At 39.0% G+C, this 72,089-nt stretch overlaps 3 protein-coding genes across 9 annotated transcripts in view; 1 reads left to right on the plus strand and 2 right to left on the minus strand.

Annotated features, from left to right (window-relative positions):
• Positions 1 to 20,170: 20,170 nt before the first annotated feature.
• On the plus strand, positions 20,171 to 37,741 carry eva1ba (eva-1 homolog Ba (C. elegans)). 4 transcript variants are annotated; one of them, XM_036586786.1, is made up of 4 exons: positions 20,171 to 20,442; positions 29,640 to 29,755; positions 32,018 to 32,100; positions 33,954 to 37,741. In XM_036586786.1, exons 3-4 carry the CDS (start codon positions 32,034 to 32,036, stop codon positions 34,382 to 34,384), a joined length of 498 nt encoding a protein of 165 aa, XP_036442679.1. In that variant the 5' UTR covers positions 20,171 to 20,442; positions 29,640 to 29,755; positions 32,018 to 32,033; the 3' UTR covers positions 34,385 to 37,741. The 4 variants fall into 4 exon arrangements, with proteins under 4 accessions (XP_036442679.1, XP_036442662.1, XP_036442671.1 ...); XM_036586769.1 differs by having other exon boundaries at positions 32,021 to 32,100; XM_036586778.1 differs by lacking the exon at positions 20,171 to 20,442 and adding an exon at positions 22,704 to 23,407.
• A 4,010-nt stretch (positions 37,742 to 41,751) lies between these two features.
• Positions 41,752 to 56,934, minus strand: sh3d21 (SH3 domain containing 21). 2 transcript variants are annotated; one of them, XM_036586798.1, is made up of 17 exons: positions 56,670 to 56,934; positions 55,074 to 55,231; positions 54,891 to 54,948; positions 54,414 to 54,529; positions 53,984 to 54,074; positions 53,806 to 53,867; positions 53,682 to 53,724; positions 53,055 to 53,149; positions 52,096 to 52,194; positions 51,679 to 51,730; positions 47,813 to 47,875; positions 47,348 to 47,468; positions 44,885 to 45,050; positions 44,638 to 44,685; positions 44,008 to 44,216; positions 43,818 to 43,881; positions 41,752 to 43,342 (listed from the first exon to the last, which is right to left on the minus strand). In XM_036586798.1, exons 1-17 carry the CDS (start codon positions 56,671 to 56,673, stop codon positions 43,310 to 43,312), a joined length of 1,482 nt encoding a protein of 493 aa, XP_036442691.1. In that variant the 5' UTR covers positions 56,674 to 56,934; the 3' UTR covers positions 41,752 to 43,309. The 2 variants fall into 2 exon arrangements, with proteins under 2 accessions (XP_036442691.1, XP_036442698.1); XM_036586805.1 differs by having other exon boundaries at positions 44,008 to 44,147; positions 56,670 to 56,933.
• A 4,584-nt stretch (positions 56,935 to 61,518) lies between these two features.
• Positions 61,519 to 72,089, minus strand: part of thrap3a (thyroid hormone receptor associated protein 3a) — a 19,166-nt gene continuing 8,595 nt past the window's right edge. For 2 of the 3 annotated variants that reach the window (XM_036586819.1, XM_036586834.1), the window contains 9 exons: positions 71,524 to 72,089; positions 69,585 to 70,310; positions 68,379 to 68,548; positions 66,213 to 66,324; positions 65,948 to 66,032; positions 65,012 to 65,190; positions 64,583 to 64,748; positions 64,346 to 64,495; positions 61,519 to 63,859 (listed from right to left, as the gene is read on the minus strand). The exon at positions 71,524 to 72,089 is cut by the window's right edge and continues 325 nt beyond it. In XM_036586819.1, coding sequence (XP_036442712.1) covers positions 63,626 to 63,859; positions 64,346 to 64,495; positions 64,583 to 64,748; positions 65,012 to 65,190; positions 65,948 to 66,032; positions 66,213 to 66,324; positions 68,379 to 68,548; positions 69,585 to 70,310; positions 71,524 to 72,089 — 2,388 coding nt within the window. In that variant the 3' untranslated portion in view covers positions 61,519 to 63,625. The remainder of the gene's footprint in view (positions 63,860 to 64,345; positions 64,496 to 64,582; positions 64,749 to 65,011; positions 65,191 to 65,947; positions 66,033 to 66,212; positions 66,325 to 68,378; positions 68,549 to 69,584; positions 70,311 to 71,523) is intronic. The other variant, XM_036586827.1, reaches the window with a different exon arrangement.

A 72,089-nucleotide genomic window follows, 5' to 3' on the forward strand; every position in this document is an offset into this window, starting at 1 on the left:
TTGTAACTGAGTAACTTATTTCCTTCTCCACCTTAAATGATTTAGCAGTTACATTCAGACTGCCTGAACAGTTGCTTGCCTGTAACTGCTGCACTATTTGGGGGGTGGTGGGGGATGTGGCTGGTGGAAATTAGGTAACTCTGGCCTCAAGGGATTAGCATATCAAATTCAATGTGACAACATGGTACTGGTTAATGTAACAAGCCGTGCTCTACAGAGTTCAATCCTTTTCACAATTTTAATAAATGAATCATGTGAACATAGACAGCAGAACTGCAAACAAGGTAGCACCAAGAAGACAAGAATGAAAAATCTATTTAAAGAGAATGAGGAGGATGTATCCGAGCAGATGGGCAGTGAGAAATGTTGATAGGACCTTACTTAACTTAGCTAGCATTCAAAGGCCACGATAAATATGATAAATAAGAGATAAATTATGATAAATAAGAGATAATAGTAAGAAGTAAAGAAGAATGTGCAGATTTTAGAAAAATGTATTTTGCATGAAGGCAATGCTGTGTGTTTGTGTGTGTGTTTGTGTGTGTGTGCGTGTGTTTGTGTGTGTGTGTGTGTGTGTGTGTGTGTTTAGCAGGAGCAATACAAAAATACAGTTAGACCATAAGGTGGCTGCAGGTGCTGGATCATATCAAATACCACTAGAATCTTATAGGGGCACTAACAGAAAACATCAGAAAGAGATCACTATTTTCAGTTTTGACATTTGGGGCCGAAAACTAAACTCAAAGTATCTGACTTTTGTATTTCATATAAGTAGAAAAAACATTTACTGTATATAGTGTATGGCCACCAAGCCAACTGTATATGTGAACTGTAAACATTACTGTAAAACTGCTTAGAATTGCAGAACATCTGTTTCTGTAGCTCTCTTTGTACCAATTTCTCTCTCTCTCTCTCTCTCTCTCTTTCTCTTTCTCCCCCAAGTGATGAAAGTTCCTACTGTTCAAACAGGCTTTGGTCTGGGCAGTTGGAGCACGTCTCACTGTACATGCAGTAAACAGAGTCTTTAATGAAAGAGCCAAATGTTAAAGTGTCTCTTAATCTCTAAAAGCTCATCAGTTTGGGACTCAAAGTACAGGATAAGTGATATGAACTGTGTGTGTGTGTGTGTGTGTGGATGGGTGTGTATGTGCTTGTTTTCACACACTTTCAGGACACAAAAAAACAAAAATACAGGGGTAAGCTGCCTTGTAAAAAAGAACATAATTGGTTTAGGCTTAGGCTTAGCAAAATCTTATTAAGTATATTAATAAGTATATTAATCTTATTAATATATATGTGTGTGTGTGTGTGTGTGTGGTGTGTGTGTGTGTGTATAACTTCCACCAGTTGTGTAAGTAATATCTTACAGACCCCAGTGCAAAAAAAAAAAGGTGGGTCCCCAAGAGAAAATGTCTTTAAACTAATAAAAATGGAATTTGCTTGTTTATCTGCTATTGTTTGGTCTCAAACAAGTTGATGATCTCCAGGCATGCCACACCACCCACTAGCATCTAACATTAACCAAGATGTTTATGATAGACTACCTGTTTGGATCACAGTAATTATAAGTTGAATTCCGCTGTCTGACATGCTACTGGCTAAATAAGGTTACATGGATTTCTGAGAACACTTGCTGTGAAACATTTTGCTAAAATTCAAATTTTGATTGACTATAACTGTAATAATTTTGATCATATGAGGTTTTAGAGATAATCATTACAATGGATGAGATACAGATCCCTCCAGTAGTTACACTGTTCAATACTATAAACAGTCATATGCAAAAGTTTGGATACATCTGGTCAAATTACATGTTTTGTTAAATATATATATATGCCATTTTAAAAATTTGACATTTTGGTGAAAATTTTAGAGAGCGATTTCTAATTTGCTGAATTGCTGAATTTAACATGTTGGATGAAAAAACCTATTACATAAACATATTAAATATTACACATAAACATAAAAACATATTAAATGTGCCATAACTTTTGTCCAGGCTACATTTTAAGTTTTATTTTTTCCCAATATGTTAAATTCAGTAAAGAAACAGTAACTGTGCATTAAAATGTGCAGGAGTGTGTTCTCTGTAGAGGATGTGTTCACAATCATCACTTGGAAAATTAACAAAACATGTCATTTGCCCAGCAGCGCCCAAACTTTTGCATGAAATACCATGTAACTATGTTTAACCGCGCGTCCTGACATTGTATAAAAACAAATCTGTGTCTGTGCATGAGCACGCGCTTGTGTGTCTACGCAACTTAATCTACTTTATCAAAAATCCCCCAAGAGTTTCTGAGGAAAGCGTTCCGTAAGCAGTAGATGATGGATATTTCTCTCAATCAAACAAGGCGTTGCTGTTTGCACTGTTTGTTGTCTTTTAGACCCTGTGACTGTGAAGGTGACTCTCAGTTTCCTGGAATCTAGAGAAAGAGAGAAAGAGAGAGAGAGAGAGAGACCGAGTGAGGAATAACAGCTTGCGAAGTTTTGTGGCAAAAGCTGCTATTTTTACTGATCCCTCTCTGCTGCTGTTTTTTTCCTTACAGAGAGAAAAGCACTGCTATGCGCTCATTATGGTCTCCTTTGGGTTCTGCTAAATGGTGACGGGCCTTGTGTGGGTTTGGCTGGATGTGGCAGCATGATGGACAGCGTCACTGGGTGTAATTGTCCCTGTCCCAGCTTCACCACAATGAAACCTGGGTGGAGTGCTGGTGGCCTTGTTTGTTGCCTCTTTTGTTGCTGTGTTTTGGATGGAGGTGCCACCATATCCTTAGCAAGCCACCAAAGAGATGCATGTAGATGGGCTCAGATCTAAATGGGCCTCTGTGTGCATTCCAGTGGCTTGGCACATGGAGCTGTATCTGTTAAGTTGGCTCTGTGGGTCAGACTTGCAGGGCATGGGGTTAAAACAGGCTCACTTTTAAATGGAGAAAGCCATAGGAAAACAACACCCTGCTTCACTTTTCTCATCAGATTCAGTGCAGTGACTGGTCTCCTTATTCCAAATCATGAATGCATATGGCTGTTTTAGTGTGTTGTCAGTGTGAGTCCCTTCATAGCTCTCAGTAAAGGTTAAAGTTATGTTATATTGAGAATTGATCAATTAATCTCCCCCTTCTAATAGGGAGTGAGGGTGAAGGGTGAAATTGGTATGGTTCATTAGTTCAGTATTACATGGATTTAAGATTTAAAGAGGACCTTATTATGCAGATAAGCACATTATTGTTGGCCCTTTGCCATTGGTTAAGTCCATTTTGTTTAAATTAATTTGTTCATAACAATATAACAATATTCAATATTATGTTTAGATCAAATAAACAGTAGAAGAGGCTATAACAATTTTTGTATGTTCCCATGTTTCTGTCATGTTGGTATTATTAGCATTTCACATAATGTCTGTTTGTGCTTTGCCTGAAGTTCTGCACATATTTTGTGCAAGGCATCATGAGTCATAATAATGATGTAGATTGACCATAAAGCACCAGACAAAGGGAAACACACAAAGGGGGACAAACTGCTAAATAAATAAATAAGTAAATAAATAGGAGAAACAATACGTGATTTACTGTTAATGGGTGAAAGTATGTAATTCATTGTCCTCTTCCACTTACTGTACTCAACAGGGCTGTGAGAACTCTTTTGCTCTTTGCAGCCTCATCATTACAATTCAGCTGCATTTAATTGCAGGAAATAACATCGATCAGAATATTTTGTTCATCCTTTGCCAGATAATGCGTGCATCCAGTTCAACGACATCTCGTTCTTTTGGGGCACTAAATAATCACTCAACAATTCAGACAAATTAGACAAAACAGAGTCCAACTGCTGTGATGATGTGTCGGTAACCATAACAAGAGAATAAGTCTGTCCCTGTTTAACCTGAGAACACCAGAGTGGCCTGTCATAAAGGCCGTCCCTCTGGGGCCATCTTAATCACAATCTGGCCTGACTCATTGACAACATGCCATTGAGATGATGCTAGGGGCCCAGAGGCACCACAGTGCTCCAAAGTGCAGTAAATACTGGGTGGATACAGTTATTCACATGGACCTAACACGTCTTTTCTCTGCACACTATTTTACCATATTATAACTAATGTTGAGGTAGTGTCTCAAAAAAGTAATCCATTACAAGGTAGTAATTAATGGAATTAGATCAGTTATTACTTCCTGGAAAAAGTAATATCATCACTCATTACTTCTACATTGCTCTGTAAAACCTGCTTGTACTAGCTGTACAAGGAAAAGTCCAGCTGTACTTTTCGTTAAGATTTTCAGACACAAATAGTCAATAACAATAAGTATAATTCAAAAGACATGTCAGTATCCCTGCTTTTTAACAAAACACAGTCAGTTATGCTAATTAAAACGAATGGCTGACACTGTTCTAGCCAATAAAACAGCTCTAAAACAGCTGCCTTGAAATAACATCTTAAAGAGTCTGGCCCATTTTTGGGGGTTCTGTATTCTTCAGTACAGGGGTCATCGTCCATCAGTTTCATATTAACGTGATTAGATGCTTCTGCGCTGCTGCACTGTTCACATTCACAATCAGAGTTATGTGGTCAACTGATTCAGAAGCATGCACAACACAAATTTGCATTTTGTATATATTATGTTCCTATCTTTGTGCAAATTTATATATATATGTATATGTTGTCGGAAGAAAACCTCATATCTCCGAAACAATAAATTTACAGGAAAAGACAAAACCTACTTTACTTTTAATTTAAGTCAATGGAACCAGACTTTTTTCATTTTGTGGCATTTCTTTTGGTCAGTCCTTCATGAAATGTACACACAATGTAAAGAGCAACAAGCATTTTCAAATTATGTCAAAAACTGAAAAATGACAAATATGCATATATATATATATATATATATATATATATATATATATATATATATATATATATATATATATATATATATATATATATATATTCACATGCTGCCCCACCCCATCCCTCACCGCCCGCAGTGACTTAAAATAATTGCATCAGATCCAGCCAATCAGGGACTTCTGAAGAGGTTAATTAGCTGGAGCAATTGGGGCAGACTGTGAAACTGCACTATGAAGGAAGGTATATCACCCAGACCAGGGATGGTGACCACTGCTGTAATGTGTTACTTTGTAGCGTGTTAACCCCAACATTGATCATAACCCTTTCCTTTATGTGTATACATCAAACTTTATTAGACAGAGTAAATCTGTCACTTAAGAAAATTAAGTTGGCAGTCTATTTGTGTTAATACATAAATGCATCTCTCCATTCCAGCATTTGTATTCTTTGAAATCACCCTGACTGGGCAAAGGGCCAGCCAGGCACATTTGCCCAGAGGAATAAGACCTCAGAGTTTGACCGAGGTTAACTATAGAACAAAGGTGTGCTTTCTTTCTGCATATGACACTGAAATCGGTGATATTTTTGTCAAATTCACCACTAAGACTGAAATGAAACGGGATATGACCGATGACACTGAATTAATGGTGATATTCTGAATGCGTTAAAAAGGCAATGTGCTTTTGTGTGTGTGTGTGTGTGTGTGTGTGTGTGTGTTTAAGACTATAAGTGTGTGAGTGTGTATTTTTAAGTCAGGAGTATTCTAATGTTTACAAAGGGATGTGGCCGAATCTGAAAAAAAACAACCTTTTCCCAATTTCCTGAGTTATTGCATATATTTGAAATATGCAGAGAGTGTTTCTGGAAGTGTCACAGACTGTTCAAATTAAGAGGTCTGAAATAACAACAGTAAAGGATCTGCTTGAAATCCATAATATTAGCTTGATACCATCTCTTCCTGCCTTAATTAAATTCAGCTACCAAAAACTGAGTATTCTTGGATAGCTTAAAGCTCAGAGTTGTTCTTTTGCAATGTTATATTTGGACGAGAGCTCTGCGGAGTGGAAGCTGAAACAATCAGTATGAAATATGAAGATTTGAATTATGGATAACCTGGAGTGGATGCACAAACTATTTTTCAGCACATGAAGTAGAAATAGCAGGAGAAGAACTTAGCATAACATTCCTCTGGGGGGAAATGGAAACACTCTTCCTCAAAAAGCAGGGCCCCCTGCTGATGGCCAGAACAATAATAATTTAACTGTTCCATCTGTTGAAATGCTTTTGTGCCTTGGCGCATGCCTTGAACTGTATTTTTCTGCTTGGGCTTTGGTGCTGTAGAAGAGGTGAGGGGTGTAAAATACGCTTTAAATGCAGAAAGAACGGATTCTGTTCTGTAATAAACACCACATTTAGAGGTTTCTCCTTCTTACCTGACTACACAGACACATTATATGCTGGACCACTGAGACCAGCTTAGCAGCGAAGCATTTGAACCAGTCGAGTGAGCCCAGAAAAGCCACAAACCCTGACAGAACCACCTGCAGATGCAAGAAGCTCTGCTTACACATTCTTTTAGTCTCAGAGAGAAGGCTTTACATGGAGATATGGAGACTGAAACCAACCATCAACAACACAACTACTTCAATATACAAGGAAATGGAGCCATACTGAAATAAAAAAGAGTGCAGATGAAGTTCTGTTTGGGTACAAAACACAGAATCAGTGTATATGTTCCTAAAAACCCACCAGATAATGAAGGAATCTCTCTCTCTATGTTATGTGCATGTGCATTTAAGTGCATGTATTTAAGGTGAGTCATTATTTATAAATATATGTTCATATCTTTACTTGTAAACTCCACATTTCTGCAGTATCAGCTTAGCTCCGTTGGTTTTTGGGTGATGTTTTTCTTTTCATGGTTGGAGCCATGCCAGAGTCAATAAAGTTTTGGCAGGTGGGAGGAAGCTTTCCCTTTATTTCCCCTGTGACAAAGTGTCAGCTGTGTTTACACTTCCTCTCTTAAAGCAGCCACACACCCATCACACCCAGCCATCTTTTTGATACTTGAACCATTTCTAATCCTCCAGTTTTTTGTTTCTCATGTAGGAGAGTTTTCAAGTTACCTATGTAATTATGCATGTTCCTGAGTTACTATATACTAGCTCTGTTGATCCCAGAACTGTGTTTAGATTAAAAAAAAAAAAAAGTTTAGTCAAAAACGTTCAAGTTCAGGCATCTTTTCACGCCTGGAAAGTCTGAAGGCTTTGTGACGATCCTTCACTACATTAAATTTCCTCATGTGGAGCAAGAGCAGTGAAACGTGTGCATATCCCGATTGTGGAGAGAACACGGCAGCTCTGGATTGATCTGGGCCAGTGAGTTTGAGGATCAGTGAAGCATGAGGGATGCTGTCTGGCTTCCAGCTGGCTGAGTGATCCTTTTTGCCTTGCTACCAGTCTTACTGCTAGGAGAAGTGCTCTAAAAGTGCTCAGCATTTTACATCTGTTTGACCCTTACACCTACCTTAAAATAAAACTTTCTAAAACATTCTTGTTTCAAACATACAGTTCTAGGAAATCCAAATGAGTTTAGAATTTTAACATTATGTGGAGCTTATTTAAATGTTAAAAAGGTTTCTTACACTTACATATCTCATTCCTTTAAGGAACCATCTATTGAAAGGTTCTTTATGAAACCTTTTTGGACCGTTAAGTGTAAAACAACGAATATATTTTTACTGTTACTGGTTCATCACTGCTGGGAGTTTATCACAGCTTGTTAACATTTTTCCCACCTCAGCTAAGTTTCTATATATGGTAGCTGTAAATGAATTAGATTTTTTCTCCCAGTTTTCTCCTCACTTTAGCCATGGCCAATTCCACCTGGTAGACCACCAGTACATACAGAATGTGAAGGAAAAATAAAAGTTTCTAAAAGGTTCTTGACCTAGATGTATGGTTCTAAGAAAAAAAAATGGTATAGAATCTTTACATTATGTAGAAGTTCCCCTGAAGTTCCCTTAAACTTTTATGATACACTTCTTAAACCCTTTAAATAGCCAGGTCCCACGGGTGGGCCCAAAGTTTTATTACACACTTCTATAACCTAAGAATAGCTCAATCAGTTTGCATTGAAATCCCTGTAGTTACTGAATAATAAGCTGGAGCATGTAATAAGCCTGGGGTTTTAAACACATCTCATCCCACTATCACATAAGGCTACTTGATGGGACTGTGAAGGATATCACGTGCTTCCTCACACATGATACAAGAAGCCAGCCACCTGCCACAAACTGCCGCTAATGTAGCATCACTGGACAGCTTGATACATAAAATCAAAGCATCAACAAACCACAGATCTATCAGAATTTAGCTGCTTCACTGATGGAGCTGCCCAGCTGTGGTTTTGGACACTGATTTATTAGCATGTATAACAGGTTATATCCTCACATTTAACATCAATAGTCTAAATAACAAAGTAACAATAGCATTAAATCCACCCTGGTGTTGATTGCACTACTCAGTGCAAATGGTGTAAAAAAAAGAAAACAAAAGAAAAAAAGGTTTTCATGTTAGAGTGACAATATGCATATTGAAATGTCCTGCAGTGACACCTGGATAAATAAGCCAATTAAAAAAGAGTCATTACCATACTTAGGCTGATGTTGACATAGACCTGTAGAATATTGTGTCACTGATGTGTAACAGCTGATAAGAGTGTGAATGGAACCATCCACAGGACTCATGAGACGGCTGAGAAACACCACACTCCTGCATTTTTCTCTGCACACAAGCAACAGCTGCACAGCAAGAATGTGGCATGTAAGGAGAGACCGTTCCTATGGCTCCCTCCATCCCTCCATGGAGTGAAAGAGGCTGCATGGACTAGCGTGACTGATCAAATTCCGCTGGCTCGTTTGTTCATGCGAACTTATTGCTTGTGCGTTTTGGTTGCAGTCCATTGAGTTTAATGAGCCGTCCACAGTCCTCCGGTGGCCGAAGCTGAGTGCTGAACCTTCTCATCCCACCAATTTGTCAGCGTGCCAAAAATCCCAATGACTGTTCTTGGCCCATGCTTGAAGCTTGTGAAATCCAGGATGTCTGTGTAAACAGCTATTTGAGGAGATGATACTTTTCTAATGCACAGGTAGTGAACAGCAAGGTCTCATTCAGATGATTCCTCTTTCCTCTGTGCATGAGCATACAAGCATAGAACAAACGAACTTGTGGAAAATGTTAATGTAGAAGAATTGGAAGAAAAGGAGTTCCCCTCTACAACCACCAGGTTCAAGTGCATATACAATGTGAAGGAAAAATAAAGTTTTTAATATATATATATATATATATATATATATATATATATATATATATATATATATATATTAGGGGTGCGGGAAAAACTCGATTCTTAGATGCATCGCGATGCGGACGTGGACGATTCTGAATCGATTCACAAATGTCAAAAATCGATTTTCTAAATATGTAATTTATAACGTAATGTTGACGGAACGCAAAAGGCGGAACTTGGAAGTGGGTAAAGTGCGGCGCCCGGGCAGTCTGTGACGGTACATAACAAAAACACAACTGGATGAGTGAGAAATCCGACCGGCTCCCTCTGCATTAAAAGCCAGGTTAGGTCAGGAGTCACAACACAAATGTTACGAAGAGACATTTTGCCTTTCAACAAAGTCAAACCACCTCGGGAGCCAAAATTTAATGTCCAGTATGTGTTAATGTCGTAATATGGGCTAAAAATATAAACGAGAGCACAGATTTACTCTGCTCTGCTTTAAGCTTTAGCTATAGCCGCTTTCCTCCCATCTCCGCCAGAAAACCTTTCTTCAAAACTAGAAGAGTTTCATGTAAAATGTCTCAGCATCCGGCTGTTTTACGAGGCTGAAGTCGCTTCTCATTCGCCAGCTTCTCGTTCTCATTTTCCCGTTTCACCTTAAATTCTGCCTTAGGCGCCGAATGTAACTGCTGCACCATTTAAGGTGGAACGGGAAAATTCGAAAGAGAAGCGAGCTCATTTACGCAACTTTTTTTTAACTCTCGTTGCAGATTTAACCAACCGCGCTGCTTATAAATGCGAATAAGTCCTCCAAATGTTCGTCTTAATCTCTGTTTTTTCGTTCGTTACTGGCGAGGCCAGACCTCGGTGCTGTGTGACCTGCTGTCTGCTGTCTGTTCTCGGTCGTTGAGAACCAGGGCTTTCGCGCTATGCTGCACACTTTGGAGCCGAGATTCAGCGTCCAGTCTCGAAAATACCTAAGTTATAAGATCACTAAAGAAAATGGGAAGGGTGGCTGTAACCTGCTGCGTGGACACCCATTACCACTGGATCTTATTTCAGGGTAACAGTGCATTTGATCGCAGATGAGTGGCAGCTCATGAATGAGAGCCTTCTAGTTCACTTGCCACATCACTTCCATTTGATTTATTAATAAAATATATTTTAGATATTTAAAGCAAAGTATTTGTAATGATCCATAATGCATTTACATTATGGATCATTACAAATACTTTGCTTTAAAACTACCAAGTCCTCAGACAGTAGGAAGTCACTCAGACCAGCGCAACACACACTAACACACCACCACAACATCAGTGTTACTGCAGTGCTGAGAATGGTCCACCACCCAAATAGTGTCTGCTGTGTGGGAGTCCATGGGGGTCCTGACCACTTTTATTTTGATGATATGAAGCTGAAACTTTACAAAGGTTCTTCATACTCGTACATATCATTCATGTCAATGTCTTTTAATAGAACCATCCACTGAAAGAATCTTTAGAGAACTAAAAGTAATTCTTTAATGGCATCACTCCAACAAAGAATGATTTTTTTGGCACTTTAATATTTAACCCCTTAAAATCCCAGGCTTACTACATACTAAGGCTTATTATTCAGTAACTACAGGGACTTTCATGCAAACTAGTCGAGCTATTCTTAAGTTACAGAAGTGTGCAATAAAAACTTTGGGCTCGCCAGTGGGCCCTGGCCATTTAAGGGATTAAAAGTATGTGCTTCTGTTACCCAGCAATGAGCAAAACAAAGGGCAAACATGTTAGCAACATGTTTTTTTGACAACAAAAAAATTATGATGTGTTTGAGATCTCTCGGCTTTGATATAAACCACCTTAGGCAGCAAAAGTAGATCACAAGCACACAGATGTATTTTTTATAGTGCTGTACTTTTGCATTTCACCCTGACAAGAACAAGAATGGCTGAGACTGGCTTCAGAATGCAGTTCCTTTCCAACAACACAAAATACTGTACGTCCCTAATGTATACAAACCAGCCCAGCAGTGAGGTTTTGGTGTGTGAAGAAACATTTCTGTAGAATGCTGCACCTTTAAAGTAACATTTTACTACTAGTGAAATTATAAGCTCTGTTGTTTTGTCATGTTGCTCGTTCATGAAAAGCCACTTTATTGAGACTTCTGAAGCACAAAATCACTCATGTTCCCAATAGTTTATGCAAATGTATTACTGGAGTACAATATAGTCTCTACACAGTGACATGTTTCCAAGCATTACCAATGCTTTGGTGAATGTCAGTGTATTTATCCTAGCTATTTTTACAGAAACACATACCTTTGCCTTTCCATGATGAAGACAGTGCACACGTCCTCCTCCCACACTCAAACACGTCAACGCCTCTCCATAAAAGTCTCCAAAAGCGCATTAGCTCTGGATAATTCTTAAACCCTGCAACAGTTGCAGCACCGGTGAACGTGTTAGCACATGCTTGGAACCATAGTCTGGATGGAGGGGAGCTTATGAGTAAGCACTCATGGTGGTGTAGACATAAGTGTGGCGGTGTCTTTACATGCAAGTTCGAGAGGGAGGCAAGTTGAGGACAGATGGTTTGGGGCATTATGCTTTCTCTGGTGTACTGCCAGCCAATAGCACAAAAAAGAGAAACTACCCATTCTGAGGATTCTACTCCCTTAGAATGATAATCATATGATAGAGTTTTATCTATAGCAACAGTAATTGCTGAATCCCTACAATTAACTCAATTGCACAGTTCTGCATGGTTAATTCATTCAAGGTTTAATGCCAACTTGCAACACCTCTCTCTTTAAAAAACATGAAATAAAAACCCCCACAAATCTTACCCAGTAGCCCTCTGTGAAGAATGACTTGATCTGGTGAACTTCACCACACATCTTGGCTCGGCTGATTGCTGTTGCAGCTTCATTGCTTCATCTGTTGCTGCAATAAAGTTCATAAGAAAGGGAAACTAATAACTTGGATGTCCTACTCTTTTTAATGGCTTTGTTGTTCAATGCTTTTTTTACAATGCGGAATGCTTTAATGGCAATTCTAAGCATGTTGCAAGTTCAACAACTTGAAATGGCTGGCTAGCATGTAGTTGGGATAGCACATGTGTAGTGACCCTGATGAAAAAAAAACAGCACAGACCAGCCTAAATTCCATGCTAGTCTAAGCTGGTTTATGCTGGTTTTGTGCTGATCTGGTGCTGGTTTAGCCGGTCAGCCAACTTGGTCATGCTGGTTGAGCAGTATACGAGCATCCAAAACAAAACGTATACTGGTTTTGAGAGTGATCAGTTGCGCTGGTCTCTGTTGATTTCTCTAGCATTGAAGTTTGCTAGTTGACACACTACGTAATCAAATTGTCATCATATCTAGCAGAGGTTTCAGTATGTTACAGAACACATTTAGAAACCTAGTAAATCAGTAGGATTATGCTAGCTAGCTAGCTTGCATAGTTGGTATGCAAAGTACAGAAGCAACCATTGTTTTGCTTCTTTCATTTAAAAACTGCACTATCTGCATGAAGCACTTCTGTTCAGCCCTTCAAACTGAAATCTTTTCAATAATGGAAAGCTTGTTAATTGAGGTCATGTTGGTCCTGACAGGTTTTTTTAAGGGGTTTACTTTCATACAGTGCAGTGACTTCAGCAAACAGCAAGACTAACATTTTTTACTAAAGACACAAGAGACTTCTGTCTCCTTGGACTCGCATAAAGTGGCATGTGAACATCTCTTGTCTCGTGTCAGAACATAATGTACAAATGCTGTTCAGCTTTAACCTTTTGTTCAGGGACCAGTTACTGTTTCAGCTAGTCTCCTGACTTCGCATTATGAATGAGCCTTGAGCAGAGACATTGCTTTAAGTTTTAATTAAGGAGAGAGACCCAAGGATCATTAACCTCAACATTATCGACTGGTCCGGGAGTAACATCTGGAGGGGTAGGGTATGGTTCCAGCAGTGTGTTTGTTTTAATGAAGTCTGAGTCAGCAGGGAGGGGGCAAGGCCGGCAGTGCCTCTGACAGCGTGATGAGCGAGGGCAGTGCAACAGCCTGACACAGAGGTGTTCCAGGTGCTCACAGCTGTGTGTGTCTGAGTATGTGTGTGTGTACGTGTGCACTGCTTTATGTCTCAACTTGTTCGGCCCCCAAGGGGGAAGGGCAGGTCTAACCTAGTGCAATGATGCAGTAAAGCTGCTCTCTTTGCTGCTATCTCTCTCTCTGTCATGAGCAGGCTTGTGTCCCTGTTATTACTTTAATCATAGACCTTACAGCCGCTGCTCTCACCACTTGCCTCATATACAAGACAGATAAAATTGCACAGCAGCCCATCCTATAATGCACCATATATGACAAGACCTAATAATAATACTCTACGTTGTGGAGTGTCAGAAGCAGCACTTAAATCCAAAAGTAGCAGTAGTTCTTATCACTGATTATTCTCTAATGGTTCAGTGCTTTCACTAGCGCAGAGAATCCTAAAGGAGTCAGTCTGTCAACAGAAAGGTTTCTAAAAGTGACAAATGGCTAAAAATAACATTTTAAAGATGTTTCCATTATAGGCTTAGAAACATGTAGCTGCCCCACAGTGTACACCACTTTGTTATACATGTCTGCACACCCTTTCTATATCAAAGGCTGCTTTTTTTGTTCAGCTTTATGACAGTCTCTTTAAGAACACAGTGGTGAACCGTGACTGTTAGAGCTGGGCCTTCAGATCAGCCATACATGTGAAAACTCAAAGAAAAAGAATCAGAATAAAAACATCTCTATAATGAAGCAAACTTCTACTAGAAATGGAATTTCTAGTAGAATTTCAGCACTAAACTGGTGCACATTACATTTTTTTGGCCATTCTAGGTTAAACACAGGCATTTGAAGGCATTAAAGCTTGTAACTGATATTAACATATGGTGGTATTAAGATGGTATTAATTAAGTACTGCAAGGGGGCTACACACCTACATACCTACGAGATTTTTATTCACCTTCGCATTTGTGTAAACGTTGTTTCTTGTATGTGTAAAACCCACTCACAACAACATATATCATGGGGAAAAAACAATTCTTGAAAGTGGTCTATAGTGCATTTTATAACAAAACCAACCTTCAATTGTATCTTGTACATTGCAGTTTTACAGTGATTCTTTCAGTAAAGAGCCCTGGCATAGTGTTCCCATTGTTTTCACATTTCTAACGACAGATTGAAATATGCCACTGATTTGCAGTGGGTTTTGTACCTGGGACTTCCAGAAGTCCTGATGTGATATTTTCTTCCCAAAACATGATCGATTGATTCATTTATCACTTCCTAATTTGGTTAATCTAACATGTGAGGCCTTCTGTCCAGCTCCTGAAGGCCTAACAAATGACAGAGCTAGCTTGGCCATGTATCACAAAGGAAAAAAATTGAATGAACACTTTTCTATCTGGGCTTTCAAGATTTTAACCCCTTTTAAATTTACAATATACATTACATTAGGAGTGCCTCATTACTACAGAACTTGCAGAGTTGAAAAACAGAAAAAAGTACACTTCTATTAAAAAAAATGAACTAGAAATTACAGACATGAGTTTTTTAGTTCCCAAAATCATTAGACTTTCTCTGAAGGTCTAGAAGACCCTGAGGGATCCTCTCTGTAAGGCCATATATTTGTTCCTGTTTGCAGAGTGATGTTTTGAATCAAGATCTCTTTATTGCTTTCTCTGGGGCAAAATTCATTTAGAGAAATTCATTAACCTTGTCATATATTATTGATTTTCTATCATTAGCTGCTCAGCATGCAACACATTAAAGATGTCAGCAGCAAATTAAAGGAGCACTTTAGAAAGGCTGTAGTGTGTCCTTCCTGTAAGTACAGAAAGCAAATGTATATTTCAGTTTTTAGTACAGTCTTACAGTATAAGAAAATGCCAGTTTTTTGCTTTTTTTCATGATATATGTTGTTGGAAGTGAGATTTATACATACAAGGAATATCAGTACTGTATTATGTTAAATCACCTTTATTAGGGAAATAAAATGTGTTTTTGATAAAGTGCATTATACATCAGCTGTCAGCAAACCTGTTCTATCTAAAAATGTTACAAAAAGAATACACAGCATCTTAGAATGAAACTCCTCATAGGATAGCAATGTGTTATGATAAAAAATGTTCAGGAATTTGAAGAAATAGTGGTTGCATATGGCATTTGTAATGTCAAAAGAAATCCATGGCATGTGCTAGTCCCCCGGGCCTTGATGACAGCCGCGAGAGCCTGCAGGGAAGTGGGGCCTGAGGGACTGGCGCATGCCATAAAACCATATGGGAATTTGCAAAAACCTTACATGTGGTTATTATATGTGGCTCAAATATACATCTTTATCTGCTTTAATCATTCAATAAAAAAATTCTAGAATTAAGACAGAGAAGTCTGTCACTTTAACTTCCATATGTGGAACAGCTCAGTATGTAAAGGGAGACAGCTGGCATGCTTTTCTCTTTATTTATACAGTATATGTAGGACCTTGGGAAAAATATTGTTTGCTTTTAAAGAGGGGAATATTGTGAGGCCCAACATCCTTGGGGAAGATAGAGGAGTCAGGAAGTGGCTCAGCCAAGCAGGGAGGTTAGGGTTGAGCAGTGAGGGGAGATGAGCCGTCTGACTGGAGGGTCAGGTCCTGTGGGGGTGGTCACTGAGCTATGGGGATGTAAGAGTCAGGACTGAATCATCTGGACACATGGGCATTTACAAATACACCTCAAACGTTCTCAACATGCCCCTTGATAACACTGGCAGCAACACATGGTTTCTCCACTGTGTAGTCATTCAAAGATGTATTACCCTTATCCTCTTGGGTTCAATGTTTTAGCCAGTTTTGGAGAAGTTCCTGGCTCTCTTGTAGACTGTACTTGAGGACAAGTTGACTGTCAAAGTAAGGGAGATGAGATACTGAATATTAAATGGTTTTTGGCCTTTATCTTCATAAACAAATTAGAAGTTGCACTCCAAGACGAGAGGAGAGGATGTTTCAAACAAACTAGCCTGGAAGTGCTTGGCTGATAAATGGGGGCACTGGACTGGATGTAAGGCTAAAGTCCACACTGATGTTTAGCTCTTAATAGGGGAAGTGTTCTAGCAGAGTTAAAAAATTACTTCCTTTGAACGGATTTATTTTGTTTTTGATGACCATGAATAACTGGAAATTTTTGAACATGCTTAGACTGGTTTCCTGTTGGCAAGCCAGCATGTTTATGTGTCGACCAAATTACAGTTCAGAACACTACACGGCAACCACAGGGTTTCCTTCTGAGTGGAGGGGTGAGACAGAGTGACTCCCAGCTATTGCAAAGATGAAGGCAGGGGGTGAATCAGAGTCTTCTCTCCTTCTGTGGCATGCAACATAGTGTCATAGAAAGGTCAGCTCAGGCTGCTTAGAAAGTATGACCATTTACATGGACAAATGTGACAGTATTACTGAAGTATTACTTCTCTGTTGAATATTGTAGTCTCTGTTATTTGACGTATTGCTACTTTGTATAAGGGTTATCTAGTGAACCTACCTACATTGGTTGATCTTCGGTTTAATACTTCATATTGTTCTGAAAAAACCTTGGATTTTTCTTCTTATAGCAAAAAACAAAATTTATTTCTCTCTTTAACATCTGAGCTTAATTTTCATTACCAAAACAAATGTTGCCATCAACAACAAAGCAGTAGGACATTCATCAGTAACACACTGCCTCAAGGGTTACCAGAGGTATGTAAGATGCTGGCCACCATGGAGACCAAAGGGTTCTGCTCAATGGAGAATCCTATCATGGCTTATTCTTATACAGAAATGTCATGTAGAGTTTAAGCATTCTATTCTTCCACACAGAGAGACCTAAAAGACCTTTATTTAGCTTGGCAGTGATGTGAGTGAGTGTGTGCTATATTAAAAATGTACATGTTCATAGTTATTTTATAGTTGATTAACTTAAACAATAGAGAAAAAAAATAAGAACTGTGGTATGTGCAAAAGTTTGGATACCCAGTGCATAGTAGCATGTCTTTTATTAGATATCTCAGCTTGCAAATGCTTTTTGTAGCCAGCTAGGATTCTTCTCATTTTTTTTACCCACTCTTCCTTGCAGAATGCTTCTAGTTCTGTGATATTCTGGGACAGTCTTGCATGCGCAGAATGTTTAGGATCTACCCACAGATTTTCAATTATGTTCAAGGCAGGAGACTTTGAGGACCACAACCTTCAGCTTGTGTTTCTTGAAGTAGTTCATAGTGGAGTTTCATGGTATATGTTTTGGATCATTGTCCTGTTGTCAAAGCCAGACTCTTTACAGCTTCTTGACTGACTGTGTTACTTTTGCTTCCAGAATTTGCTGATATTTAGTGGAATCTGTTCCTTCATCTACCCATGCAGTTTTTCTTGTGCCAGTGTCTGCCACACAACCCCAAAGCATAATAGATCCACCCTCATACTTAACAGTTGGCAAGATTTTAATCAAATGCTGCTTCTTTGTTCTGCAAACAGCATTTGTCTCCAAACTCCCTCTGGCTTGTCTAGATGTTGTTGTGCATACTTCAGATGTTGACTTTTGTGATGAGGTCACAGGTTAGCTTCTGATGTCTGTTCCATGCAGATCATGTTTGTGCAAGCAACGCTGCGCAGGTGGTGCCAGCATATGAAAAGTTCAGTCTTAGTGTTTTCTTGGTCTTCCAGGTCTAGTCTTCTTCAGTTCCCCTTCACTGCCATTTCTTAATGACATTTCAGACAGTGGAAATCACAAGCTGGAAGCGTTTTTATTTCTTTTTACAGCCTCCAGCTGCTTTGTAGGCATGAATTGGCATCAATTTCAGATCTTCAGCCTGCTGCTTAGAGGAGCCCGTGGTTGTTGAGTGTTAGCACAAGGTTTGAAAAGTCAGATAATTGTTTACACTCTGTTTTTGTCATCAGCTGACAATTCTTGAGCTGCCTGACCAGTCCTAATCAGTTAAGGCCTAACAAGTCACAAAGTTCTGAGACTTTATGGCTGGAAGGGCATCCAAAGAACTGAAAATGGTACAATTATAATTTTTTAAAAGATTAATCAAATAGAGGGTCAGATTTTTTTACAATAGCTCACTGCAGAGGTTGTATTTACTTTTCATTTTAAAAAATCAATGAAATATGTTATTTGACCAGGGGTACCCATACTTTAGCATACATTTATATGTGCTTTGTCTTTTTTCTTATGGTATTGAATGTACTCTGAAAAGGCAATATTAAAACAGAATATAGAGGCAGATATAACAGCACTTCTTCTTCAGGCAATGTCAAGGGTATTCATTAGACAAAGTTGTGTACAGATTCTCATGTCACCAGCCTTAGGCATCTCACAAGGATCTCAGGCTGGTTGAAAACAGGGTCATGTGGGTGGCTGTAATGAGGCCGACAGACAATTTGTCTTTTATTTCTTTGAGACTAACAGTGTTAAACCATTCTATCAATATTATTTACTCAGTGAAGGTATATGTGCATAAAATTTCTCGAGAATTCATACATATTTCTCAGCAAGGAGATTAGCTATGCAATCATTAAAGGAAGTATATTTACAGAGTTTTAAATCATTGTGTCTTTCTACAAACACAATTTAAGTTTAAGTTCTTGGTATGATGCATTTTGATTTCTTATTGGGTTTCACAGAACAAGACCATTTCAAAATGTATTGAAATAAGATTGTGGCACTGGACAGTGGTGAAGTTAAGCCACAGTTTAAGACTACTGCCTGCTATTATCCCCCACAGGATTTGGACCTTCTCTTTCTGTTGGTCTAATTACTGTTTTAGACTTGTGAGTTTCTGGCATCAGCCTTCATTAAATGCCTCGGAGTTGTGCTGGGCTGTGCTACAGCTGCAATCTCATAGACTACCATCAACATGACTTTTGAAAACATCTCTGTATAGAACACTGTTTGTTCACAAACATATCTCTGCTGTCATTCAAACATAGCAATTGAGCCCCTCCAACAAAAACTATATATTAATTATCCCTCCCTTTTTGAGATTATCATTTTTTTCTATTTTATTTTGTACAACTTTTTACATTAAAAAGCCAAACTGCACTTTATTTATGCTTTACTGACCCCTTTATTTTAAATACAGGGCATCAAACAGGGCCATACCATACTTTTATACATTTCTACAAAAATGTCACATAGATTGTTTTTCATTGCAAAGATTAATTAATCTTTGCTCGATTAATCTTTATTTTGTACAAACATTGCTTGATGAATGGACAAATAGAAATACTCCACAGTGACTTTTAAATCTTTTACATTAACGTTTATGCCTTCTCCTGTAAAGTTAACATTTTTGACATAGATTTTTTTTGACAGCACTTTGACATTGTTACCTAAGTTTTATGTTTATGTGTTAGGAAGCTATAGTTGCAATCCTAGTCTTAGTCACAGGTTTTTATCTCTAAGCCAGATTGCTGCCTCACTGAAACTTATGGGAGCACAACTGGCTTTTAAGAAGTCACACGAGAGCAATTTCCTATCTGGATCAGTTAGTTTATAGTGAGTTGTTCTTGAGGTCTGGACTAAATGGGCCAAAGGATCCCTTTCTGATAGATTGTCTTGAGCTCTGTTGCACATAATGCTGTGTATGAACCTTCAGTTCTCAAGGATCCTAGACCATGCATTGCCATTTGTTAACTTTAGTGCCCAAGTCTTCACATTTCAGATGCACTGCACCTGGTGAGTATTAAAAGGTAATGCTTTTGAGAAATCATCCTGCTTTTCAACCGAAGAGAGGACCTCGACATTAGTTTGCAGAACATCTGAACTTTCACAATGTAATGAGTTAATTAGAGTTCATTAAGATCATCTCAGAATTGCACTATTATGCCAGTGCATGTTGTCCACAAAGAGGGTTGGAAGATGCTTGCCTGGCATGGTGTTGAACTGTTTATGTAATCTCACTACCCCTCACCCCTAACACCCACTCCTCCCCGTCCTCTCGTCACACTCGCTCAAGTTTAAACCTCTTCCCCCTCTCCTCCCCTCCCTCAGTGAAGGGAGGAACACTGAAGGCCTTTTACTGGTCCAGGCTTGGAACTCCGGGAGTGGTGCCGACTATGGAGGGACCGCGTCAATCCCCCCTGAGCCATTTCCTGTCTTAGCCCTCCCATCTAATACCAAACAGACCTCTCCTTCTGCACGGGTTCCCCTTACAACCTCGCCAGCAGGCATGCAGGAACTCTTTCCATATTCACCAAAAACAGCAGCAGCATCAGAGAGAAGATCAGCATGGAGCACATTCTCTGTATATGATAACAGATGCACAGGATCTTGGTGAGTAGAGAGTATATTTATGTGCTGCAAAGTGTTCTCAACTCTGTAGAACTGTCTGTCAAAGACTGTTCTACAGAGTTGAGAACACATGTTCCACACAAAGTGTCTTGAGGATTCTATGTGGGTTCTTTACTAGAGACAGAGAGACTGGCTGGCAGACACGTTCTTCTTTATGTAAGAGGTTTTGGGCTGTACCTGCAGGGAGATGTCTTCTTCGGGTGTATGTTTTTAATAAATAGCTTTGAAGAGCCAGGAATCCTCCAGTATACTAATGGGTGTTGGAGCACATGTCTTCGTAACTCCCACATCACTCTCAGTGGAGCTGAAATTTCGGAGTCAGTTGAGGTAAGCCGTGAGAGCTCTGCAGAGCATGTGTTTACATTCTGAAATTCTCATGTGTTCTTGATTGAATAGAGCAACACAAATTCCTTCCAAGAATCTCCTCCTGCTATTTATTTCAGCATATGACATTTTTGTTCAGATTACTAATCCAGTGGTGTTAGATGACTTTCTTTGCTAGCCTAGTACACCCAGTCTTTCCTGAGTCAAGTTGGCAGCTGATGCTTGGCAGAAGCAATTTTCCTTGTCAATTATCAGATTAGTGGTGGGCTTGAGAAATAGTTACTGCTGTACTAGAAACCACCCTCAATTAAAGCAATCAAGGAGCGTGTGTTCTGGATTGCACTAAGCAGGGAACGTCTGGTGGGTTTAAGCATGTGCCCAGTGATTAACCTTGTGTCCATCTATTCAAGTGCTTTAGCTGCAATCTCTGTTAATGTACTGTAAGCCTTTGAGAATACAGAGAATGTGTGATATAGTACATTTCTGAGTATTTCTTCTGCCACACATATTATTCTTTTATTTAAGAGGCGCTCTATCTGACAATGCATCATGCTACCCGTTTGTAAGTGTTAGCTGAGGGCCAAATGCACTTCTGATATCTTTACACCTGTTAGCTTTTATTACCTCATTTCGCCTTGGGTTTTGGACAAGTGCTGTCTTGTCTAAGACATTCTATCACCTCCTCTGCTCATTATAGCTTTTAGAGCTATTTCTTATGGAGACAGACATGCAGTCTTCAAACAGAATGTTCTTCTTTTTATCTCCATCCTTTTAAAAACCACTTTCTGATGATGAATGCTCATCAACGCGTTCAACTGCTGAGTCTTAGTGTAAGGAATGCTCAGGCACTCATTCTGTTGCGCTAAAAGGGTGCATTGGGTTTATGCTGTACGGGTCCAGATAAGTCAGCCCTGACAGCCCCCCGCATCCCCCAGCCTCTCTCCTTTCTCCCTCACCTTATGCTCCCCTCTAGTTTTGGGAGAGTAAATCAGCCTTGGGGACAGGTGGACATCTGCCAGCCCCATGAGTAGTTTCAGCCCACAATGCCACGGGGAGCTGAGCAGTCCAGAAAAACAGTTCTCCAAGTTTTCATTTCTTTTAGCCCTCCAAGTCCATGGCTCTTCTTTCCTCTGCTCTGGCCCATCACTAAGAGTACTGAGGGGAAGTTGGAGTTATTCCTTGTGCTCGTTTCTTCATTTTTTTGTCTCTGATTGGAAGACTGAAGAACAGGGAACATAAAGTTTTGATGGAGAATTCAGAGTGTTTGAGTTGGAGCGTTCTGTTAATCCCTTAACATATTTTTTCAGTTTTAACCAAGAAATGCACGTGACTTTGCCACGTGAGCATTCAGATCTTGTTGTTATTTTTATACAAAGTAATGTCCACTTTTTCATTTTTCTTAATGTTTCTTAGCGTTTACAAACATATCTTCACAAGTGATTTCCCACAACCAGCAGTGGCCGTCATGGGAGCCCTCCGGATGCTTAAAATGGATCTTAGTCCTTGATAATCTTGGCAGCCTCTGTAGATGCTCTTACATTAAGGGGGTCTCCTAAAGTGGTTGTCCTAGTCAATTGAAATGGAAGCGACTACGGAGAAGGGATTACTCATGCAATGAAGCTGGCTACATCAGACAAGATGGAAGAATTAGTAGGCTCTTTTTCTCAGAAACACGATCAGATCACAGAGGGGTACTAGAAAGTCTTAGCTGATTAAGTAGGTTTTCAGCCTGAAAATCTAGGCGCAAAGTTAAATGCTTTAATTTTCAGTGTGATGGAACATGGCAGTCATTGATAGAATATAGTATAAAGATACTGTATTTGCTTCCTGAAAGAATATCCTATTAATTAAAGTCTTTCTTATCTTCATAAGGATTGGTTGTTGGTTTCAGAGCCATCTTTTCTGGTCCAAGTCCAATGTTTTATCCTTACTTTTTAATGTTATTTATATATTTCACTTGTTGTTGCTCTAATTTGATTCTGGTTCATGCAGATATCCTTTCAAGCACATACAAACAACAAAGGCACTGTCTGTGTTTTTCATTAGACTTCAAAGTGAACACACCCATTTCAGTCAATGCTTCAGTCAGTGGCTATTTCTTTCCCTTGTACTGTCATGTTTTATTCAGTGTGGAAAATCTTAGTTAATTGGTTTCGGGCTGACTTTTCCTCACTGTTTCCTTAACAACACGGGAAAGACTCCCCCTCCCTTCTTTCCTTTCCCCCCTCTTCCCAAACCCAGCCCATTTTAGGCTGTTCCTCCTTTTTTTCCCCCTCTCCCGTTTGCTGCCTCACTGAGAGGGCTGTGTGACAACGCTTCCTGCTGTTTGTAAAGCACGGTTTGGAAGCAGAGAAGTCTGTTACGCTGTAGCTGCTGGAGGAAGTCACCACCTCTTTCCTGGGCTCTTGAAGTACAATCAAACACTTTTAGTACGGTACTTGCATAGTGCTGAGAAGACCGTGAACTGTGTGACTATCTGTGAGTGTATCCAACAGCAGTGGCTGCTTACAGTTTAATGAAACTCTGCTGTTTTGAGTTGAATGATATATGTGTGGAATCAAATCTGGACCTCAGAAAGTTTCTCAACAATGTTCTATGAACACAACCTTGACGTTATTCTGTGGTGAGTACAAATCATGCACCTACGTTTGATGCTGGTTTTGAATATGTTACAGTGTATAAGTAGTGTGAAAGACTGTAATGTCGGATAAATGTTACATGCTTTTTCTAAACTTATTTGTGGAAAAATATCATAATGGTCAAGTGCTGTGGACACATTCCTCTACATTCATTAAATTACATGCTGTAGAGGTCTGGCAATAGGATACATATATATGAGGAGAACTCTTATTTGTTCAGACAAGCCAGTGATTACAGCATTTTTATTCATGCTGTAGTTACTTATTCTAGGCACAGGATACAAAATTATCGACTTTATCACTGCACCTCATCAGAACTGGTAGAAACAGAAAGAAAAATGTAATTTTTATGTTTTTCCCCCTTACCAAGTCAGAGCCAAGAATATCCAGGCTCATTAAAGTTATGCTGTTAAAAACCTGTTGAAATTTTACGAACAGCGAAAAACAAACCTCCTGCCCTCCTAGAATTCATCTACTAAAAGAGTCAATAATAAGGTAACATAATCTGGAGAGCTGAGGTCAGGGCTTCACGCTTTGAAAATGTGCATCCCCTACTTAGTATCATATAGCGGTTGCCTGTTCATGGGCCAAGTCAGAGCACCTCCTCCCCTATGCTTTTTATTTATAATTGACATTTTCATTCATCAGTCTCTGTCTTTAAAAACTCCAAGCCAGATTGGGTGTTGTTTCATCTGATTGAGTGCCCATGTTTATTTTGACATGTTATGCTTGTCTGATTAATTGCATGATAGAAAGACAAGATAAGCGCTACATCTGCTTTTTGTTTTGCAATGGATGACTTAGAACCAGCCCTATTCCCTAAAAAGCACCCTTAGCGTAACCCCTACGCCAGTGTCATTCACAGTGCCTACCTTATCTCCTGTCTTCTGTGCTGGTAGTTAACATTCTCTATGGATTTAGGTGGGCCAGAGGTCAATCCTTCTTCTTTAACTGCTTGTGTAAATATACAAACATAGCATATACACACACAAGATGTTTGTGTTGTCAGACATGATGAGCTCCTGCACCAGCAGAGACCAAGACATCTGTAGAGTCTCGTTTGACTCCAAACTGTCTGTTTCTCAGTATGCATTAGACCACTCCTTCACTCTGTCTTATCAACATTTGATTGATTTAGTGTGACCTTAGGCCCTGACCCTCTTCCCCTGAGTTATTTCTGAGGCTGAAAGAGTATGTGCTTTCTGACACGTCCCAAACATTTTTCCTTACGCTCCCTCTTTCCATTATGAGTGAATATCTAGATAGCTAAAATGTGAGTTATGTACTGCATGTGCATATCTCCCAGAGCAGGGCAGAGTTAATGATACCCACCCACATGTTTTTTGCCTCATACAGTAATATGAAGTTCTGCATAATAGATCCAGTACGTGTTCTGTGGGTCTACAGGGGCCCACTGGCTCAGATCAACCTATGGATGAGATCATGCTCTATCTGTGGAGCTTGAGAGCAGGGATCACCTGGAGGTTACCTTGCTCTCGTACTCATGCTGCACTTAAGTGCAAGACCTCAGCTTTTGAAAGTAATCTTGTTAATGCTCTTAGCCGTTAGCAGTATGTGTAATGCACAAAAAAGTGCACAAGAAAATATTTATGTAGCTGATGGAAAAGCTTAAATCACTCTAGGTCATATTTGGATAACAAATCTCCATAGGGCTGTAAAAACTCTGGAATTCTAAGGGAATAGAATAGTGAACTGTGACGGATGACTTGATGTCTTTAGCGATCCCCATGGAAGGAGATGTGGGTGGGTGTTCTTGTGAGTTTGGATGGGATTATGATCCTGGAGCAGTCATGGGGCAGAAGATATTGAAGTATGAGTTGAATGATTAGGCACATTGTGATTAGGCACATGGGCCTCATGGGATAATGTTTCTCCTCAGGATGAACACAGAAAGCACAGGGGCTCTGCCTCCCACCAAATACACACCTGGGCCATATTAACCCTTAACCCCACAACTTAGCCTTTATCTCAACGACCGTCTTCTATAGCCACAACAACACTGCTACTACTACCACCCCAGTGGAAGATAACTGGACCTTATGCTGCATTTACATTACAGTGTATTTCAGATTGTTGAAATGTGGCACAGAGCATTTTGTCATGTGTCACATTCAAATTCAAATTACACACAGAAATCATTTTGGAGAAGACAGAGAAGTTGTTAGCAGAAGGTTTTTAGAGTGGTTGACATATTTATGCATAACAATAATAGGCCTTTTCCAAACTGCATTTCATCAGAGCTTAGAACTAGCCAAAAACTCTGCATTCATTTTTACTCTGGAAAGCCAAACAAAATGTGCATTTTAGTGATATGATCACAGAGTGGCCAACAGTTGGTGAAGCAAGAGATTTGCTTCTATTATCAGTCCTTCACTGATAATAGGCTGTTGTGGGCAGGTGACATATGATTTGTTATTCACATTCTTAAAATACAAGTCAGAAAAGCTCTCAATTACTGCACAATTACTTACGGTAGTGCCTTCGATCCAACTTTATTGCTCCATAGTTCATGAACAGCATTTAAAGGTTATGGGGAATGGGTAATTAAAATGAAAAAAGTTATGAGATTGTTGGCCATTTAAGGGGTTTTCATATTAACCTATTTACTATATAGTATAGCATTTCTGTTATATCAAAACCTCATAACTCTTTTTTTTATGTTTTTTTTTTTTTTTACAGAATTTTAAAGGGTCAACTGAACTTTACATTTTGTTAGTGTTTCATGATGGATGGGCTAGAAGTGGTCAAAACTAAAATAAAAACGTTTTGTTAACATACATTGAAATTAAGTATGCTATCCTTCTATAAAAATACTGTTTTGAGAAATATATATTGAATAATATCAAAATATATTTGATATTAGACTGCCTGGGGTATTTAATTAATGGAAACTAACTTCAAGAAAGAGACAATAATCCACAACTTTCTGCAAGTAAAACCACACTTTTCAGAGTATATGAAAACATGGGATTGTAGCAGTTAAGTCTCTGTTCCCCCAGCTGGCACACAGTTTCATGGTCAGCTCCACCTTATGTGTAAGGTCAAGGATCTGATGGAAGCCACATGTCTGACTTTCGTCCAAGTGAAATATCACCCTTATGAAAGAGCCACTGGCAGAGCACGCACCAGGGGAACAAGTGCAAACGCTGGGCGCAGTGTGATCTGTGAGCTCTCCAATGAAGAGTAGCAAGGAAGAAAGACGCTTCTCTATGAAATGCCCTTACAAGATCCAGAGCTGTAAAAGAGCTCAACTGAAAATCACAGAGTAAATGCCTTTGCCATGGATGCTGAATGCTTTTGCAGGCAAGGCTGCCTGTACCTCCGCTCCAGAAATGTGTCTGAGTTTATCGGGTGGAAAGTAACCCTCAGCACCTCTGTGGTTTCAGGGAAAATCTTGAACTTCCATTAGGCTGCCACTTTCATTTTGACTAGAGTGCTTCTGGACTTTGTTGGTGTTCAGGTGATCTTGATTGGCTCGTGTGAGCCATCAGAGACTACATGCTGGCGTACATTCTGTACTGTCAGCATTTCTGCCAAATGTTATGGGAAAAACAGAAAAAATACAAGATCACAAGTCATAGTACTCTAAGGACAAACCATTAGTAATAAACAAAGTGTTCAGTTGTAATTATTAAGTTGCTATTCATGGCAGATTTTAACAAGTCCAAGCACCTAACGTTTTTAAGGTGACCGCTGTTAAGCTTGTGCTACTGGTCACACATGCCTGCAGTAGAGTAAGGAAGCAAGAATTGGCGCAAAAATAAAATGCAATAAACTTTAAGATTTAAAAGACACGTCAGCTATCAGATCCTATTCCAAGAATGCCTCAAATGTTGCAATCACTGCGCCAAAAAAATCCTGCAGTGGTTGCAAGTTGCAAGGTGATTTTTTTATGTATCAGACACATCCATCTGCTTCTCTTGGCTGGCAATGAGTTTTTTTTCTCCCTTATTCTGGAATTCAATTATAGCCCTAACTCACTGGGTAAATTCCACATATCCACCGTTATTATGTTTTGCAATGCTTCGTGAGAGTTGTGTGGTCAAATTGTTTATGAATGATTTGTCCCTTGTGCTCCAGCTTCAGAAGAAGAGAAGCTACTGTCCTGTGGTTTCCAGGAGGGAGGCTTGCTTTAAAAGTTGGCCTCATTCACTTTTTATGGCTAACAAATCATCTACTTAACTTCCATATGCTTACAGACAGCTTAATAAGCAACTGAGGATCCCAACGTCTAAAGAAGAGTGAATAAAAGACAAATACAGTTGGGGTTACTTTTGGCTTATTTTGAGTCCTAAACAGAAGTAAATCCGGAGGAAGGATATGCTATTGTGGTCTTCTTATTGTGGACAGGAACAGAAACATCACCTGATATGACAGGCCCTGGACTTCCCCTGCTGCTTCTCCTCTCAAACACAAAGCAAACAACCCTGCATCCAAAATAGAGACCAGCCTTTTCCCAGCCTCATGTGGGGTTTGTCTTGGCAGGAATTTGAATTGTGATAGTGCCCTGGTCTCCGCTGGTCAAAACTGAAATAGAACTTTTTTATGTTGTTTTTAAAGATATTCCTAGTAAGTGTGATGCATAATTCAAAATAGATGTTAAAAACACTTACATCTCAATTATTTAACACTAATGAACGCATTGTCTGTAGTTGAATCCCCAGTTGCGAGAGTACATCAAGCATATTCCTCACTGTCTTTAAGAATTTAAAATAGACTGATGGGCAGAGTTAGGCAACACCTCTAGCACCAGAGCAAAAGAATGTGCTTACATCTCCTAGCTTTTGTCAAAGCTTGTGGCAACATCTGCTGTGGAAAATGAGGTCATATCCAGAAAAATGCACAACTTCACTTGAGTCACAGAGCTGAAGGTTGGACAGCAGGGGGTCTGTTAATAATTTCCTCCCCAGGGAAAAAACAAAACACAAACACAACAACAGAGCAGGTTAATGAGTGTTTACATAGGCTTTAAACAAGTCTCCAACTGCCATTATCTTTCATTTACAGATGCCTAAGCACTGACTAGTATTAGGCAATACAATATTACCTGGATTAATAGAGCTACCAATGCTGAATAAGACATTTTTGTTATAATAATGGAAAAATGAGTCACGGATTCTAACAGAGACACGTTCTATTGGTAAGTGGTTGTAAAAGTTAGGTGGGAGTTTTGCGATCTGCAGTGCTGGTAGTGAGGCTCTGAACAGCAAGATGAAAAAAGAAGGAAGAAAAATACAATGATAAACTAATAGAAAATTATATAGCAAAGATTTTTATTACCAATTTTTTAATGGCTGCTGCACTTTACAATCAGTGAATGTTTCATTATGAGTGGACCAATAAAAATTTACCCAAAATTAGTTCATAAAATGTTACATTAACATACCTAAAAGATTTTTTTTTATTTATGAGGTTTTGATATAACAACAATATATTTTTATGATTTGGGTTTAGTAAGCTATAGTAAATCAAACAGATAGAAGTCCACCGATAGGATGCACTTGGATCCTCTTTTTTTTTGCACTTCCAGCATTGTCACAGTCCCTCTCTTCCCCATGTGTTTTCATGGACCTATGGTGGTAAGTGCTGCAGTGGTGACCTCTGGCTCAGGCGTCCACACAGGGATTCGGAGCAAAGGGCCTGCCAGAAGTCAGCAAGATTCAAATCTGCACAGGACAGTGAAAGAGCTCTGCTAAACCAACTTATCCTGGCAGCTACCACGGAGGCCCTGAAAGAGAATTCCCTCTGTGGTGCATTCTTCAGAGAACTATGATTTGAGATTCTGTCCAGGTTTCTGGTAACTGAGCAGCAGTTCAGAGGCACTGTTTTTGAAGCACTTCTGTTAATTGTGCCAAAGCTGCAGCTCTTTGATAGACACTACTAATAATTCTATGAGTTAGACGGAACCCAGTGAGTCTCCATTTACTGTAATCTTTGTTTGGGGTCTGACATAATCATGCATCAAGCCTTAACTTAACTTTACATTCATATGCCTGGAGCAGAATAATGTGATTGAGCCTGTAACAAACTCAGTCTGAATCACTAGTGTAAGTTTATTCAGCCTTATCCTGACCTCCTGTGTCCACAGCTCCAGCACTGTGCCTGTCATTTGTTTGCATTGCAGATGCCTCACTGCATTTGGATGTGATGTGGTCTGACATCTGTGTGTGCATGTTTGCTCTTATCTTTGATCAGCCAAAGGACTGAGCCAGTCAAAGGCTAGAGGGGCAGATCCAGACAGTGTGAAAGGCCAAGTTCACCGAAAGCTGCCAATGAATCGTGTACACACTCTGAAGGCTCATTTTTGAATGGTAAGCAGTATGCTTCATTTTGACTTATGTGTTTTCTATGATAAAACAAACAAGTTGATATTGCATTAATAAAATTATAGCATGTTTGGTTGTCTTAATAAAAAGCCCTACCACTGCAAACATGCAATAGTGGATTAACATGACACCTAACCTAAATCTACTAAAATTTTCTTTCTGAGCAGGTTAATCTTGCTCTTGTGGACACAGAGTATACATAGTCCACTGACTACCTGATGTATTTCACCAAAGTCTCCTCTTTCAAAGTAAACTGAGTAGTCCTAATCTTGGGTAGTGTTTACATAAGCAGTACCCTCACCAATCGCAAGGATGATGTGGCTCCTCCCACACACACAACTTTAATAAAAACTTTAACAAAACTGTGCTCCCCTGCACTTGTCAGTGAAACTTACTGAGAGAAAGTTAAAAGCAGAGTGAAAGCTAACCTTGCAAGCATAACTGACCTATCAGACTAGCTTATCTGTCTGCCTTTAGTCCATCTGTTCAACCGTCTGTTCGTCCATCCATCCGTCTATTCATGCATTTGTGCATTCAAGGAATGCCACGCCAGCATTCCATGGATGCACATCCAGCAGAAAAGTGAAAAAGAACCTTACCTTTCTTAAGATATTGCAATATAAAAGCTGGATAATGTTTGTTGTGCATCTTCAACACCATCTGCATATCGCTGTTGTCAGAACACAACCTTGATCTCCATTTTACAGTTTTTGACATTATTTGAAAATGCCTATTTCCCTATTGTGTAAATCTCATGATGAATGGACCAAAAGAAATGGTCCAAAATTGCATGGAAGAAAGTCTGGTTCCACTGATTTACATTAAAAGTAAATTAAGGTTTTTCCTTCTCCTGTAAAGTTACCATTTTTGAGGTTTTTTGGAGGTACCGTATAAGGTTTTGTTCCAACCACAACAATATGTAGAGCTTTGCGTCTTCTCTGGCCGCTTCTGCTTCAGTGCCTCAGACTGGAAACCTAGGACTGAGGGATTACAGTCACAGTTGATTATCAGCATATTAAGACCATGCCCAGAGTGTTCTCAAAAAGGTCTGATCAGTGGTTTTTAAGCCATGTTTTATTATTTCTCTATCATGTTTTTCCATTCAAACTTGCTGAATGATTGTTAAAATAATTTTAGTATCATACAAACACTTTTAACATTTCACACTGTTTCCCATAGGACTTTAAATATTATAGTTTTAATGAGGGAGTCCTCTACTAAACTCACTAATGCTTTCTGGCTACCCACTGCAATGATGTCATATGTTGAGAACAATAGTGAGTGTGGTAAGAGAGGCCAAAGTCAGCAGGAAGCACTACGTGACGCTGATGGATGGGAGAGGGTGAGGTGGGTTGGGGGGTGGGGGATACAGGAAATCTGGTAAGGCCCAGCAAGGAGAGTCCTTGATATCCCCCTATCAAAGGCTCTGCCAGCAAGAGCACATGACCTGAAGCTATTGCATTTTCCTGTGATGCAGTCTTCCTCCCAGCGTTCTCAGATTGGAAGCAGGATTCCCATTGCAGAGCTGGGAAAGGAATGAGGACATGTTGACTCCATTAAGCAAAAACCATCCCCAGCCACTCACCCACTCATACAGTTGTTTTTTTCTCTCTCAAGTAGGAAACATGAGACTTCCTAGGGAGTTTACAGTAAGATGGATACTGACTCATTGTCTGGATGCGATAGAATAAAATACAATGGACACAAACAATACTTCCAGGGATATGTGACTGAGGATGAGCCATCTGATTGCCAGCAAAGATAGAGATTCATCCGGCAAACAAGCATTTGTCCACTACCGAACAAGCACTTGTCTGCCAGACTCCGGTCTTCATGGAAATTTGTAGAGGAAGTGGGCTTCCTTGGCTAATGTGTGAAAGTGACCCCAAGACCTCACAAAAGAGGCTACCATGTGCCAGTGGCTCTGTATAATTGCTCAGTGAGAAGCATCCAAACTGACACAGAGTCACTTTTGTCTCCAACTGGCTAAGCCACTACTTCCACACCCACAAACATATGGGGATGTGTTTGGAGCGCAGAGTTTAGTGCATAGTAGAACATGGTATGTGGCTCTTTTGGCCCTAATAAACGGTTAAATAGCCTTGTCCAGGGCAGGGCTGCACTTCAAATGTGGAAGTGCATTTGTGTTTTGTTTCTTGTGCTTGTCTGTCACGTTCAATATGCCTGCTGTGAAAATGTATTAAACAGAATAAAAGATACATCTTTCTAATCGATATGTTGCCTCAGCAGGTGTGAAAACAGGATGGATGTAAAACGGAAAGAGATGGACCTTTTGAGTAACACCATTGCTGCTTATGCTCATATAAAAGGTTAGTACTTTTAAAGCTACTGACTCTTTAGAAATTAAGGATTTTTAATAGGTCATGTATTTTCAATCATATTTCTCAGTTGTATTCAATCACTGGTAAGAATACGCATACATTTCTGAAAGCCTGTTGCCTGTAGCCTGTTCTCATGTAGTCTTTGCAAGAAAGGTTCCAAACAGTACCAAAAAAGGTCTTTAGGTTATCTGAGTTGCATTCAATGGTTATTTGATTAACATGCTTTTACCAAAGGATCCTTGAAGAACCACTTTTTAAAAGGGTGACTTTTTGTGTTTTTTATTTTATTTTTTATTTTACAAAAAAGAGCATTACAAAGTCTCTACCAAGTTGCACTTTCTCTTTCTCTCTTGTATCTCCGTTCTTTGACACTTTTTAGTTACATCCATGTTCTGGCACTAACTACACTGGCTGCTCTATCTGCGCTAACTGCACTGACTGTACTGGCTGAGCTGACTGTGCTAACTGCACTGACTGCATTGGCTGAGCTGACTGCACTAATTACTTTGGTTCCAATGGCTGCACTGACTACTGTGACTGCTGTGACTGCTGTGACTGCTCTGACTGCTGTGACTGCTGTGACTGCTCTGACTGCTGTGACTGCTCTGACTGCTGTGACTGCTGTGACTGCTCTGACTGCTGTGACTGCTGTGACTGCTGTGACTGCTGTGACTGCTGTGACTGCTGTGACTGCTCTGACTGCTGTGACTGCTGTGACTGCTCTGACTGCTGTGACTGCTCTGACTGGTGTGACTGCTGTGACTGCTCTGACTGCTGTGACTGCTGTGACTGCTCTGACTCCTGTAACTGCTCTGACTGCTGTGACTGCTGCTGCTCGTACTGCTGTGACTGCTCTGACTCCTGTAACTGCTCTGACTGCTGTGACTGCTGTGACTCCTGTGACTGCTCTGACTGCTGTGACTCCTGTAACTGCTCTGACTGCTGTGACTGCTCTGACTGCTGTGACTCCTGTGACTGCTGTGACTGCTCTGACTGCTGTGACTGCTCTGACTGCTGTGACTCCTGTGACTGCTGTGACTGCTCTGACTGCTGTGACTGCTGTGACTGCGGTGACTGCTGTGACTACTGTGACTGCTGTGACTGCAGTGACTGCTTTGACTACACTGGTTGTTCTGACTTCATTGACTGCACTGAATGTGCAGACGGCATTGACCACTTTGACAACACTGACTACACTGGCTATGCTGGCTGTACTGACTGCACTGACAAGACTGGCATTAAGAAGCTATCAAAACTGACCTTCTTCATTTTAAATGAAACTTGTTACAAAAATGTAGTAGGTCTAAATTTTTAGCCCACATAAAATTGATTAAAATTTGAATTGGTTATTGATGTGAAAGACATCAAAATAAGTTAAAGTCTTTGTGCATGGAGCTAGCAATTCTGCTTTATTTCTGCACTACTGTAATGTTTTGTTGAAAATACTGTACTATGTGTAAGTCACCCTTCATTTATTTAATTTCCAGTCAAAATGGAAAACAAAAAAGTTATTAAAAAGCAGAAAACATATAATGTCATTTCTCTCAGTATTTAGTGTGTTCTTCTATTCAGCTTCTATTTTTTGCTGGACACTTGCTTTCAGTTTGTCAAAGAAATCGCAGGGATATTTTTCACACCTCCATTTTGCACTTAATGGCCATTTTGACTGGAAATATATGTAAAGTCCTGCAGTTGTTTCAAATATCGTTTTAGCATATTTAGTGTGTATCGAGTTTTGAAAAAAAACAAAAACTCTTCAAAGTTTGCTTTTTTGTCTTGTTTTATCTGCTGATTCAGAGATGCTGCAAGCTCAGCTGTATCTCTATGGTTTTACATTTCAGCTAACCCAGAGAGCTTTGGCCTCTATTTTGTCATTGGTGTGTGCTTTGGTCTGGTGCTCACATTATGCCTGCTGGTCATCCGAATCTCATGCAAGCCTAGGACCAAGACTGCACCCTCCACTCCAGAGAAAAAACAACTGAAGGACTTCAGTGAGGATGAGGAAGATGAAGACAGTGAAGAGGAAGAAGAGGATGAGGAAGATGCTGGGGATGTGGAGGGTCCTATCCCTCCCAGCACCACAGAAATCACCATGAGTAATCACCACAGCACGTCGGACGGGAATGTAAATGTGTTCACTTCAGCGGAGGAACTTGAACGAGCACAGAGGCTGGAGGAGAGGGAGAGGATCATCAGGGAGATCTGGAGAAATGGACAACCAGACATACTGGGCACGGGGACTGGCACCATAGGAAGGGTGCATTACTATTAGCTCTCAGTATTATTGGATGTGGTCTAAAGCCATACCTAGTGGCTTAGCACAAGACTTTGAAGGACAATGTAAAAAAAAAACAGAAGGTGCACTCTTAACGTCAAGCAACCTCTTTGTAAGGCGCACTTTTTGTTCTTTAAACTTGGACCAATGTAACTCCAGTGCTTTAGTTCACAAGTACAACTGTAGCATGCATACTGCACAGGAGCATGATTTGGTGCTATATGTTACATTGAGAACTGCACAGATGTTGAGGGATGGTAGTGGAAATCGCTGTTTTTGTTGCCATAATGAAAAGCACAGAGTCACACTCCCCCTCAGGTTCATTCAGGCTAGTCTCACAGGGCCAGACGTGATCTAGTAATAAGAACTTCTGTGGACAACCATGAGAATTAGATTGGGAACAAACTAAGTGTGAAATTTTCTTAACCAATCTAACTGAAGGCCAAGCTTAACGTAGGGGGTGATGATGCACTTATCAACACTGTCAGATGGAAAGCAAGCCTGTCACTAGCACATGGATGTAATGTTAGCATGGGGTGAAAAGTCTCCCCATAAACTTGTATGTGGATGTGTGTTGCGTATGCGGAGAACACGTTACATGAGGTCAAAATAAGCGTAACCTCTTGCAAGGGAAAACCAGTTCAATGAAAACAGACTATACCTTAGCTTTAGACAATATTACTGGTGTAGTTGTGGCAGCCTGGAGGTTAGGGAACAAGCCTTGTGACCGGAAGGTCGACGGTTTAATCCCCAGAGCCGACAGTGCGTGACTGAGGTGGCCTTGAGCAAGGCACCTAACCCCCATCTGCTCCCCGAGTGCCATGGATAGGGCTGCCCACTGCTCCGTGTGCTCATTGCCCCTAGTGTGTATGTTCAGTAGTCAGCATGTGTAGTTTCACTGCATGGATGGGTTAGAATGCGGAGCTGAAATTTCCCTGTTGTGGGACTAATAAGGGTCACTTTATCTAATTAATCTAGTACTAAAAGTTTGGCCCTGCAGTTCAGTTGACGAAACTAAATTGAGACATGTTTCTCAAACATTAACTTTGAAGAATGAATGTTAGCTGATGACAGCATTTCCCTGGCTAGCTTGTTTTGCTTGTGCAATGGATCATAATCTAGATGAGGAGAAAAAAATGGACTAGAGGGCAGGTTTTAGGGGGGCTGTACCCTTGTTTGCAGTGGATTTCACCACAACCCAGCAACATGCACGCTTGTTTCGAGATCATGTCTGGCCCTGTAGACTACATTCAGGCTTGAGGATTGAGGCTTGACTGTATTGTACAAAGATGTTGTTTGTAATTTCTAGATGATTCCAAGACTGTGCTCAGTCATTTGCACTTTTCCACTATTCCATCTAAATCCTGATTTTTTTTTAATGTTTAAATTGTATCTTTAAATTTTTTCTTTGCGTGTAGGTGCTATATAACATATGAAGAAGTATATGAATCATTTCTTGTATATTTCATCTACTTCACACCACCAAGGCACTAACATTTTTTGTTGTTCACTTCATTTGATGTGATAATTCAGAATGTTTAAGTAAACGTTTTACGTAGGCCAAAATCAAGCACTTCTTTTTCATTAGAAATGGACCAATGAACACTCTTAACACTCTTAGAAGTTGTACTAATGAGAGTGTTAAGAACACTCTTAATAGTACAGTGCAGTAAAAAAAGCCTAAAGACTTTCTGAACTCTCCCAAAACAAGCAGGAACTGAAAATGGCTGCCTTACAGGCCTGACAGAGTATCACCATGGAAGGTATGGAGAGTCTGGAGATGTCTGTTGGTCTATGAATTTTCAACAAATTATAAATTATGACGATTTTATTTTTAATAAGGTTAATTTGTCCAAAGGGCTATAGAAGGGCTATGATTCCGACAAGGTTCATCTGACATAGATGTGAATACCAAGTTGCAGCTCACATTAGACATTATTTAATGTCAAATATCACTGTAGTCGGCAGCAGCAATATGTTGCCGTACAGAACCAAACCAACAAAAACTGCCACTGTCCAATTACTTACAGATAATTTTGTGTGATTCTGCTCCTTTTCCTCCACTGAGGAACAATTCATTAGTAAGAACAGGGATGAAAATGACCATTTTCACATATGTTTAAACTTCTTCTTATAAGACTGTCTCTTGCTGGAGTGCTACTGTATCTTGTTGCTCTGTTGGAATAATCCTTTTCATATTTTCAGTATGACTGTCTTTTAATTTGACTGCAAAGTAAAACATTTGTTTGGTTTTCAGGTCTTTGTTGCTTGCTTTCTAATTTGACTATTAGACCACTTGGCTTCATGGTATATACAAACTTATTTAGTTTATTTAGTCACTGTACTATTGTAAGACTGTCATGCAGATAAGCCGGGTGATTGAAATATGCTAATGACTCTACATTTTTTGGCAGGAGACTTTGGACACATTTACAATTGCAATTAATGACTCTGTCAGCTTTTACTTTTATGACTGGGTACTTTGTCTTTTGTTAAACAGTTGCAGTCTTTGTTGAAAAATGATTTTGGTGAAGTTGTGAAAATAAATTTCAGAGTGATTTGCAGAGCTCTGGGGGAAAACGTCTGTGTCCGCTGGAAAAAATGTGACCTTTTTAAAGCAAATAGAGGCATCATTAGCATTGATTGTATGTGTAGTGCAATTAGAAGGCCATGTGTATTTGTTTAATTCCTGAGAGTTGGAAGGAATTTCTGTTGTTGTTAAAAATAACCCTATTGCTTAGTCACAGGCTGGTGTGTTTTAATGAGCACATGTTCTCCAGATGAGGTCCTTGGGCTGAAATTCAGTGCAGGCAAAACATATCACAACCCATCACACTGGATCAGTTGAAGGCTCCTTCCACTTACTGCCCAATTCTACAGATGATTTTCTTGTATTTCTTTCAACCACAGCTGACCAGATATCATTTGAGTTTGTTATGAAGTGTAAAGTTAGACTTTTTTCTGACTGTCCCTCCAGAAAAGAGGCCAGAGGACTCTTCATATTGCCCCAGGAATAAAATTTAGTATGATTTTCATAATAAAGACACAAAGCTGGGCAAAATTATGCAACATGTTTAGGCAACATGCGAGAATCATGAGATGAGAACCAACTAAATACTGAATGCCATTGCTTTGTTGATATGGTCATTTTTCTTAATGTTTCTATAATAACAACAGTAATAATAATAATAATAATAATAATAATAATAACAATAATGACAACAACAATAATCATAATAATATATAGCTCTGTTTATCATTCTGAATACATCCAACATTTTGTGATTTGTTTTGCATCTTCATACTGATTAGTTGAAACGTGATGTAAACAATAAAGTTGCATCATAACAATAATTTTATACATGTATCTTCAACATGTTTTTATATTATTGGAAACTGTGATTCAAAACATTGGACAGAAGTGTATGATTGTTGTTCAGTATGACAGAGGAATTTCCATTATGAAATGAAACCTGAGAATCCATGGAACTATAAACTTCATTGTAACTATTTCCTTCACTCAGTAAAGCACACAAGCAAATGACTGGTAAGTGTCACCCCCTTGATGTGAACATGGAGCATTGCAATGTCTTTCAACTCAAGTACAAGACCTTTACTGCATAGCTTAGCATATATATATATATATATATATATATATATATATATATACAGTGGGGTGCGAAAGTTTGGGCAGCCTTGTTAATTTTCCTGATTTACCTTTATAAATCATTGATTGTTTGGATAAAAAAATTCCGTGAAATATATCATATAGGGGACAAACACAGTGATACTTGAGAAGTGAAATGAAGTTTATATGATTTACAGAAAGTGTGCAATAATTGGTTAAACAAAAGCAGGCAGGTGCATAAATTTGGGCACTGTTGTCATTTTATTGATTTCAAAACCTTTAGAACTAATTATTGGAACTCAAATTTGGTTTGGTAAGTTCAGTGACCCTTGACCTCCATACACAGGTGACTCCAATTATGAGAAAGGGTATTTAAGGGGGGCAATTGTAAGTTTTTCTCCTCTTTGCATCTTCTCTGAAGAGTCGCAGCATGGGAGTCTCAAAACAACTTTCAAATGACCTGAAAACAAAGATTGTTCACCGTCATGGTTTAGGGGAAGGATACAGAAAGCTATCTCAGAGATTTCAGCTTTCAGTCTCCACTGTCAGAAACATTGTGAGAAAATGGAAGACCACAGGCACAGTTCAAGTCAAGGCTCGAAGTGGCAGACCAAGAAAAATCTCGAATAAACAGAAGCGAAGGATGTTGAGAACAGTCAGAGTCAACCCACAGACCAGCACCAAAGACCTACAACATGATCTTGCTGCTGATGGAGTCACTGTGCATCGTTCAACTATTTGGCGCACTTTACACAAGGAGATGCTGTATGGGAGAGTGATGCAGAGGAAGCCTTTTCTCCGCCCACATCACAAACAGAGCTGCCTGAGGTATGCTAAAGCACACTTGGACAAGCCAGCTTCATTTTGGAATAAGGTGCTGTGGACTGATGAAACTAAAATAGAGTTATTTGGGCATAATAAGGGTCGTTATGCATAGAGGAAAAAGAACACAGCACTCCAAGAAAAACACCTGCTACCTACAGTAAAATTTGGTGGTGGTTCCATCATGCTGTGGGGCTGTGTGGCCAGTACAGGGACTGGGAATCTTGTTAAAGTTGAGGGACGCATGGATTCCAGTCAATATCAGCAGATTCTGGAGATCAATGTCCAGGAATCAGTGACAAAGCTGAAGCTGGATCTTCCAACAAGACAACGACCCTAAACACTGCTCAAAATCTACTAAGGTATTCATGCAGAGGAACAAGTACAACATTCTGGAATGGCCATCTCAGTCCCCAGACCTGAATATTATTGAAAATCTGTGGTGTCACTTAAAGAGAGCTGTCCATGCTTGGAAACCATCAAACCTGAATGAACTAGAGATGTTTTGTAAAGAAGAATGGTCTAAAATACCTTCAGCCACAATCCAGACTCTCATTAGAAGCTATAGGAAGCGTTTAGAGGCTGTTATTTCTGCAAAAGGAGGATCTACTAAATATTGAGTTAAGGTTTTTTTTTTGGTGCCCAAATTTATGCACCTGCCTAATTTTGTTTAGACAATTATTGCACACTTTCTGTAATTCATATAAACTTCGTTTCACTTCTCAAGTATCACTGTGTTTGTCCCCTATATGATATATTTAACGGAAATTTTTTATCCAAACAATCAATGATTTATAAAGGTAAATCAGGAAAATTAACAAGGCTGCCCATACTTTCGCACCCCACTGTATATATATATATATATATATATATATATATATATATATAGGTATATATGGATGAATTGCTAGCAGTATATCGTAACCCATTAAATGGCCAGGTCCCAGTGACAGGCCCAAAGTTTTATTACTATAACCTAAGAATAGCTAAACCAGTTTGCCTTGCCAAGTCCCTGTAGTTACTGATTAATAAGCCTTAGTGTGTAATAAGACTGGGATTTGTGTGGTTAAGTTCATTGTGTTGTGAACTTTAAGACTGTAATTTTCTTTTCGGTGAGGTATTCTTTCAAAAAGTGGCTGATGTGTTTCAGATCATTATCATTTGCGCAGTGTTTTAGCAGACTTCTTTAGGTCTGCATTCAAAATGCCTTTTGCAGTACAGGACAGTTTAAATTGATGTTTGAAAAGTCATATACATTTATTACCAACCACTATAAAATCTTTTTAAATGTGCCAATAGACCACATAAATTACATTGTATTGATGAATTTTCTACCGTTATGTTTAATGATTAGCAGACTCCCTCAGTAGCTATGATTTTAAGTAACCTTGTCTAAAATGAGTGTTTCTAGGAGTAGAAATGTCAATTGGTGAGCTGTTACTCCTTGACTCACCACAGAAACATTCCAGTAGCAGGGGTGACATCTAATGTGTGCCACAGCCGTGGAGGGATAAAACAAAATATTTTTTTTGCCTAGATCATATAAAATGTGCACAAAACTGATATTTTCTGATGTATTACTAATATTTATCTAATATCTCTATACCTACTAACACAATAATTAATATTTGTTAAATTCTTCCAATTTCATTGCAAATGGATTTTGCATGACCAAGACAGTAGAAAATAGTGGATTACAGTATGATGGTAGAAAACACAGCACATGGTGCTGAGTAACAATAGGTGGTTCTTGGTTGAGAAGAAAGGTTAGTAACATTCTGGAAAGGCTCTCTGGAAGCGAGCAAGGTGTAATCTGTGTTATCTAACTCATTAGTGAATGCCACATATTATCACAAAATAAATTACATATATGTTGACTTTTATTTTTCTACACCATTTGAGCACAGCAGCTGTCCTTTACATTGTGTGAAAATGTATTAGAAATAGAAATGCTCCAAAATCACTTGAAATAAAACCTCTTTATATTTTATTTTATTAGTTTTGACCATTGCTGCCTTATCCTGTAAATATACCATTTTGGAGATACTTGTTTTTTTTGGGACATTTTTCAAGACATTAATAAATGTGAGTTAACCATGAAGATTATAAAAAAACTTGATATCATTTTTAAACATGCATAATCATTTCTCAAAGCAATATTAATAGTTTCTACTTTCACTAGTCATGAAACACATAAAACTAAATTCTTTTTGCGAACTAAATAAATACATATGTAGAATTTAGACAGTATTTTTTTTTATAATGACAAATAAAATGAAAAATCATTTCAAAGTACTTTTCAAGAAAACCTAACTAAAGTCCCAAAAATTTAAAGTTATAAGGTTCTTTTTAAAGGGCACAAGTGACACTGAACTATGACAGTTCAATTCAGTGAGGTAGTCAGGCCTTCTATCACTCATTGACTTTAAGTAAGACCAGCAGTATTTAGCTTCCACTAACTGCTTGATTAGAAGCCAATGATGATATGCCACAATGGTGGTGATAAGAGAATAATAAATGGATGGTGATTTTTTCTTCTCTCTGTTGAGAGCCCTAGCAGAACGACCTTGCAGTCGTTTACTTAGTGTGCTCGGCAGCAGGACGCACAGGAGTGTTTTACTGTAATCTAAAGATTAATCTAAAGATCAGACACAAGCATGAATAAGGTCTACAGCATCTGTGAAACTTAGGAAAGCTAAGAGAACAATTTGACTGGCAGAGTGTATCAGTATAGTCTCACTTTCACCACGTGGAACAGAAAATAGTCATAGATCATCTTCAACATCAAGTTGTGTTTTAACATATGTAGTGCCACCAGAGCCAAGTTTAGATCAGAGTGACTTCAAAAATGTAACGTTTTGTTGACTCCAAAGGTCCAGTTTGGAGGAAAAATAACATCTATGAGAAAATGATGGAAGATAAACCATTTATTCACAATGATAATTAAAGTACACCACACACAGATACTTCTAGATCACATTAACTTCTCATAACACCAGAACCATTTTAGAACTCCCCTTTCATTCCATTACACGCGATCCCAAAAACAGGACTGCAAAGACATGAGGGCGTGAGAGTCTGCAATGAATGGGAGTGACTGCAGTTGAATGGCAAAACAATGTTAATTTATTTCTAGTTATTCACACAGGAGCTTTCTTTAATTTTGGAAAGCAAAAAAAAATTGTTTACAACAAATAGGTTTTAGCCTATAGAACGTGAGCATTACTGCTACTGAGCGTACAGAGTAAAGCAGTTCACACTCCCGTGACATCATCAACATAAATAAGGCTTGTAACAAGTTAAAAGGTGTTAAAAATATAATGTCAGTGTTTAAATATTTTTAAATATTTTGTGATTAGATAAGGAGGGCATTTATGACTTAAAAATGACTAACCTTTCACAAATTACAGTTCATAAAAGCTCCATAGGCCCCCATTCATTTTGGATTATCTCATGAGTGCCCTCTAGTGTCAAACACATTCTTTGGCAATATACCTGATCTTAACCATAGCTCATCACAACCACCTTAAATCCACACACACACAACAAGGCTTAATATAATTGTTAAAATTAATGTGAAATTCCCACCTAGTGTCACAGTACAACTCTGGAGATCAAACTGCGATTCCGTGAAAGCATATCCACCTTAATTCTTAAGCGATAGACTGTTCTAACAGTCAGAAGAGCAGAGAAGCAGGTAAAGGAACATAGTAACAAAGGTAACACTGGTTCACTTGCCCTTCAGTAGCCTATAAAGAGTGACTTTCATGGAGAAAAGTCAAAACAGTCAAGTGCCTTTTCCATAAGCACTGCCCCTTAGTCCAACACACTAAACAGCTATGAGTTCTATTTTAAACAGGAAGAATAACCAGATGGTGATGCATCTACTGCCATGGAAAGCAAACAATGGAAGAAGATTTCAAGAAAAGTGAATGCATATGATAGACAAGTATCCATATATCTGATATATAAGGATAACTCAGCCATCACACTTGATTTTTCAGGGTTTTATCAGATGAAAATGCAGCATTATATATAGTGAAAGACCCCAGAAAAAAAAAAATTACCACACAAAACAAAATCTGAATGAAAAAAAGAGTAGAGTGAAGTAATTTAAGAAAAAAGAATAACCATTAGCCATTCCAAAATTCTATGAAAGGTAGATTTTTGCATCTTTCTGCAAACGAGTGCTCTCTCTTCTCAATGCAATTTCGAGTAAAACAAAAGGCCTGTGGTCCTTATTACTGAGGACGGGGTCACTGAGTGTGGGATCAGACAGCGGGTTCCAGATTCTGTGTGTGTTAGAGTGTCTGTGTCAGTCTCTGTTGTCTCGTCTCACACTCTGTGTGCGCTGTGTCCTCACCGTATCTCATGCTGTTTCAGTATCCCGATGGGAGCAGTAACACATAGATAAACAACATTCTTAAAGAGACAGAGTCCAAATGATCATCAAGTCCTCCAGGGTTACAGGGTTACTTCTGCTTCTTCAGCGTTTGGACCTCATCCTGCAACGATTGATTGTTTTGGGAGCTGGTCAAACATTGTGATTGTACTTAAAAATTAAAGTTTTAGCTGAATAGTTAAACTACAGTACTAAAGTACTGTAAGTACTCAAAGCAGCTGTAAATTTTGACTCAAATGTAAAGGTGCTGGGAGCAAGATTTTAAGAATCATTACAGTGCTACGCTCTTTGCATCAGCCTTTTTTTGTAAATGCTAAATCACCTAATGCGTGTTAAAATATATATATATATATATATATATATATATATATATATTTTAAGTTATCTAAAAATGTTTTTTAATTAACTAAAGTTTAATAATATTTAATAATTAATATTCAATACACTCTAAATACAGCCATGTCAGGAATGCAACCTGAAAACCTTATGAAATGCAGGGCTGCCACAAACACTGACAGAACACTGTCATCAGAACTGAAAGAATTCTAACTTGTAATATTTAATGTGTTCCCACTCACCTGTAGTTTCATTCGTTTGCTCTTTTCCTCGCTTAGCTCGTCTTTAAGCTCTTTCATGTCTGCTCTATTTTGGGAATAACATTGCATATTAAAGCATATGATGCTATAATGATTGTTGAATGTGATTGAAATGCTGTAATGAGATATTGGAATCACTGAGTCAGCTTCTGCATCCGGCAGTGATACTCACTCGTGTCGATTTTTGAGCAGTTCCAGAGCCATGCGTAGTTCTCTCAGTTCAGCCAGTACTTTATCCAGAGTTGGTTTCTCCTCCTGGGGCTTGACCTCTGCTGGTTTGGCCTCAGTCTGGGGTTTGGACTGAACAGGATGCTGAGGTAAAGAAGATGTGATGAAAGCCTGCTCTGCTTTATTGGTTGATGGTAAATGATTTTCTGCGTCCTGTAAGACATAATTTTGCTAATGTATATCGTTTGTTTTCCACCTCCTATAAAGTTCCCATTTTGAAGATACAGGGTTTTCTTATGACAACAATGATATATTGTTATAATTATATTATATGAGCATGTAATATTACTTATTACATATAATACAACTTATTACAAAATCTTTAAATTTTTCATTGCCTATTTGAGTTGCATATTATTAATAATATTTCCCATGTACTGATGTTACTAAATTAATTATTCAATATTCACATTAGATGATGCATACAAATATGTAACATCATGGTGATCTAATGATGCAGAGAATGCTCTTTGCTGACTACCACATTATCTTTCTAAAATGTCTTTCTCAAATATAGCCATTCTGCTTCTTATCAGTAAATGGCGTGTGGTGGGTGAACATTTGGTTTTCAAACCTTCGGGGGAACTGCAGATGCCTCATTCTGGTTGGTGTCACTGGTAGCCTTTAAAGATACACAGGTCATTAGTCACACCTCCACAAAACTGCTATTAGTTGGTTATCAAAATATCAAATTATGAAATGAAGTTAATTTGCTGATGGTATATATCTGTTGGTAGAAATTGAGGTGTATATTAGCTTAGAATTAAGCTAAAACCCAGTCACATCCTTTAAACTTTCATATTCAAAATAATTTTTTATACATTTGAGGCTGCACTGAGGCCTGTAGGTGGTCTCCTCTGTGGGGGTTTGGCCCTGCTGGCTGTGGGATGGTTGAGTTTGTCTGAAGATACATTCACTCCATCAAACTGGTCAGCGTCCTTGGCTTTACTCTCTGTGTGTGAGGCTTGAGGTTGATCATCACTGCCCCTAAAAAAAGAAATTAAATCCTTGTGTGAAAACGTGTGAAACTGGAAGCTGCCTGCATGTGTGACGATAACAAAGTTTCTTATATGTTGGTAATGTTGTTGGTGTACACAAACAGGTCAAACAGGACACACCTGAACTTTCCCTAACGTCAATGTACACTATAAGAAGTTTTCTTTAATGCCAGGGTCACCTGAATTGTTTGGTTTCTGGTTGTGCTGTTCTTCCTTTTGTGCTGACTTCGGTTTGCGTCAATCTGCTGAACCCTTAATCCATCCTGATTAATTCTATTCAAACCCAGAAAGCCTCAAAATAATAGCAGTAATCCTCTGAATGATGCTATTAATTAACAATTTGTTCATCCATCAATTTTACATTTTAGCCAATATTCAAATAACATAACTCAGTGAAAAAACAGAGAACTGTTCTGTAAGTTTGTCAATGTTTGGTGTGGCAACATTTTTTATGGCATAATCATGCGGTGTAAGAGGTGTTTCTGTTCTGAGAAATGTTCTGTATGCACGCTTACAGAAGAGGAAACAGGCAGCTTAAGCTTGCTTAGCTCCATGGTGACTCATGTAGTTTCAGTTTAGTTCCTTTTAATTCTTCTGAAGGCTGAGCATTTCATATCCTATTCCATGTCCTACTCACACAGCTCTCACCTTGTACTTTTAGTGCAATGCAAAATTGGGATGCTAAGAAGACAGTTCAGATAAAAGAATTTTCTGTGGACTAAACAGTAAAATTAATCTGGTAGGTTTTTTTGCTTATGCCAAGGAGAAGTTCATCAGCAACCTATATTTAATTGGTATTCAGTTCTCTTTTTATACTATAAGCATACCAGAGGTGATAAAATAAGTGGCGTTTCAGATATCTGCAGACTGTTCACACTGTACAAAATAAAAAAGTGGAAATACACATTGCTCACACGGTACACAGTAACAGAGGAACTGAATTTTAAATGAACATATGCTCACTTTTTTACCATCTAACATTAACTTAAACTGTATCTCCATTTTTCTGGTTTTTTTTTTACATAATTTGAGCACAGCAGTTACACTTTACTTTGTGTGAACATTTCATGATCAATGGACCAATAAAAATGCTCCAAAATTTCTTCAAATAAAATTTCAATAAAACTTTACATTAATCTACATTAAAAGTTGAGACGGGGCAACAACGTAACCAAAGACTGATAATGCTCGGAAAAAACAAGTGGTGGAACAGGTCAGCAGGTCAGTAACATGACATGACTGAGCATAAAAAGAGCATGCCAAAGAGGATGAGTCTTTCAGAAGTAAAGATGGGGAGGTGTTCACCACTCTGTGAAAGACTGCCAGGGCAAACAGTGCAACAATTCAAGAATAACGTTTCTCAATGTAAAATAGCAACGAACTTGGGGATTTCACCATCTCCGGCTTGTTATCAGCGCAGAGTTCAAAAGCCAGCATCTGTGATGAGATGAGTGTGCATTAGTGCACATGGCATGGGTGACTTGCAAATCTGTGGAGGCACCAATAATGCTGAACGATATATATACAGGTTTTGGAGCAACATATGCTGCCATCCAAATGACGTCTTTTTCAGCAAGACAATGTCAAACCACATTCTGCACATATTACAACAGCATGGCTCTGGTTTAGGGTGCTAAACTGGCCTGCTGCAGTCCAGCCCTGTCACCCACTGAAAACATTTGCCGCAATATGAAACAAAAAGTACAACAAAGGAGTACAACAAAAACCCTGAACTGCTGAGCAGCTGAAATCCCATATGGATCAAGAACTGGAAAACATTTCACTTTCAAAACTACAGGAATTGGTAAACAATTGGTAAAAACTGCAGCGCAGTGGTAAACATGCCCCGTCCCAACTTCTTTGAAACGTGTTGCTGGCATCACATTTAAAATGGGCATATATTTTTCAAAAACAACTTTCTCAGTTTCAACATTTGATATGTTGTCTTTGTACTAGTTTAAATTAAATGTAGGGTTTAAACTATTTGCACATCATTGCATTCTGTTTTTATTTGCAGTTTACCCAGCATCCCAACATTTTTGGAAACAGGGTTGTGGACTGATCACTAAGAAAATACATGTGCACTCAACTTGTAGTTCTGCTCTGACTCCCTGATTCTTCTCATGATTGAACATGTTACATTCACATTACATGGTGTTATGTATACATTCACAACCTCCTCCTCAGATAATTATCTGTGATAAAGGATGCCTCTTCTGCATTTAGCTTCCAACAGGTCTGTCTAAATTGCTCTTTAAAGAATGTTTGATTCAAAAGATGACCTACTTTGGTGCAGGCTTGTGTGGTTTGTCCTTAATGGGAGGAGGAGCTGAAGTTTTGAACATGCCAGGCAATTTGATTTTACCAGGTGGATCGCATCTGAAATCTTTGGCATCTGGTTTTTCATCTGTAAATACAAACAAAAGATGTGATGGCTTTTATAATAAAGATGCAAATACCAGATCCTGCAGCATAATTTTGTTGTTTTTCTCCTTCAATTAAGTTGATAAACCAAAGCATTTGTACATACACTGATTTGTTTTACTAATTTTTGTACTTATTTGTGTGGTGTGATGACGTATTAATGGCTGTTTATGAAAACAAATGCAACCCTATCAAGACAACTGGCTTCAAAGATACTAAATAAACACAGCAGTTTTTATGCACATCACTCACACAACATTTACATGCACTTTCATAGAGCAGTTCTCTGAAAATTCCAGATTTTCCTTCATGCTGTAGTATTCTTACCTTTGGCCTCTACCTTTGAGCTTGTTTCAGCGCTGTTCTTGTCCATTCCAGAAGCTTCCTTTACTGTGAAACAGAAGGGTTTTTTGTTAGACAACATTAAACAGCATTGAGATCTAAACTGTTTGTATGAGCTCACAAAATAAGCAGTGTTTTACAGCATTTATATAATGACATAGGGTTAACACTGGAGGTCTGCAAAAGCATGGGAATGTCAGAGTCCCTGACAGAGGAAGCAGCCTACTGTTTCCTGTGGCTACTTAAACCTCTCACGAGTCCCTTAAAAGCATGGGAAATTGATGATTCTGTGAAAGTTCTTGGAGTGTTTTCATGATAACATGTGGAATAAAGCTCACTTAAACTGTACTCAATATTGTGGACACATTAAAAAATGACCTCTGGTGCTGCTCTCTGTGAATGTAAAACCAAAATAGGTAGACAAGCACAATTACACATGGAAACTTGTCATTTTGTAAGTCGTTATGTAGCTGTGAATATACAGAGCATATTGTGCAATACTGTGCAGATGTCTGATATTAAGTAATATGTAAAGCCATTTATTTGAGTGATCAGCATTTATTTGTTTGGAAAAAAAAACACCATCATAGAACAATAATAATACAAGAATACAAACAGAATAATACAAATAAGCAAACAAACAGTATATTATGATTTTTTTTAACTGTCAGTGTGTTTGCTTAGCCAGACCTCCCCAGACCTCTCCTCGAGGAAGCCCAGTATTTACAGTTACTATTACTAAAAATAACTTCTTTCAAAACCAAAAATCTTGTTACTTTTTACCATGTTTGTGTTTATTTGTATTTATCATACTGTTATACAGTTTTTACTGGTAAAAATACACTTACAGCCAAGATAAATGGTTTTAAACAATTGTCTTGGCTGGCTAAGACATTTGCACAGTACTGTATACAATATATTACAATATACGGCATAATGGTCTGTACTCAACTCAGCAAAGACTGAAAGTACACAGAAGTTATAATGGTTCTGTATTGGACACAAGCAACGTAAGATGCATTCACAGAAAGCATGTTGTTAGATATGGCCCATATTCAGAAAGTTCTTAAAGTAAGAGTGCTGTTTTAGGATTAGATTAGTTTTAATTGCCAAGATTTTAAGATCTTTGACAAGAATAGATTCAAGATCAGCTCTTCTAATCTGAAACACTTTGTGAATACAGGCCTAGACATGCTAGTAAACTTAAAATCAGAAAAAAAATCAGTCATCAGTGATCAGAAACTCAACTCAGCTCTCTCCCCAAATGTTCTTTCCCATTTGGTGTATGTGCATTGCAAATCTCAACCTTATAACATCTTAATGCTTATTATTCAATAAGAACAAATGATATGCAGTTCATCAGTTTCTCTTGTTTAATACTGCAACCAGTTTGCCACGCTCCTAAAGGACTACTGAACACACTGCTCTACAGATCTCAATAAATCTGTGTTCTCTACAAAGAACAGCTTTTTAAATGAAAACAGATAATACATATTAAATCAGCCTTTACATACCCCCTCTGAGGAATGAAAGCTTTGCGTCCAGCTTCTGCCGTTAGACATTCACTACAAAGATCAAAATACCTGAAGAGGCTAGATAAGTGCCCTTGCCTCTCTCTGCAGCTTGCTCACGTGGCATCAGCAGGCCTAGAACTTCCTGTGGAACTCACACACAGCTATGTGTTCTAGTCCTGCATGTCAGTTACTATGAAATGTATCAACTAAGAATTCACTTTATGTGAAAACAAAAGTTAAGGTGGACTCATGGAATTAATTTACATGCTACAGTAGCATTTAAACTGGCCTCCAGTAAGAACTGTGCACCCTTTGCACTTGAGACATTTTCAAGTATAGAGTAAAAAACAACCCCAGAAGCCACAGGTGTCTTAGCATTTTCGAGCTCATCTGTGTCAAAAAAACCCCACTTCCTGCTCCAGATGTGACAGCTGTCAATGAGAATTTCACATCCTTTTTTCAGCAGAAATACAGTGAGTGCAGCACAGGGTAAAAGTGTTATCAGACACTGCATACTGTGCTCTTTTATTAAAGAATTACCAAAGACTCATGCATTTTGATGGTTTTATGACTATAAAAAGCAAAAATATGCAAGTATGTACAAACAGACATCTAGGATTGAAGCCTCTAATTACAGATTTTTTTCAAAAGACTCAAAGATCAAGCCAAGTAGCTGTCAAAACTAAATGAAACAGTACCTTCAGCTCATCATGAGTACCTAACAGCTAAGAGAAAGCATATCAGATGAAGGATAACTGTTTGCTCCTGCACATAACCTGGATGAGGTCGAGCACTCAAATAAAACTTTTTCAGCTAACCGGCTCCTCAAATTAGCAACACAGCTTTTTGCAGAAGAGAAGAGTGAGTGATGGAGCAAACTTAGTTAATTTTTGTGTTTAGTGTACGACGTTACAAATAAATAGTGCAAAACATGCAAAAGTTTGAATATCTCCAGTCAAATGACGTTTTGTTGATTTACTCACTGAAAATAAGTGCATACCTTCTATATTTTGTGCAAATTTGGACATTTTGGAAAAAAATTAAACATATACTTTTGCACTGGCAACATTTTATGTTTTATTTTATTTTTCCAATATGTTCAATTCAGCAAACAAACAGAAATTGTGCATTAAAATGTGCAGACGTGTGTGTTAACTTATTTTCACTTAAAAAAATAAAAAAAATATGTAATTTGACCAGGTGTTCCCAAACGTTCACATACAACTGTATGTCAGACCGTCACGTGGTCAGGCTGTGTCAGATTGTGGTTATGTTCTGGTGATTCTTATGAGGCTTCTAATATGCATCTGTATGCTCTGAAAAACCTAAAAATCTATTTCGTATATATATATATATATATATATATAGTGACTGCAAAAAGTCTTTTGGGCATTTTAACCATTTAAGAAGGTTTTTTTGGGTACTACTTACAATGTTAAGCAAAATGAGGTTTGTTTCAGAGAAAAGCACTTTTAGCACAGCTGTTTCTCTGACAATGGTGTCGGAGAGCTTGTGTTAACTGATGAGATTATGAACTCAGAAGTGTGCAAATGGATTCTGGCAACGCTTTATTTAGAGTGGCCTTTGTAGATGATTAATAATCTCTTAACAGATTATCAGTAACAAATCAAAAACATATCATTGAAGTATCAGTAATGCAGCACTTGAATACATTGAAATAAATATCTTGAGGATGTACTGTTGATACGTTACTTACATTAAGTAGATGTATTGTTAATATGTACTTCCATTATGCAAAACCTAAACTTACCCACCCTTACCTAAAACCGAACCCTAACCCTGGCCCTAATCTTAACCCTAACCTTAACCTCAACCCAAATCCTAGTTAAGCACAATGAACTTACCCACGCAAATCCCAGTCTTATTACATGCTAAGGCTTGTTATTCAGTAACTACAGGGACTTAAATCCAAACTGGTTAAGCTTTTCTTAGGTTATAGAAGTGTTTCATAAAATTTTGGCCATGATAGAAGTTAAACCATTTTTAAGAATAACAATGTCCAAATACTTTTTAGGGCCACCCTTTGTCTAAAGTAGATGCGTATCTCACAATATTCTAAAATATGCCTTACTTGAAAACATTTAAAATGCCCTAATTTGTTACATTTTCACAATGAATGTCATACTTTTTAAAACCAAACCCAACATAGTGAGAATTTGCCATAGGTGAATTTGCAGCAGTTTCTAGGCATCCCAGCATGAATAATCCAGTACACTGCCAGCAAACACTTCTGTGTCAAAATAACCCTGTAATCACCCGCTCACTGACTTACAGTGCTAGCAGCATTGCTTTTCAGAAGTGTGATGATTATCTTACCTGATTGCTTCTGTGAGCCACGTCTCAGCGGTAGCTGGTTTTTGTCCCCAAGCTAACAGGAAAAAAAGAACAAAATGAATGAGAGACAACGTTGGGTTAAACATCATGCTCTTTCCATAGAGGGAACATCATGTTACTGACTTTAGCCTTTCTTTACTCAGAGACTAATGGAAATCTCTGATTCATTCTCTCTTAAACAAGCTTAAAATAACTCGCAGAGAGACTATAGTGAAGCTTATTTCCAACACAGCAAAGTGATAAAACCATCATTTACTGCCTCTGGGAAAATACATAAGTAAACTGGCTGTTTCTGGTCTAAAAAGTGTTTTGTAAAATCCTAGAGCAGTGTTAACTGAGGGGTCACTCCCATTCTCACGCAACAGGGCTAGTGTGAGAACATTTCTCCACCCTACTCACTTGAACAGCGTCCGCCGGGATCACCATGACGAAATTATCGGGGAAGAAGCCCCTCCGCCCATTCAGCTCTCCCTCCCACCATCCCTCATCTTCAGTGACCTTGAGCACAGAGGAAGAGAAAATAAAGCCAAGCCCTGCTATTAACACACACTCACTCTAACAAACACAGACGCAGAAATGACTCAGGAAATCACTCTCAGAATAAGGATGCAGTAAGAATTCACCCTCATAAGTATGTTCATTTGATGCCTTAGTGCTCTGTTATACAACACTTTCGTTTACATGGCTTTGTGTAGATCCAGGTAATATGTTGTCAATAATGGTATCAACAACATTACTGATATGATTTTAATGCACAATTACTGTTTATTTGCTGAATTTAACATACTGGGGGAAAAAAAACTCTGGTCTGCACAAACGTTATGGCACATTATATATGTATATATATTTTTCAATATGCTAAACTCAGCAAATAAACAGAAATGGTCTATTACAATTAGCAGAAAATGCCATATTTAAGTATGTCCCATATAGAAGATGGGTTAAATTATTGTCACTTAAAATAAACAATACAGGTAATTTGACTGTGGGAGCGCTCAAACTTTTGCACATCAGGATTGTAAAACATCATTTTAGCATAAAGTAGCAGTACTTAACAATTAAAAGAATGCAAGCTAAAATATGATCAAATTATGCAAAAATCATAATTGTAAATTTTAACAATACCACCCAGCTCACATGGCTTGTTGAAGTTTTGAAGGGTTCGGTACAAAACAAGTGTAAAGGGTGAAATACTGTTTTGCATTTATTCCATATCAAGTAGACAGATGGCCAATCAGACTATTGCTCCTTCCACTCAGATGTTGAAGAAAGCAAGAAAGTGAGCTTCATATGTTTTATGGAGAAAAGCACAGGTGAACATTTACAGTGTATCAGTTAAATGTCCTGCAGTTTCAGACCTTGCTGATGATGGTGACAATGTCTCCTTTCTTTAGGTCCAGCTCATCCTCAGCATAGGCTGCATAATCGAACATGACCTGACAGCATTCTTTCACTATCAGAGAACAGGAACAGGAATGTTTAGTGTGTTGAGTTGAACAGCGCTGTGGATATGTGGGTGTTACTTATTAGCAACAGAGAAAGAAGACATGAAATGATAGTGAAACATGTTTTTGGACCAGGAAGTGAAGCATCATGATTCATTCTTTGATTTCTATCTTATCAGTATGGCAGACTGAGCTCAGTGGATGAACCTTAAATTCTTACCACTCCGACTAGTAATGACAGGCTTACTGGAAGTATGTGACAGTTCAAGGTGCCACCCTTACGATATGCAGTGCTCTGAAGAATTCTCCTGAGCTGGTGTCTGATATACGTACTAATGGCTGTTAGTCATTATTATTTAAAACATGTCTGTGTTCAAAATAGACCTGCTCTGACATTTCAACAAAGACCGTCCATACTTCTATGATAAAGTCATCAGAACAGGCCAAACCACTTGTGAAATCCTAAACAGTAGCCGGTGTTCATTCTTTTGCTATTGGTTTAAAATGTCAAATACCTTGTAATGCATCTGACACACTCACCATTTGTTTTTCTGCGTATAGTTGTTCTCTGTTCTTGTATTCCCTGTAAACAGAGAGATACATTACACTTGATTCCATATCCCAAGCCATTTTCTATACAGTGGAATGATCTGCTCTAGCCTACCTCTTTAGTGAAGATGGCGTCAGAAAGTTTAGGCCGGCTTTTGCTTTCACTCAGCCTTCCATCTGCAAAACATGGAGAGAGATCGGCAACGTCTTGTGAGGAAAAAATTCATCATTAACGGGAGAAAGTACTATCATGAACAAAAATCATTTACGTCCAATATTACAAGTGACCAAACCTTTTGGAAAGGAAAAAATTTCTTTTACAAAGTTTGATGGAAAAGCTCCTATTTTGTTATTTTTCTTCCCCATCCACCATCCATCTTCAATCTGTGAGCACAAACAAAAGAAAAGCATTAAGTCAAGAAAACCATGACAAAACACACAAACAGACAGTGAGAGAGAGACTGAGATTCAGAGATAACAAACATGAGGAGGAAATAAGAACGCCAGCACATCATCACAGAAAAAACAGCCCGTGCAAAAAGCCGGTCTTCAAGTATAAATATTATGCAGCTGCACCAAGAAAACTCTCAGGCCATGCAATTTCTATACATGCTCATTAGGAGGATTTTGACTTCAGCTAAATGCAGCAAACTGGTAAACTAAGGCATGATGGATAATGTGCATTACAAAGAATGTCTTTGTGAGAAACATATTGCTCTCTACCTCTCTAAGAATCTCTATAGTATCTCCAACAACCAGCTCCAGCTCGTCCTCGTGCGCTGGCTTGTAGGCATAAGTGACTTCACATTTCCTACACTGTTCCTTCAACGACATCTTCGCTGGAGTGAAAAACAAGCAGAGAACACAAATAAAAACTTGCTAGTGAAAGTCTGAGTTAAACCAAACAGTTATGCAAAAAAGAAAAAAAAAATAGTCCTCCAGTCAAATGAAGCCAACGTCACACGTGCCTGCTTTAATATGTATTTATAGTACTGTTTCGACACTTATAATTAGCACTTGGCCCTTGAGATAGGAAGTGGTCTGTGTGGATGAAGAAGTCTTTCATTACTTGGTTCTGTTTATCGTGCTGTCCAAAGCACAGTGTTTTTCAGCAGCTGGAGGCTCAAAAGCCTCCCAGGTTTGTCAGTTTTTATTTTGTTTATTGCACATTTTGTTTGGAACATGTAAAGACGCACATACGTTGTCGCATGCTTCGTGGCTCTCTCTTGCTGTCTCCTGTCAAGTGAACAGGTACTTCCTGCATAGACGAAAAACAGAAGTTATCAAGGAGGAACCCATTACGAAGCGAACCGTGCTGATAAAAATCAGCCTTCTGACAACCCTGAAATGAAAATCTGCAAGAGTTCAAAAAGAATACTGCACCTTAACAAAGTTGGAGGGGAAAATACCCCTTTTCCCTCTGAGCTCTCCCTCCAGCCAGCCCTCTTCACTGGCTGCCTTCACATTCTTCACCACATCACCCGGCTGCATCGTTAACTCATCCGCCATCGTCCCCTCAAAGCCTATCAGCACCAGCACCTCTGAGGTGGACACACACAGAGGAATAAAGGGATTAGGCACCGGTAAAGTTTTGTACAGGTTACTGGCACTTAACTTTTGTACAGACACTTTACAGTTGCATGTTCTGATGACATAAGTTGCGAAAGATACTTTAAGATCTGAGAGTGATATGGACACTAATAGGAAAAGGAGATACACTGTGAAATGGATGCAACCCCACTAGCCAGTTGTCATGATGTACTACGTCATTTCATCTGAAAGTGTTATGATAATCTAATGTCAAAAAAAAAAATCTGCATAAAATCTGACAAAAGCAGCCTTTATGACAAACTAATACTTGTTGGAATAAACATTTATAAATGTGATATGTAGAATTATATTAATTATCATATAAAGCTTATGTAGGTGTCATGTAGCCCTGATGAATGCCTCCCTTATATAAAGTGTCACTGCCACATCCAATAGAGAACTGTTGCTGTCTCAGATGTAATAGTCTATTGCTATTTATTGTTAACTGATCTGTAAAGTATACACTGGTCCTGGTATTTAGCTGTGCACCAGTGTAATGAACACACTGGCATGTTATTACACATTTTGTCATTTTACATCAAAATGTTATTATCTCAGATGAGATGTGTTTCAACAGGCCAGAAGGTATGTGGTATGCAGGATATGACTCCAGGTAGTGTTTAACTCAGGAACTGACTGCACCAGCTGAGGTCTTACTGAGCTGTAGCTGTTACAGAGGGTGGTTCTATAGGCACAGTTTGTTTACAAACCAACAAATCAGCATTAGAAGAAGAGTAAGTGTCTTATCTGCTGCTGATCTTACTCATATCACAATACCAAGAGAAAATCTGAAAATCTAGACATTAGAATATTATTATCAGAGTCAGCTGGGGACAAGGAATTTTCATGCTACACAGAAGCAACACCATAGAACAACCACATTTGGTTCCATAAAGACCTTTTCAATGAACAAAAAAAACCTTTTTTGTAAATAAATTGTGTGAGTGCGAAGACCTTTTCTAAGTTTAAAGATCTCAACATAATCTAAAGATACTATACCAATTAAAGGATTTTCCTAGAACCATTAAACTCAAGAACTCATTAAAGTCAAGAACCATTGTACTAATCTACAAAACAATGGCAAAATCCAGGATCAAAAAATTCAGGAAGTACTAAAGAGAGCTAAGGAAATCCCAAGGAGTTCCTTAGTTGTCTTTAGTACTATACTGACTCACTGACTGTCACACTGTCCAACACCCCCTTTCCCTCTCAGGACTATAACTCAATATTCAATATTCTATTCAGAATTCACAGCACTGGTACATTATAAACTTGTGTTAGATTTCAAACAGAAACCACTGGAACCAGAAGCTGGCAGGCAGAAGCCAGAAGTAATTCCTGCTGGAAAGCTGTTAACACCGGCATCTAAAAAAACATACAGACACTTACCCATTGCTGCTGAAAGCTCTTCTCAGTCCTCCTCGCTTTCAAAGGCAGAAGTCTCTCTTGGGCGGACTTTCAGTGTTAAAAGTGTTGCCTGAATAAATGTTGCTCAAGACACAGAAACAGAAAAGCTTGGGCCCTCCTTCCTTTAGTCAAATATTAACACTAAGAAACTCTTCCCTGCTAGTCATGACAAGCTAAAGAACTTCAGATGTAGATGTATACGCGTGCGTGCATGAGACAGAGAGAAAACAGAGAGAGACAGAGAGAGAGAGAGAGAGAGAGAGAGAGAGAGAGAGAGAGAGAGAGAAACAGGTGAAACAGGTTTCTGTCCAGATAAGGGCATAAAGTGCAAATAGCAAAAACTAAAAAGAAACGTAAGAAGGGGGAAGCCTTAAGCGATAATTCAACCCATGTTTTTCATTTTGACACACTGCCATGTGAGAGAATGTGTATATCTGGCTTTTTCACCCTCAGGATAGGAGTTGCCTATTTATTGACTGCATGACGTCAAAAGTAGTTTACATTTATGCTGGAATAAAACTGAAAAGCTGAGTTATGAGTGAAGCAAGTAAGTCATTCAAGTCACAAGCTTTTAAAGCTTTAAAACTAGTTAAGTTACAATATTACTTTTTATTTCTGATACCAACATTAAAACCGCCGCTATCAGCTGATACCAAAGAGGTATTTTCTCTTCACAAATTTAGCTTTAAAATGAGCTTATTTTGACAAAAGCAGCAGTAGACTACTATGCTCAGTTTCTTGTTTTTTCCTGTTAATTTTAGGGTTATAGTTCTGCAGCATTTATTACAGGTTTTTCTACACTATGACTCTTATTGTGAAGGCGGGGCTAGCCTGCTGGCTGTGTAATGTGACGTTGTTAGCTTGGTGAGAAAATACACAGCTGATATCACATAACAATATGAGTGTGTACTATTACAGACTGGATTGGATCAGAATAATTTATAGCATGTTTTTCCTGTTAGTTTTGGAGTAATTGTTCTGCAGCATTTATTTACTGGGTTCTTCTGCAAAGACTCTTATTGTCAAGGCAAGGCTAGCCCACTGGCTGTGTGTTTATGTTTGTAGACAGGAAGAACTAGGTCAGTCGAGAGCTGAGCGCTGAGAGAGGCAGACATGAGCTTGGGCAACAGCAAACTGTTAGAGCAAAATTGAGCTTATGTATGGCATAGCTGTGGCCGACTACAGCTGTTTAGTAAATTGCTATGACTTGTGCAAAAGTGTCTTCTTTCATAATGTTGAATGCTACATATAATTTCAGAAGCAAAAGGTTCAGCATTCTGACGATTCGTCCACTAGCAACTACAGAGCTCTGGCAGAGGAAAGATGGAGCACTCTGTTTATGTGATGACTGAGGAAGACAGCGGCGGGTTTGCATAAGAGAACCACTGATGCTAGGAACGAGTCATTCCAGGAGAAGGAGAGCCGTAAGAGAACGATGGGACTGGGTGGGTGAAGAGCCGAGCTAGTGCTGGCTATCCATACATCCTGTAGCATGGGATCGCCAGCACTGGATGTGTGGTCGGCCAGGACATCTGGCTAAGGCTTGTTCACTGGGGTGAAGTCAGTATAAAAGAATGCCGGCCTAGCCAAAAAGAACAGTACAGGCAGCAAACAAACAGTGGCCATAGTGGGGCGAATGTTCATATCAGACTTCTGCCACTTTTCTATCCACCTTAAAGCAGTTCTGTGGACAGTCATAGAGGCCCTGCCAGAAGTGGTACCTGCTGGGTCCGAGCTAGAAGGCATGGCAGTTCATCGCCGCACTGTGACTAGTGAACTAACATCACTCATGGTGAGGTGATGACACTGACAGTTGGGGGCAAGAGTATGCACCACTTAGTCTGGATAGCTTATAAGTCCAAGATGTGCATACTAGGCCTAGGCTTTTTGAGAAGCAATGGGTGCCAAATGGACCTACAGTGCGCTACACTGAGTTTCAGAAGTAGGCATGCAGTTACAGCAAAGCCACCAGATGCCCAGTGAATGGTAAAACACACAGGATCTCTGGGGTGGAGTGTGCTGTCAGGTTTAGGGTAGCATGGCTTTTCATAGGTGCCGCACACAAGCAGAACCTTCGTCAGCGTCAGCAACACAGAGGATTTAGGAGAAAGTGGAGGGCGGCCGAGAGGAGTGCTGCTGCTGCTGTCCTGCCCCAAGTGGCAAAGAACTTGATGTTGTGAGCTGTGAGAAGTTCCACCTCTCCCAGGATGAGGACACAGAGCTGTTCATGCATTGCTGTGACCAGTGTTCACCACTTCGGCCTCTCTGCTCCGGTGGATCCATGGAGAGGACACCATAGATTTGGTGTTCAGCTACCCTCCAGCACCAGCCAGTACAGATAACTCCCCTGCCAATGGAGTTCCCCACCCCAGCACACCCCCAAAAGGAGGGGGTGGCCCCCAGTTTGGTTCAAAGACTTAGTGGTTCCTTGGGGGCGAGGACGTTTGTTTTGTGTGTTTGGGAAATGTTTTTTTCCTGTTAGTTTTAGGGTTATTGTTCTGTATTATTTATTATGAGTTTTTCTGCAAAGGCTCTTATTGTGAAGGTGGGGCTAGCCTGCTGGCTGTGTGTTTATGTGTGCAGACAGGAAGAACTGGGTCAGTTGAGAAAGGAATGCTGAGAAAGGAAGATGTAAGTATGGGCTAAGGTGAACTGTTAGATCAAAGTTAAGCTTAGGTATGGCATAGCTGTGGCCGACTACAGCTGTTTAACAAAGCACTACAACTTGTACAAAAGCTGTGTCTTCTTTCACAGTGGTGAACGCTACACATACCCCCCAATATCCGACCCAGTATTTTCTGCTGACACTGGCCCCATACCGATACCTGTTATCGGATCAGTGCCATCTTGATTTCATTCATTTCCTGTAACAGTAACATAACAAAAACAAAGCTGTTACAGGGCCACAGGAACTCTGTAAGCTGCATCAAAATAATCAAATCAATCTAATCTAACTGATTTATACACAAGTTATCATTTTGTCCAATCTAGTAAAATCTGATTAAGATCTAGTAATGATCTTGATTGCTCCCACTCTACCAAAGGAATGATCTAGTAATATTACTTGTGTTCATATTATATTTCAAACAGAATTCAGATTTCAAACAAATTTTCAGACAGTTACTGTAAAGAAACAAACAACATTTCATTTGTATTTCCAAGGGTTTTGTAGGATTCTTTTCAGCTTCAAGAAATCTCAGTATTCTCAGCCTTAGTAATTATTGACATGATGATTACCCTTGGACTTTACTTTTTTATAGTATTATGTGAATTCATGATATCTAATAAAACAAAGCACCCATTAGTCAAGTAGACATCTTTAACAATGTCTATTATCTGAAAGCAACAATGTGAAGTAACAAGGTAGAGTTTGAGTATTTAGATTTGTCATAACCTTTATGTTCTGAACAAATATATAATTTTTACTCTGATATATTTAATATCGGTTATTTTCCCAGTTTTAGCTGCTCCTTCTAATCCAGGGGTGTCAAACCCACCAGTAAACGGGCCATATCAAAGGGCCAGAGGGAACAAAAAATCTTTAATTAAAGTTGTGCTAGAACCCGAACTGGCCATTGTTTATTCAAAATGCAGTTTTCACTTCAGCAGTAAAATACAGACACTTGTAGTAGACCTTGAAATATTACATAAATACTTGAAATATTCGAAATTTAAATGTCCCCAGGAGCTCAGTCTTTTAAACTTACCTATTTGCTTGCACTAGACACCTGGCATGCTTTCTTTGCTGGGAGTTTAGTAGTATGTGGGCTCAGTTTCTGAGCTGCTGTTAAGTGTTTATGTTGGCTGAACTGCAGTTACTGTGTTTGGTGATATGACTGGTGTGGAATTGTGTAGAATTGTATAGACGTGTTATCGCTGGCCCATAGATTGTTATTGTGGTAGGAGAGTCGGAGCGCATTGCGTTGCAGTGCATGCTGGGAACTGTACTGCAGCATACTGTGAAACGGGCTAATATTAACAGAAAATTAAAATACTTACGCAGGCTGCATATGATTGTGTGGCGGGCCTGATCTGGCCCACAGGCCTTGTGTTTGACACATGGGCTCTATCACTAGTCAGGATCCACTATACGTTCACCATGGAGCAGTGAACGTCTGCGCGAGCTCAACTAGCAGTCAATCTGGCGGGCTTTGCACATCATCTTCTAAATCGCCAGCTAGCTTCATAAAACAGAAGAACGTGGCTGAAAACCACTACGTCCATAGCTGCTCTTGGTGCTTCGTTTTGCTGGAATTAAGTGGGACTTCTACACAGTGAAGTGTCGGCTGTGTACACCGCTGTAACCTGAGAAGGTAACACTAGTAGCTAACCGCTAACAACTAGCCTAATAACTGCTGCCAAAGGAAAGTGATTGATAGCCATTCCTCAGTCAGATCAGCTTAACCCTATGAGATGATATATGAACTAGTGTTAATAGTGTTAGCAATTGTGATGGCTATGGTTTTGGAGAGAAAGGGTCTGTACTTTCAGTTTTATATTTCTAATGTTTCTGGAGTACTATCTGTCTGAGCCTTATCTACATGGGTTTTCAAGTCAAGCTCACGCTAAGTTGTGTAACATTGACTTTAAATCTGGCCTACAGACTATAATGTACTTTGACTCATTGTGCACTTTTGAAAGCAGATAGGTCTTTTATCTTTACCTGACTATTTACTTGAGTAAGTAGTCAGAATGTTCTTATGTTTCAACTATATTGCAGTATCTCCTGTAGAACCACTAATGTGCAAGCCAAACAAGCAACGGGTAGAATCTACATCCATAACAAACTGAAAAAGTCCACCATACTCCAATATAACGAACTAAAATGTCATAAGTGTGAAAACATTTTTTATTATATTCTCAAAGTGAAACATTCTTAAGAATACATTTGTAAACTGACATAATAAGCACAGCAACACAGTACAAACCCGAACTTTAACAAGCAAAAAAACCCTTTTAGGGTAAAGATGTAGCTTACACTCCCATGAAAAAAAAAGACAGAAAGGAAAGAAAAGGGCCAAGCCCAAAATATAATAGTTATTGATGGTTTTGGTCTAGTCAGAGTCCAGATTTAAACCCTATAGAGAATATTTGGTCTCATATTAAATACAAACTAGCTTGGCACTGTTTTTCAGCTGTTTGAAGCCATCAGTGCTGAGTTAGTATGCTGAACAATATTGAATTTTCTTTCTGCGAAAAGTTGTCAACAAGTTTACCCACAAGTCTTCAACATGTAAAGAAATCAAAGGGAAAAGTTATCCTATATTATTTTACCTTTTTTTTTATAATTATTTGTTGTTAAGATCATTAAAAGCTTTTTGGGCTCATTAAAAGCTTTTTGGGCTCAGCTCATTTTTTACATGGGGGTGTATGCTGTTTTTTTTATTTTTATTCTCAATATGTTCAATATATTCTTTTCAATAAAAAACAATATAAAGTTTTACTGAGAAGTTCAGTCTCCACTTGACAAGCCTGTATCCCAAAACATTTCAAAAAGGCACAGAGAAAATAGTTTTGCACATTTTAAAATTCGTCATCTAGAAACACAGTGACACGACAGTCAAAGCACTACACATATATTGTCCGGAAATGCCAGGCCTACATTACTTCTTCTATGCTTGAAGATAATTTCTTACGCCAAACAACCAGCCTACTATTTGATGGGTGTGGTTATGTAATGTTCTGGTTTTTGTTTGAAGGTCTTTGTGGCAGCAGTATTAAAAATGGGCCTGCCAGTTTTGGCAATTAATTATTGGGGTGTTTACACATCCTTGTCCTTGATAAAGTCCTTTATGTATCCAGTTTAGAAATGTACATAGCAGGCAGGCATTGTAGCTGTTGGGTCAGCTTCCTTCAACACAGAGTCAGTCAGAGGGACATGAACTTCTACCTGCAGTAGTTTGGTCCCATGGTAAGACTGAATCATTCATCAATGTAATGCTTTTTTCCCATTCTCCCCATAACCTCGGCCATCTTCACATCATGTAAGAACAATTATTAGAAATTATGAATTAGAATGAGGTGCAAATTTTAGCAAATTACAATTAAAATGGACACCACAAGTGAATATGTAATCAACACAGTAACTGAGATGTGGATGTGAGAAAGTACTGCAAATATTTATTGAATGAGCAATTTGCAAACATGTGAGAAATGAATTAGCTGTAAATGCACTTCACGGACACTCAATAACCTGGATATGCTTAGTAGACGCTGAGAGCATTGAAATGTAAGAATCTCTTGACGTTATTAAAGGAATATGCATGACAGCAGTAAGTTCAATGCACTAATCCACTACAAATGAAGTCAGTGATAACTTGCATAATGTTGCTCAAACTGATGTTGACTTTAATTTTATTTGTCCGATGGAGCCAGATTTCTGTTCAGCATGGAATCATATTGATTTTAAAACACCAGTGAGACTTCCCTTAAAATTAGCATCAAATTACAATATCTGAGCAAAATTAGCTCAGAATATCCAGGCCTAGAGGCACTTACTGTACCCGACTTCCTAAGTTCCCAAATGCCATTGTCAGTATATTGCATATCTGTCCATATAAAAAAGAAAAACAAAATCATTCCCAATTGCACTGCATAGTAAATGAGTGCAAAAAGCATCTAATACCCTACTACAAACAGGTGCATAAAATCCTGATGAGGAAAAGTGCTAAAATTGCATAGTTTTACAAAATGCATTTAAATGTACCTAGTAAAGAAACAGCTAGGCTTCTACTGGTTTTCTATCAAGTAGACAGTATCACACACTTGAATATGTACAGAAGTATTACACACTTGATAATAGCATGTGACTTTGGTGTATGATGATTCCCTGGTCCTGTCTACCAGCGTGGGGAAGAGTGGGGAGTCCTATCCACCCAGGGTAACAGAGTTGGGGCAAAGCCGGTGGTTAATCCTTACTACCACCTGCTGCATATGACTCATGCACTGTGCTGCTCTTTATGGTTCTGCTCAATTTTGCTTCCTGGTTGTTCACCAACCTCACCACTGGCCTGGAACTTCCCATAGCCCCAGTTAGAGCTAGAGTTATTTGTGGTGATGGAACAGGTGGGCCTCCGCAGGATAAAGCGGCCCTTTACACGAGGAACATTGGCCTGGCCACGCCCTCGGGGCTCTGCCCACTTCCTCTCTCCCTCGCCATCCTTTCTGTCTTGCTACAACAAACAGGGGACAGAAAGAAATATGCACATATCAGTTAAGATCAATCCAGACTCCTTGTAAATCAAAGAATTTCTTAAGTTTGCAGAATTGCAGAGTTGGTTGGAATGGTACAGTACCAAACCTCTATCAAAGCATTTAGCACTAATGTACATTATTTAGTTTTTTGTTTACTAAAGTTGACTCACAGTAGCCAGCTATGTCTATGATTGTGTGTAAGTCATAAGAAGAGCTTTCTGCATACCTAAGGATGATCTAAAAGGACAAATCTTGATCAACATATCCATATTTTACTGCTGTTTTTATTATTATTCCATTTGCAATCATGCTCCCAGGCCCCTTTGGTAGCCAGGGCTCTGAGCTGTAGCCATTAAAGTCTATTAGGATAACACAGCATTGACAATATCAAACATCAATCAGACTCACTCACAGGGAGACCTCATAATTGTAAAAGAAAAGTTTCTAAAGTGACCATAACTTACCAGGTAGAACTGCCTGCTTTTGGGCATATCTCCTGAGCCCCAGTCCTCAATTTTGGGCTGCACTGGCACGTAAGTATTGCTATTGCCATTAGCATTGTTTCCAAAGGAATTCACTCTGTTCCATCCTCTACCCTTTACTCTGAACTGCTGCTAAAAGCATAAAAACAGAAAACATAAAATTCAGAAATACATAAGACTTTGCCCTTAAAGAACACCAAAGCGCTACAGTAGACTTACAAATCCCCCATGTGTCTGCTCCCTCTCCATGGGCCCAGTGTGTTCTCTGAGCTGCAGCTGAGCTTGACTGAAGCCCTCTTCCATGAACTCAACCTCTTCCTCTTGAGAAAGGGAGGATGAAGAGGAGGAGGAAGAGTGAGTACGCACTCGTTTTTTCTTGCTTTTTCTGAAGGATGAAACAAAAGCTTACATGAAACAACATGATTTCTCAGCATAATGCCAACATTTTTTTCCTCAGGCAGAGCCTTGATGATTTCTTTGTTCTGAGTTTAAACCACATGCAGAAATCTGACATTTATTCATTTTAAATAATAGTTGTAATTCATTTTAATTAATAGCTGTAAATCACAATTATTATTCACAATTATTATCCCCTAGCTAGACTTTCCATATAGTCCCATATTACATTAAATATTCTAAAGAACTTACTTTGATTTTTTGTGGTGCTTGGAGGATTTCTCAGTGGATCTCTCCACACCTGACTCAGATTCCCCTGATTCTCCTGCCCCTTCCTGTTTGTCATTTGTTTCTCCACTTAAGTACTTCTTGCGTCGCTCAATATCCAATCGAAGGTCCATTGAATCGCCCTTCAGTTGTTTACCATCAACCTGTGTTGAGGAGACAGAAAGATGTTGTGGCCAGACTAAAGATTAGTGCTGTGCTCCTGTGTCCTGCTGCAAAATCATATGGGATGGGACCAAGACACAAGACTCTACAAATGATTTAGTCATGCAAGTGGACCTCCGAACCTATTTGGCACTAATAGAGAGCTTTCATTGAACAGAGGGCTTTAGTAGTAAGCCTACACATGATAAAAAGCCTCAAGACCTCAGAGGTCCTAAAGACTTCATCTTCCATTCACTTTGCCTTCCACAGCTTACACAGTATTGAGAGAACAAGCATCGGCAGAATGTGACAGAATAAGTTACCACAGCACAAATACTTTCATTGGTGCAAATGAAAGTATGTTACGCTTTTGTCTGGCTTGGATTGCTCTTTTCAGGCTTTGGAGAAGAATACTTACTATGAAGTTTGATAAGAGTCCTTTGATTGGCTTTGACATGGGAGCAACTGGTCACTTCCATTTATGACCTCTCATTTCTTGACTCAACTGCCTTAGGAAGGCTTGTACCCACAGTTAATCATAACCATCAATTGTTGTGGGGGGAATATACAACACAATAAACTGAAAGTGTCTCTTTGTCACATCTCACTTTGATTTAGCAGTGAGCTTATGTCTCTCTTGCAAGAGAAAAGCAGGGGTTTAGAGAGAGAGAGAGAGAGGGGACGCTAAAGATGCTCTGGCTGGCTCACTCTCGCAGCATTCTTTTCCAACATACGTCATATGTCAAAATGTTCTGTCACCTTGAAGCTGCTATCCACGGAGCCTTTCAACTCATCAAACAGGAGAGAGTGCCTCTTAAAAGCACTGGGAGAAACATCAATTCTCCTGTGAAAAAAAGATCAAAGAGAAAGGAGTTTTGGAATTTGTTCCAAGGACCTCAAGGCTCCTTGGGAGTTTTCATGTGGATATGGATCCTCTCAGATGAAGTAAAATAATGTTTCTGTATTGAAATGAATCAGTTTACCAATGTAAGCATAATGCAAAGATGTGTCACACGTGTTATACCTATGTATCTCTGGACTCTTTCTTTGCTTCATCATTTCTTTCTCAGCAGCTATTCTTTGGTACATGGCAAATCGATCGTTTAGAGTCATTCCGGAGGAAGGGAAATGTTGAGCTGTTAAAAAGGACATCTTTTTGTTATTGATTATAAGCAAATAAAAAACAACTTATTATAAGATAAATATAAACACAGATACAACTCAAACCAAAACAATAATGGGATACAAACATGGTAAAGTAGAACATACCACCTTCAAAACAAAAATTATTCCTTACGATTTTTGAGATAACATCATTGAATATCAAATCAAATGACCACTAAAACCTTTGTACAGTTCCCAAGTAGTGGGAGATTAGTTAAACCGTGAATATTACTGATTTTCTCTTTTTCTTTGGACAAAAACCTGTACTGAAAATGTTTTAAGTCAATTAAGGGGTTAAGAGCAGTGTTTATTAATTAGTTGGACCATATATATATATATATATATATATATATATATATACAGTGGGGTGCGAAAGTTTGGGCAGCCTTGTTAATTTTCCTGATTTACCTTTATAAATCATTGATTGTTTGGATAAAAAAATTCCGTAAAATATATCATATAGGGGACAAACACAGTGATACTTGAGAAGTGAAACGAAGTTTATATGATTTACAGAAAGTGTGCAATAATTGGTTAAACAAAAGCAGGCAGGTGCATAAATTTGGGCACTGTTGTCATTTTATTGATTTCAAAACCTTTAGAACTAATTATTGGAACTCAAATTTGGTTTGGTAAGTTCAGTGACCCTTGACCTCCATACACAGGTGACTCCAATTATGAGAAAGGGTATTTAAGGGGGGCAATTGTAAGTTTTTCTCCTCTTTGCATCTTCTCTGAAGAGTCGCAGCATGGGAGTCTCAAAACAACTTTCAAATGACCTGAAAACAAAGATTGTTCACCGTCATGGTTTAGGGGAAGGATACAGAAAGCTATTTCAGAGATTTCAGTTTTCAGTCTCCACTGTGAGAAACATTGTGAGAAAATGGAAGACCACAGGCACAGTTCAAGTCAAGGCTCGAAGTGGCAAACCAAGAAAAATCTCGAATAAACAGAAGCGAAGGATGTTGAGAACAGTCAGAGTCAACCCACAGACCAGCACCAAAGACCTACAACATGATCTTGCTGCTGATGGAGTCACTGTGCATCGTTCAACTATTCGGCGCACTTTACACAAGGAGATGCTGTATGGGAGAGTGATGCAGAGGAAGGCTTTTCTCCGCCCACATCACAAACAGAGCTGCCTGAGGTATGCTAAAGCACACTTGGACAAGCCAGCTTCATTTTGGAATAAGGTGCTGTGGACTGATGAAACTAAAATAGAGTTATTTGGGCATAATAAGGGTCGTTATGCATGGAGGAAAAAGAACACAGCACTCCAAGAAAAACACCTGCTACCTACAGTAAAATTTGGTGGTGGTTCCATCATGCTGTGGGGCTGTGTGGCCAGTACAGGGACTGGGAATCTTGTTAAAGTTGAGGGACGCATGGATTCCAATTAATACCAGCAGATTCTGGAGATCAATGCCTAGGAATCAGTGACAAAGCTGAAGCTGCACCGGGGCTGGATCTTCCAACAAGACAACGACCCTAAACACTGCTCAAAATCTACTAAGGTATTCATGCAGAGGAACAAGTACAACGTTCTGGAATGGCCATCTCAGTCCCCAGACCTGAATATTATTGAAAATCTGTGGTGTCACTTAAAGAGAGCTGTCCATGCTCGGAAACCATCAAACCTGAATGAACTAGAGATGTTTTGTAAAGAAGAATGGTCTAAAATACCTTCAGCCACAATCCAGACTCTCATTAGAAGCTATAGGAAGCGTTTAGAGGCTGTTATTTCTGCGAAAGGAGGATCTACTAAATATTGAGTTAAGGTTTTTTTTTGGTGCCCAAATTTATGCACCTGCCTAATTTTGTTTAGACAATTATTGCACACTTTCTGTAATTCATATAAACTTCGTTTCACTTCTCAAGTATCACTGTGTTTGTCTTTCGCACCCCACTGTATATATATAATGTGTGTGTATATGTGTATATATACATATATAGCAATGTATAGATATAAAATCTGAATCTGGCGACCAGAACTGTATTGTTGTAATAGCAGAGAGATTTCAGTCACCTTTAATATGATGGACAATCGCAACTACATGCTGAGCAAAGAGCTCTGAGGGACTCCTGCGTAAATTATTACAGGGGAGGTGCTGGAAGACTGAGTGATAGTCCTGTTCCTTTTTATCAGGATGCACAAAATCCATAGCATTCCTCCAATCATTAGACAAAACAGACGATCTGTAAGACAAAAAATAACAGTTACAGGCAAGTGTTTGCGTAATTTGAAAAAAATACACAAAGCTAAACAACAAATGAAAACTATGAAAGGTCATTATTAGAATATTTTCATGCATCAGTCTTGACAGTATCTGAGTAATTTTAAAGCAAACTAAAACTAAACACACTGATCAGGAAGGTCACACATAGTCTTTGAATAAATGCTGGAACAAACTGAAAACAGAAGAGTAGATATAAGGTAAATGATGTTAAGAATAAAAAAATTAGATTTGCTCGCTCAGACAGTTGGTCTGGTCTGTTCTTGAATACTGACTCAAGTTCACTTGGTTGGGCAGTTGGTCTGGTTTGTTCTTGAAGAGTTCTAATTGTCATGTGTTCAACTATTTGCTCAAGTCTACACTACAAAATTATTCTTGCAATGCGATTGGCATCCAGCCAGCATCTAATCTCCTTTTAGATGCTGCCAGTGAAAGAGAATGTTGTGCTTCATTGGGAAATAAGATCCATTTTGTCAGGCAACACGTTTCTCTGCACAATGCGAAACTTGGCCAACCTTACTAGATGCAAATACTGTGGATTAAAGGCATAGTTATGCTTCGTTTTAACTACGCTTAATGTGCGCAAGATGGCTGCTGTGCACACCCTGTAGTCATTTGGAGCATTGTTTTTTCCAAGATGCAGCACCAACATAAACAGTAAGGACAATATGCTACAAAGTGACAGGAGGTCAGCAGGAAAACTGAACAAACAATGACAATAACCACTTCTGTCATCTGTTTCTGCTATATTCTCAGGATAAAATCAAGGCACCTTGATCATTGTTGACCTTGTTGTGTAAAAAAAGACAGGGATGTTCTGCCTGGAATATAATGTCTAGTGGATATAATTTTTAGCCATTCAGATACACCAAAAGTATGCAGAGTATGCATACAATGTTGCTTTGGTAGCAGCTGTATGAGCACACATACATGTAGATAGAGTGTAACACTAGCCTTATGCTATTCCTGAAATCTAGAACATATAAGAACATATTTACCTTGCCAGGTCATCGCTAAGAGAGTCCATTCTCAGACTAAGCTCCATCCCTCTTTTCCCAGAAGGTCTGGGAGGGGACTCATCACACATATTCAAGAATATCTCTTGCTCCCGGTTCTCGGAGCTCCTTCGAGAAAGAGCTGCTGCGTATGTGGGAGAGGGACTCAATGTAGTTTTCTCCTTTTGTTTCACCTTTGAGGGCCTCTCAGGGGAGAAGTCCCTAAACTTACGTGCAAGCTTCTCCCTCTTAGATAGAGCAGCCAAAAAGCTTGCAGCTCTCTCCTGCTTCCGACTTTGCAGAAAAGCCTCAAGCTCATCATCCCATGCTATGTCCTCCAACCTGCTGACATGTTCTTCAAACAGTTCACGAGCAGAAAGCGCCACTTTGCTTTTGCGCTTGGTAGTGGTGTTCTGCATGTCCCTTGTCTGTACACAGGACTCCATCTGCTCATCCTCGTCTTCCTCTCTGTTTTCACACAGGAACTGGGGCCTGTTCATGAAACTACTGGACGGCATGTCAGCTTTAACACTGTCATCATGTTTGTATTTCTCATTCTCCCTTTTGTCATTATCTGCAGGCCTAGTCGCCCCAAGACTAGAGGAATGATCAAAGATGCCCTCGGACTTGGTATTCTTTTTTTCTCCCATTGCTTCCCCATTGGTTGCCACCTTCTGTATGCCATTCTCTGCAGCAGCCTGTTTTTTACTCTTCTGCTCCTCTAAGAATCTAATCAGTGAAAGAGAGAAAGACTGGTAGTTAATTATGCTTTCATAGCCTTGAAACTTTTTAAATAGGCATATGTGGACTTCTGCAGTCTTGAGGTCTAATGGCAATTGAACATGTTTTCAAGATACAGTAAAACATGACAAGTCTGTATTTGAATAGTACTAAATGGTCTCTAATTATTACATGAAACTAGGAGTGTTTGAGAACATCCATTTGTAAAGTAGGCCAGACACTCTTAACAGCCATCTGCGCAACAAATCTATGTAGGCCTATGTTGCAATCCTTTGAGTAATGTCGTTAATACCTTAAGCTCAGCATAACTGTTTTACCCAATGAGCCAACATCTGTCTATGTTATATGAGTTTCCAAAACTTAAAAAATATCGTCGTCAGTGAATGTTGATCCTAGCCATTTTTATGAATTTTTGAGAAAAACATTCATCAAACTACCACTTTGTTGTTCTATAATTACATAGTGTGCCATAAATGCATGTCTCAACATGACTGTTCTCCTAAATCTGGTTCCAACATTGGCGACTTTTACTCTTGACTCACAAGAAACCCACAAGAGCCCTGTAATGTGTTATTTCCATTCATACTCTGACTCAAATAACAGGCTAAGGAAGAAAACAATTCTACAGATGGATGTTTCAGTCTTGCAGGAAAAGCTGTTTTAACTTTTGAAACTTTCCCCAACTTGCAATGAAATGAAAACAATTCCTCTCTTTCTCTACTCAGTTACAATGAGACCGTTCATACCTTGCATTAACATGTGTTTCATGTTTGAATCGTATCTGGATATATTTTGGCACTCTGCAGATGCATTTTCACGTACATAATTGTATACAGGAATGGAAAACGCATTCCATTTACACATCTCTTCCATTTTTGGTTTCTGAGTATCTCTGAATGTGTTTTGAATGATCTGATTGTAATCCGATCACAACCCGTCCAGAATGTGTTTCATGCACTCAAGTGAAATCTGAACATGATCCAATAATCAAAAACGCACATTGATGCAAGGTCTAAACAGCAGTGTCTCTCATCTACACCTAAGCTCCCAAAACAAACCAATTTAGTAAACAATTCATAAAACACACCAAAACATGGACTAACATTGAGATATATTTCTTTTTAGTCATATTTCTTTTTCTTATATTTCAAAATATGGATTAACATCAAGTTATATTTCCTTTTGCTTAGGACAGACTTACTTTTTAAATGCCAAGGAGATGGCTACTGTATCCTCATCTAGCTGGTCAGCATTTGAAAAAAGCCCAAAGCTCGAGAAAACTGTAGTCGGACTCTTCTTCGACAGGCTGTTGGAAGACGGTGCAGAGGTCACAGTCTGCCAGCAGGTGGAGCCATTGCTGCTTGCACCTGAACTCACAGGCATAGGCCCAGATTCGCTGGTGGCCATATCACTCTGGCCAACAGTAACAGCAGAGTTAACATGTGGACTGGCCCTCTTTGGGCTGCTGTCGTGGTTACCGGGGACCAGACAAGTCTCAGGGGCTCTGTCTGCAACTGGACCCCGCTCTGCTTCTAAGGGGCACCCTGCTTGCTCTGCAATTGTCTCATCTCCTTTTCCATTTTTCAGGTTTTCCTTGGGTGCAGGCACCCCCTCTCCTGCAGCTTTGCAAATGTGCTTAGCAGAACCAGACCTTGGTCTGGAGGAGTTGGAGGAAGAGGAGTGATGTGAATGTGGTGAAGAAGACCTGTCAGAACGACGGGAATGGCTGCGGGACTGAGTAGGGCTGTTTGAACTTTTCTTGGGCGA

Source organism: Colossoma macropomum, unplaced genomic scaffold (assembly GCF_904425465.1).
Source record: "Colossoma macropomum unplaced genomic scaffold, Colossoma_macropomum, whole genome shotgun sequence".
NCBI lineage: Eukaryota > Metazoa > Chordata > Actinopteri > Characiformes > Serrasalmidae > Colossoma > Colossoma macropomum.

Coding starts and splice junctions, on each gene's coding strand:
- eva1ba (XM_036586786.1), top strand. CDS start 32,034: ATGGATGTAAAACGGAAAGAGATGGACCTTTTGAGTAACACCATTGCT. Junction 32,101..33,953: donor TGCTTATGCTCATATAAAAG/GTTAGTACTTTT, acceptor TTTACATTTCAG/CTAACCCAGAGAGCTTTGGC.
- sh3d21 (XM_036586798.1), bottom strand. Junction 51,731..52,095: donor TCCCGGCGGACGCTGTTCAA/GTGAGTAGGGTG, acceptor TTTTCCTGTTAG/CTTGGGGACAAAAACCAGCT. Junction 47,876..51,678: donor TGGCTCACAGAAGCAATCAG/GTAAGATAATCA, acceptor TCTGTTTCACAG/TAAAGGAAGCTTCTGGAATG.